At 36.1% G+C, this 71056-nt stretch overlaps 4 protein-coding genes and 1 long non-coding RNA gene across 9 annotated transcripts; 3 read left to right on the top strand and 2 right to left on the bottom strand.

Moving 5' to 3' along the window:
• Window positions 1-11564: 11564 nt before the first annotated feature.
• LOC121766299 lies at window positions 11565-13163 on the bottom strand. Its single transcript, XR_006042969.1, has 2 exons — window positions 12223-13163; window positions 11565-11740 (listed from the first exon to the last, which is right to left on the bottom strand). It is a non-coding gene; the product is annotated as an uncharacterized LOC121766299 (long non-coding RNA).
• A 19029-nt stretch (window positions 13164-32192) lies between these two features.
• LOC121768599 (alpha-xylosidase 1-like) lies at window positions 32193-37201 on the top strand. The gene is made up of 3 exons (XM_042165129.1): window positions 32193-32608; window positions 32684-33366; window positions 35034-37201. The coding sequence occupies exons 1-3, from the start codon at window positions 32385-32387 to the stop codon at window positions 36905-36907; spliced, it is 2781 nt and encodes a 926-aa protein (XP_042021063.1). The 5' UTR covers window positions 32193-32384; the 3' UTR covers window positions 36908-37201.
• Window positions 37202-48331: 11130 nt separating this feature from the next.
• On the top strand, window positions 48332-50465 carry LOC121768739 (ethylene-responsive transcription factor ERF118-like). Its single transcript, XM_042165278.1, has 2 exons — window positions 48332-48918; window positions 49095-50465. The coding sequence occupies exon 2, from the start codon at window positions 49324-49326 to the stop codon at window positions 50227-50229; it is 906 nt and encodes a 301-aa protein (XP_042021212.1). The 5' UTR covers window positions 48332-48918; window positions 49095-49323; the 3' UTR covers window positions 50230-50465.
• Window positions 50466-54999: 4534 nt separating this feature from the next.
• Window positions 55000-60187, bottom strand: LOC121769401 (protein FLX-like 3). Of its 5 annotated transcripts, XR_006043545.1 has the most exons (7): window positions 60063-60187; window positions 58179-58715; window positions 57851-57984; window positions 57542-57690; window positions 56593-57011; window positions 56172-56264; window positions 55000-55698 (listed from the first exon to the last, which is right to left on the bottom strand). XR_006043545.1 is itself a non-coding variant. In XM_042166198.1 (5 exons), the coding sequence occupies exons 2-4, from the start codon at window positions 58703-58705 to the stop codon at window positions 57566-57568; spliced, it is 786 nt and encodes a 261-aa protein (XP_042022132.1). In that variant the 5' UTR covers window positions 58706-58715; window positions 60063-60187; the 3' UTR covers window positions 56430-57011; window positions 57542-57565. The 5 variants fall into 5 exon arrangements, 3 of the variants coding, with proteins under 3 accessions (XP_042022132.1, XP_042022133.1, XP_042022131.1); XR_006043546.1 differs by lacking the exon at window positions 55000-55698 and having other exon boundaries at window positions 55793-56264; XM_042166198.1 differs by lacking the exons at window positions 55000-55698; window positions 56172-56264 and having other exon boundaries at window positions 56430-57011.
• A 4986-nt stretch (window positions 60188-65173) lies between these two features.
• LOC121767334 (zinc finger protein CONSTANS-LIKE 16-like) lies at window positions 65174-66910 on the top strand. Its single transcript, XM_042163579.1, has 2 exons — window positions 65174-66216; window positions 66484-66910. The coding sequence occupies exons 1-2, from the start codon at window positions 65266-65268 to the stop codon at window positions 66730-66732; spliced, it is 1200 nt and encodes a 399-aa protein (XP_042019513.1). The 5' UTR covers window positions 65174-65265; the 3' UTR covers window positions 66733-66910.
• Window positions 66911-71056: the final 4146 nt, after the last annotated feature.

The raw sequence follows: 71056 nt of genomic DNA, 5'->3' as shown, positions 1-71056 counted from the left end.
AAGTTGCTGTTTCACTCGGTGGAACGAAGCACAAAACCCCTTGAATTAATTCACACGGACGTATGTGATTTAAAGATGGTGCAAACTAGAAGTGGTAAAAAAGTACTTTATCACTTTCATAGATGATTGCACAAGGTATTGTTACATTTATCTTTTAAGAAGTAAAGATGAAGCAATAGAAGCGTTCAAAAATTATAAGAACGAAGTTGAGAATCAACTTGGTTGTGAAATCAAAACGATTCGAAGCGATAGAGGAGGCGAATATGTAGCCCCGTTTGAGGAGTTATGCAACGCAAGTGGTATAATCCATCAAACGACTGCACCATATTCACCACAATCTAATGGTGTTGCAGAACGCAAAAATCGAACTCTAAAAGAGATGATGAATGCAATGCTTCTGACTTCAGGATTACCACATAACATGTGGGGGGAAGCTGTATTGACAGCCAACTATATCTTGAATAAAATCTCTCTCAAAGGAAAAGATGTTACTCCTTATGAGTTGTGGAAGGGAAGGAAGCCATCCTACAAATACCTCAAAGTGTGGGGGTGTTTGGCTAAGATGATGGTTCCTCCGCCCAAAGAAGTTATAATCGGACCTAAAACGGTTGATTGCATCTTCATTGGATATGCACTTAATAGTAGTGCATATCGATTTGTTGTTCACAAGTCTGAAATATCGACTATTACTGTAGGAACAACAATTGATTCAAGGAATGTTGTATTTCTCGAAAATACATTTCCTTGCAAAGACAAGGAAAAAGTCTTAACCAATTCTGAGACAAGAATTGGAGAATAAGCCACTAGTTCTAAACCAGTGGAGATTGAAGCCACTAGTTCTAAATTAGTGGATGAGGAACCTAAATCGCGCAAGCGTGCATGGCCCGATCCAAGTGATACAGTACTAAGACGTGGTAGTAGGGTCAGAACACCAAAAGCATTTGGTCCTGACTACATTGCTTTTATGTTAGATGAAGAACCGACATCTATAAAAGTAGCCTTCGATGGCCCAGACGGGTTACATTGGAGAGCAGCTGTTCAAAGCGAAATTGATTCAATTTTGCTAAACCACACTTGGGTGTTGGTAGATCTACCCGAAGGTGCGAAACCTCTAGGTTGCAAATGGGTACTTAAAAGGAAATTTAAGGTCGATGGAACAGTGGATAAGTATAAAGCCCGACTAGTAGTAAAGGGTTTTAAACAAAAGAAAGGACATGACTTCTTCGATACCTATTCACCTGTAACAAGGATTACATCTATCCGAGTGCTTCTCGCTATTGCTGCATTGTACAATCTTGAGATTCATCAAATGGATGTAAAGACCGCGTTTCTAAATAGTGAACTAGAAGATGAAATCTATATGGAACAACCCGAAGGGTTTGTAGTACCTGGACAAGAGAAAAAAGGTATGCAAGCTCGTAAAGTCTCTATATGGATTGAAACAAGCGCCATTGCAATGACACTTGAAGTTTGATAATGTGATGTTATCAAATGGGTTCAAGATCAACGAGTGCGACAAATGTGTCTACAGCAAGAGCAATAATAACGGTCATGTTATAGTGTGTCTATACGTTGATGATAAGTTAATCTTGGGTAGCAACACTCAAGTAATTAACGATACAAAGGTCATGTTAAAGAGAAACTTTAACATGAAAGACATGGGTCTAGCCGATGTAATTCTTGGAATGAAGATTCTAAGAACGTCGGATGGAATCATCTTAACACAATCACATTATGTTGAGAATATTTTGAACAAATTCAAAGCCTATGATGGCGCGCCGGTTAAGACTCCAATTGAACTCGACGTTCACTTGAACAAAAACAAAGGCGAGCCCGTTGCACAAGAAGAGTATGCACGGGTCATCGGATGCATTATGTACTTAACTAATTGCACTCGACCTGACATTGCTTGTGCCGTGAACAAGTTGAGTCGTTACACGAACAATCCAAGCAAAGAGCATTGGAGAGCTCTTGTGAGGGTTTTGAGATATTTAAAACATACTGAAAATCATGGGCTACACTTCTCGAGATACCCCCGGTACTTGAAGGGTACTGTGATGCAAATTGGATATCCGACAATAGAGACTCACTTTCAACAAGTGGATACGTCTTTACTATTGGGGGTGGTGTTGTATCGTGGAAATCCACAAAACAGACATGTATAGCCCGATCAACCATGAAATCGGAGTTCATCGCCTTAGACAAGGCGGGTGAGGAAGCCGGTTGGCTTAAGAACTTCCTTGAAGATATTCCATGTTGGTCTAAGCCAGTGCCATCAGTGCTGATCCACTGCGATAGCCAAGCGGCTATTGGAAGGGCAAACAATGGTTTCTATAATGGTAAGTCTCGACATATACGTCGACGACATAACACCATGAGACATTTGATCACAACAAGAGTGATTACAATTAACTACGTGAAGTCAATAGATAATCTAGCAGATCCGCTAACCAAAGGGTTAAACCGTGATCAAATGAATAAGTTGATAGGGGGAATGGGTTTGAAATCCACAAACTAAAGAATTATCATAGTGGTAACCCAACCATGATGACTGGAGATCCCAAGAACTTGGTTCAAAGGGACAACTAAGCTATGAGAGTTCATGAAAAACACTCAACTATATCTATTTCATAGAGAGCAATAGAGTGTTGGAGAACTTGCCTAGTGGTAAAGGCTAAGTCTATGACTTTTAATGGTTCTTAAGGATCTCAAAGAGATGGAGTTCTCAAAGAGACCAAGTATGGCAAGGTACTTGACTAAGAATCACCTATGTAAGTGCGAAGTGTGGTCGCTTCATAAAACGCACTTATGAATCCAAAGTGGTGTCCAAGACCGCAATGGACACAAAACGTGAGAACGGATGAGGTTGAGGTGTTTAAGCGTTAACACCATTGTCTCGGTGCACGTTGTGGGGGATTAGTTCAAAGCATCGCGCTACTAAGTCACATGTGTATCCGATGGTATCGACTATGGAGGGTTCAAAGCCAACAACTACCTATCCTTATGCTTATATACCTCTCAAGGGTTGAGCTTGTGTCTGCATGCATATGCATTCGGCTATTTCCACTCATGTGGGGGATTGTAAAAATCATGGATTAAATATGCCTAATCAATGGATTTTGACCAAATAATAAATGTGACGAGACATTTAATTTTGTGAAATTAAATGATATAGCGTCGATCTACATTTTACGTAGATAAATGTAGTATATTCACTTTCTCAAATCCGATTTCCGGTGAGTGAGAAATAGTGGATTAAAGTTGGGCATAATTAGCTTTTAATTATAGGTTGGAGTTTGAGCTTAGGGAATAATTAACCAGTGTTAATTATCCCACATAAGAGAAGTAACACATATTTTAATGTGCTTAAATTAAGTGACTTTATGTTACTTAATAATTATAGTGGACCAAGATGGGTAAAAGAGCCCACACGCGCGCACACGCAAGCCGCCGCCGCCCGCCCGCCTGCCCGCTTGAGCCCGAGCCCGTGCTCGTGGTCGGGCTCGGGCTCTGACTCGGTCTCGGGCTCGGGCTCGAGCTCGGGCTCAGTCTCGGGCTCGGGCTCGGGCTCAGTCTCGGTCTCGGTCTCGGTCTCGGTCTCGATCTCAATCTTGGACTTGGACTTGGTTTTGGTCTTGGTCTTGGTCTTGGATCTTGGCAATTGGTCTTTGGGCTCGGGTCTGGACCCGTAATAATCTTTTTAGACCACCGCTGAGTCAGCAATCCAAGTGGTTTGACACGTCGTCAAGCGTGGCACAGTCAAAGCTGCCACGTGAGAAAAGCACACGCTCCACATGCGAATGGCACACTCCTGCCACACGCTTTTAACCGCCGACGGTTACGAATCTGCCATGATGAGCCTTCATGGCTTGGTTGACCCTGCATGGTGGCTTGGCCTATAAATAGGCTAGTCATTCCACTGCATTAGACACACATTTTACACCATTCACAAGCATAAGCTCTCTCTCTCTGTGCATTGTTTTTCTGTCGAAAGCTCTGCCCTCTCCTCCATCCAGTTCGCCGAAGCTCTGTTGATTGCGGTGCTGCTTCACCAGAGACGTAGCCGTTTTACCTTTGGGGACGACACGTCAAACCGAGAGCACTACCGGGGCGTATCTCGTTTTGCAGGAAGAGGACTCCTCGACTCGGCTAAACACTGTTCACGGTTCTTTGTTTCGATTCTTTCATTGTAATTCAGTTTCAGTTTTCCATTCTGTATTCCTTCTTTTGGGTTGTATTACGCCTTGTTGTTATCTCTTGTAATCCCAGAAACCAACATATAAAACATTAAAATTTAGTGAATATAATAAAATATACAAATTGTTAGTTAGTTGTGAATAAAAAATAAATATTTTATATATAAAAATAAATCAAATTTATATTAATTCAAAAAAAGTGTGTGTGGTGGAATAATCGAACACAAATTATTAGTTAGTTTAAACAAAAGTATACTTTAATATCAATAGTTAGGCTACATAAATTAAATATATGCTATAAAAATATATATTTAGTAAATAATAAACTATAATAAATAAATATATTGAAAAAATCGAATCTTACTCCCTCCGTCCCATGTTGTTCGCACTTTTCATTTTAGGCCGTAAATTTGGGATTGATTTTTTAGTGTAATTAAATTAGAATTTTAAGTGTACTGAGACACCACTTAATAAAGGAGCTCTTAACTTAAACTAACATATTAATTGAATGCATTAATTCTAACTTAAACTATAAATAGTGTAAGGAGTTTGTGACGAGCTGAAAAGCAACAGTGCAAGTAACATGGGACCGAGAGAGTATAATATAACGATAGTACTAAGCGTTACAGTAATAATATAGTAACTAGGAAAGTATAGATAAAATTTAGAGGATGATAATTATATGTATCATAATAAATAATTACATAAAAAATATAAAATAAATGAAATATTAGTTTGTTTAAATAAAAATATTAATATTCTATGTATAACATTGTTTAATGTTCTTATTTTTCCATGTAGGGCTTGTGGTGGAGTGCTTAAGCTCTTGTTAATTGGAGTGGAGGTCATGAGTTCTCAAGCCCTTCCAAGAACAAGTTTTTAAAATTTTGAACACAAAAAAACAAAAACCGGTTTCCAGCCAGACCGGTCCAACCGGCCGGTTCAAACGGTTCTCGGTGGTTCAACCTCACACTGGTCTAAATAGGTAAATCGGACCAGACTACCTACCGGTTCACGGTCGGACCGGTCGAACCGGCCGATCCGGTCCGGTTTTTAAAACACTAATCTTATGAGATTACGTGAAACGATTTTTTAGCAATACAGAGTATATGTTGGAATAATACATTGCAATTGGGGATATATATTCCAACACGTATCACAATTCACAACATCTATGTGATAGTGTAGTACGCCAAAGTGGGCGGCAAATTAATGGCGTTCCGCTCCCGTCACGTTTATATTACTCGAAGCTTCGGAAATTTGTACTAGTAGATTGGAATATATTCGTTGCGTGAAAATTGAAATGCTGCTATAATAAATAATAGTACTAATAGTTTATTTATGTGGGGAAGCAAGCCGCAGGCTATTGCTGAAGAAATTGAAGTAGTTATGGTCAGAATCGTGTGCTCAACTATACAAATTCAATTGGATAATTTATTCGCCCAACTCTTTTCCACCTAATTTAAAAATATGGTTCATATTTATCGACCTGAATAAATTCAAACCCATAATTATATTGACTACTATTGAATACGCGAATCCATTCCGGAGCCTGATACTATTCTAGATAATGTTTGTATAAATAATTGTAGTTTCTCTTGTAATTGTTTAAAGCCATAAATTTAATGCGTGACATGTTTCACTGTACTGTACATCTTTTACCATATAATAATATATTAATATCGTGTTTAGTAGGATGTATTAAAATAGTCATAACATAAATATTTGGTCAAATAAAATAAATTATGATATAGTACTCCATTTATTATGATTTTACATATACCGAAAGTATATGAAAGTATTACTTATAATAAAGTATAGAATATCAATACATTCTTGAGTTAAAATTTCGTCTAATGTTAATTAATTTAATTTATTAACTGATTTGATATTTATATGCTCCGACTCATTTTGGTTATTAGTCAAATCAAATGAATCCCAGTGTGATTTATGTTTGATTTTTTCAGTTTTTAATTATCCTCTACAATTTAGACCATCCGCATCGGCGTCTTGATACGGGCTCGGTTTCGTCCCGGCGAGACGAGACTGCATCGAGATGGCGATGAGGGTGTTTCGTCGCGTCTCGTAGCTCGGGGGGAGGGGTGGTTGGTGGGCTGTCTCGCTATTCTCGTCGGCCACGTGGCTAGCAGCGGTTGGGGCGTGACGCCCACTCACCGGCTCTGTGAGTGGGCGTCGATTTTAGACCATTTTTAATTATTATTTTTTAATTTGAAAAATAAATATAAAAAAAATTGACCGTTTTTTTGGCCGTTGCCGACTATCGGCTATGGATCTGGCATGCATACTTCGGGGTCCCCAGATCGAACAACGACATAAACGTGCTCCGTCAATCCGACCTCTTCGCCGAAGTTTTGGATGGTAAAGCGTCGACCATCAACTTCATCGCTAACAACCGATGGTATAAAATGGGGTACTATCTTGCCGACGGCATCTACCCGAAGTGGCCAACCTTCGTGAAGACGTGCAACAGACCTTTGAACGCAAAGCAGGCTCTTTTTGCGCTGAAGCAGGAGGCTGCTCGCAAGGATGTGGAGAGGGCGTTCGGGGTTCTACAAGCGCGCTTCAACATAATCAAAGCCCTGGCTCGTACGTGGTTCATGGAGAGTATGGTCGACATCATGTATATGTGCATAATCTTGCACAACATGATTGTCCAAGATGAAGGACCAGAGGCGGGAAATTGGTTCGACCCTGAAGCCCTCGGAAGCTCTATACAAGAACGGTTGTCTATTCGGGCAAGGACACGTGACTCTACCGCCCACGCCCAACTCCAAGATGATCTAATGGAGCACATTTGGGTAAAATTTGGCGGAGGAAATTATTAAATTATGTATTTTTAATTTTTTTATGATTTTATGAATTTTATGTTGTAATTTTATTTTATTTAATGAAATGTGTTTTTATTAATTGAATTTGTTGAAAATAAAATAAAAAATGAAATTGAATGAATAGTAACTTAAGAGACGATTAAGGGACCGATAAGATATGGAGGGTTGCAGGTTCCGTCCCTTAGTTAAGAGATGGAGTGAAAAAGTACAGTGGGGCCCAAGAATAGTAATTTAAGAGACGGTTAAGGTTAAGGGACAGCGTTGCAGATGGCCTAATACGCATGATATGCCAAAATGAGATGATTAAAAAACAGTGAGAATTTTGGTTTAAACTTAAAATTATTATTTTTCGATATTAATGTGCCTAATAAAATTTTTGTGGGCGGCTAATAAGTTAGTGGTGTTTAATTAGTCTAGTCTTCCCACTAATCAAACTTTGTCCTTCTCATAGTGTTTTATAAAGTTTATAAAAAATAGAAATATAATTAGTAAGATTGACCAGCAACAAAGACGTTGAAAATATGATAGTCACGAAAAGCATGCTATATTGCACGAAATGGTTGAAACATGTTTATTGCTCAAGCTAGTGTTATTGGAATCAATCAAGATAGGATAGTTACAGTTAGAAAGCATTAATGCAAACGTCTCTCTCCAAATTGAATTATTCTTGCTTCACAAAATGTTACTCCCTCTGTCCGATAATAGATGACATATTTAGAAAATAATACGAGATTTTAGGAGATATTATTTCGTATGTTAGGTGGAAAGAAAAAATAGTATATTTATATTAATGTGTGAGAGAGCTTTTCCAAAAAAAAATATGTGACATATTTTATGGAACAAACTAAAAAGAAAAGCGTGATATTTATTATGGGACAGAAGGAGTAAAAAGAAGCATCAACAATAAAATTTACTTGTTAGACGGAATTATAAATTCGTATTATTGAATGTTTGTGATGGACCTTATTTAGGCAATCTATTATTTCTAGCCCATGCAGCAAAGTTATTTGGGCTGAGCCCAAATCTCTTCTCTCTATCGCCTGATTGCTGCCACCTGTCCTCTCACCCGGATCATGATTTTGGGTTGTTGGATTGAGGTGTGTGTTTGTTATGTGGGAGGCAACTCTTCGGTTCTCACTCACTCTATATTCTCTCTCTCTCTACTCACTCGATTCAGTGTGTGCTCTCTCTTCTCTCTTCATCTCCGATGACTTCTCCGGCGGTTTCTTTGAGTGATAGACCGGTGGCTTTGCTGGTGAAGGCAACTACTTCGGTTGCCGGTGGGTTTGTGAGATCTAGGGTTTTGTGTATGAAAGTTCTGGTGCGAGGTTATGTTCTGTGGTTCTAGATCTGGTGTGAAGGAGTTGTGTGGTGTTGATTTCTACGGTGTGAGGTTAATCACTAGTGGATTCGATGGTGCTCCCTTGGGTCTGGTTTCCGGAGAATAGATTTGTTCTATAGGCGGGTGGCTGAGTCATCGCCTTGATCTATTTTGTGTTTTTCTTGACTTGTGAACTTTTGGGTAATTGCTTTAGATCCGAGAGGATTTTGTTTGGTGTTACTAACAAGTGTGTTCAGTGTGCATGCTGGTGAGAATCAAGAAGCTAGCTAGGGTTTCTTTCTGGTTGTAATAGCTAGCTAGTAATCCCTTGTAACCAAGCTTGTAATCCTGATTAAAATCAGTCGCATGGTTGAGAGTTTGACTGAGTTCTCTTGTATGAAGAACAAAAAGGTCTTGATAATTAGTGAATGCGAACTGGTCGGATCCCTACACGTATTAGGTTCATTACCGACACAAATTATCATGTAATGTCACGAGTGATTGTGCCAAATTTTATGACTGGTCATGTAGTCTCATATATACAAATTTTATCACCATTCATGCATACTTTTGTTTGTGCTGTGAAGATCTTCTTTATAGAACAATTAAGAAAAATTAAAAGTTTGCCATTTGTCAATTAAATTTTATAGTTACATTTGGAAGTTTTAAAATTATTACATCCACGTTCCATAGAAAATTTGTCTTCTTGGGCTCTAAATTGGAACAGAGAAAATTTTGGGTTCTTAGCTTAGAATAATGGAATTAAAGAAAATCTAGAACATCTGCTACTTTTCTTTTTATCATCTTTTATACGTAAGACTTTGTTTCCAATATGAATCCCCCTTTATCAACTACTTTTTATATTTTTAAATGATTGATCCGTCACCCGCCCTGCGTTAAAAACATGTTTATTGTTTTTTTTTATTTTTATTTTTAATAATAGATTTAAACCATTTGTTAAACCGTCATTGCGAACATATGAGTTTTTTTAGTTATGTTGATTGTTTTGTTGGGTAGAGTCTTATTAGTTTATATTTTAGGATTTATTTAATTGTTTTCTGGTTGAAATAGGAGTCTTATTTTCTTGTTCTTAGTAGAGGATTGTTCATTTTACAAGAACGCTTACCCACCCTTGGAAATGTCTCCGTGGGCCACGATAGACGAGCCTAAAATTTTTCTCAGTTTCAGTACTTTTTGTGAAGATTTTGTATTCTACATAAGAGCATACAGTTGCATCTCAAAAATCTAATACTCCTACTAGTAATAAATTAAAATATTTATATTTATTAAATGAAGCAATATCACATGTCTAGTGGAAAAAATACTCTCTTATAAACCATATTTATCATTGACTAACTAGACTATCCAATTAGTCATCTTTTTTAATACTTATTTAATTACTTTATCCTTTTGTTTTTTCATATTCTCCGTATTACTCCAATTCAACTATAACTTTTTTTATGATAGTTTATTAATGACAACATATTCTCCACTTGTTTTTGTTTTGAGAAAAAATAATAATAAATACTCCTTCCATCCAACAATAAAGTTCTATTTGGTTTGGGCACGAATTTTAAGAAATAGTATAAAGAAAAGTGAGTTAAATAAGTTAGTGAAATGTGAGTCTCATTTAATACTATATTAGTTTTATAATAAAATGTGGATGGAAAAAGTTGGTGGAATATGATGCCTAATTACCATTTATGATAAAAGTGAAATAAAACTCTTATTGTGGGACGTACAAAAATGACAAAATAGGACTCTCACTGTGAACAGAGAAAGTAGTTAAAATGACTCGGAGTGAAGTAAGAGAGAGAATAATGTAGAGAAGACTTTTATCTACATCATTCTTTTTTTTTCTTTCTCTACTTTAACTGTTTATTACTACTACCACCCTTCGTCCCACAATAGAAGTCCTATTTGATTATGACATGAGTTTTAAGAAATGTAAATAAAAGTGGGTTGAATAAGTTAGTGGAGTATGAGCTTCACTTATATATTAGTTTTATAATAAAATGTGAGTCGAATAAGTTTGTGAATGTGGGACTTACTTGCCACTTATGGTAAAAGTTAAATATGACTTATTGTGGGACGGACTGAAATGACAAAATAGTACTCTTATTGTGGGACAAAGCGAGTTATCATTTTTTCAAAATGAGTGCATAAAATGAAATGACTCTACTACTATAGAACGGAAGGAGTATTATTTTTTAATAATACTATAATTGTGCATATTATTATATTTTTATAATTATAAAATTTATAAACAACACAAATAATGACAAACTTTAAAAACAAATAAACAGGAGTACTAAATTAAAATAATTGAAAAGAAGTGCTAAAGAGATAATACTAAAAAAATAATAAGAGATTGTATGGAGAAAATTTGGTTTTTATTTGTGGAGGATGAATATTATGAATGTTGGTCTAATTTTTGTTGTTTGAGGTAATATCAAATATAAATGAAAAATTAATAAAAATAATTGAGCACCAATAATTATGTCCAGCTCCTAGATCCACACTAGGTTACTGAATCGGTAGTCAAATTAAATACACTTAATAGATTGGAAAAAATTAGGCCTCATAAACTCACGTACCATATTCATTTAATAAGAAGATACATTCAATTATACAATGCATAGTGAAATGAGTAGTATAATCATGTTAAGTAAGCTAACAATATAGGAGTAGTACAGTTTTTATAAACAAAAATATAAATACATATTTGACCTAAAATTGTTATTATAGGAGTAGTACTTAGTCCCACCTACGATCATCTCCAAGGGAAGCGGTAAATGGAGATGTAAACTAATATAACTACCATATTTACCTTTTTTCATGAAAAATCAATTTTAAGGGGAGAGGTATTTGAAAAGGTATTATACATTTTTCCATTTTGAAGATTTATGGAGAGGTAAAATCTTATAACTACCATATTTGTATTCTTTTCATGAAAAACCATTCTCTAAAGGGAAAAGTATTTGAGAAGGTATTACACTTTATGTTTTTTAATGCATTTTATACTATTATTTTATTCTTAAAAAATAATTTACCTTTTTCATATATGTAACAACCCGCTAAACCGATATTATTATAAACTATATTATCAGCTTGATTATTTATATAAGTGACTTTTATGCGATTTAAATCTGAGCTACGATATATTGTCGTTGTTTGTTTTGACGTTAGGCAAGAAAATAGAACACGTAAATATATATTACACCTATATGAATATAATAAATTTAATAAATAGAGTCCCAATTTTAATTTTCGATACATCCAACAAAAGTCCAACAAAACTTAATTTATACATCGTACGTTTTTAGAAAACGGGTACTTCAACGCGGAGGACCACGAACTTGGACGAACTATACCTACACCAAATTAAATAAACAATTAAATAAATACTAAAATAATTATTTAAATAATTAAATAAAGCAAAATAAAATAATAAAAAAAGAAAAAAAAAGAAGAGATATGGGCAGATCCTGGAAGATAGGATAAGAATGTTAGCAACTTGCCAGAACCAACTTGCTATCCAAGCCACTTTCATCGCCATCTTTTATACATAGACAATTGTTTTCTTCACCCCACATCACCATCTATTCTCTCTACACACACCAATCCCACAAAACATAGAGGAATCCGAAGAGGGAGATTTCTACAATCCAACAACACTTTACTTCCCTATCAAAAGGTAAACACCAAGTCCTTTCTTTTCTTTCAATATATGTAAGCTTATGCATAATCATAGTATCAACCGAACTAATAGCATATCTCAAGCATTTAACAATTGAACTTTCTCACGGCAAAATCGAAGATACGAATTAACATAAAAATTGGGTAAAAGACTTACCTTTCGGGGTTCAATCGGGGCTGTTCGGGTTGATTTCGGGACGTTTCGGGGTTGGTTCGATGATGAACGATGGCTAGGTTAGACGGACGGCAGCGACGCGCACGAAGGGGGAGGCGACGGGGCCTGGGGCCGCGCGAGGTGACAGCGGCCTCCGCAACGGCAGCTGGCCTGAACGAGAGGGAGATCTGGAGATGACGGCGACGACAGGGGCGTACCCGGCGGCGGAGAACCGGACAACGATGCATCTCCGGTCAGCGGCTACTCGTTTCGGACCACAGCTGAAAGGCGACGCCTCCGTTCCTCCCTCGAATCGACAGCCCCTCCGCGTGAGGAACCTGACGGAGAGCTCGATGCAGAGAGATCTCGACGGAGGGATCTGGCGTGGGTTCCGGCAGCTCGGTGCACTCCAGCTTGGGGGACGCTGACGCCGGAGAAGAGAGAGGCGTGAGGAAGAGAGGCGCCGCTGCTTCTCTATGCCTTTGTTTAGGGATTTCAAATGGGAAGGTGGATTTGGGGAAGAATTGAAATAAAGAAGGTGAATGAGAGAGAGATACGATGGATGAAGGGGAGTATAATTGAGGGGGATGACTTTTAATTGGGCCACTTTAATTAATTAAAGGGAATTGGGCCTAGAATTTAATTAAGGGAATAAATGGGCTGCCTCATTTAATTGTTGAATTGGACCGATAATTAAATAAATCATTGAGTTGATAATTAAATTAATTGTGTAGAATTATTTAATTAATTCTCGGGATAAATCGATGTACAAATAAGTTACCCCAAGTTTCGAAATAAATGTATTTGCGAGGGGAAATACTTGCGATAATTTAATTTTGCACTTTTATAATTTTTGGGATTTTAATTCGATATCGTGGAGGGAAACACGAGGAGCCAACGGAGGAATTATAGGCGTAAGCGGCCGACCGGCATCGCCGCGCGACGCCTCGGGCGACCGCTAAGGAAATGGAAAGAAAGAGGGAGACAACGTTCTCAAGTCACAAAAAAATAATTAAGTTTAATAAAGAAGTGCTATTAATTAAATTTTTCTAATTTAATTAATATGCAAGTTTCTAAAATTTTCTAACGGTGAACAAATGATAAAAGAAATAAAGTAGGGGCATGCATTCCTATAAGTATGTGAATTTCTCGAGTCTTATTAGTACGTTGTTTATTTTCAAAAGGCTATCTCCGTGAGTTAAGGGTGGAGTCAGGAAAATTAAAGTTAAGGAGTTTTAAGAGAACGAGGTGAGCTTTCTTATACTAAAATACAAATCGTATTTTGTGAAAACACAAACACATGTTCGTGGATGTTTTAAAGATGTTGTCTTGCCATAAATGTTTTGTGTATGATGCCTATCTGTTTGGCTAAGGCCAAGTGAATTATGAAAGATGATATATGTGAATCGATTCGATTTTGAGTCCTAGTAGGGTGGTGTTCCTACTTGGAACCTCTGACCGTGAACGGCAGAGAAGATGACCGTGGAAGGTGGCCACCTTCCCGGTACATGGAATCCTCTGACATGATGGGCAGAGAAGGTGACCGTGCGAGAACACCATCTCGACGGCACAATGTGATCAGATATGGCTAAGTACCGGAAAAAGGGGTTGCAACCCAATGTGATATTTTTAGTAAGCTCGGGTCTTTTCAACAACACCCCGAGTGTTACTGTGATGATGGCTTGACAATATTTTCAAATGTATATGTGTAATTTTCGGCAATGTGTTCACTGAGTACTTTTTTTTGTACTCAGTCCTGCATATATTTCTAAATGTGCAGGTTGAGCAGCGAAGTGGTGAAGGAAGTGCTATTGAGACAAGACATTTAATTCAGTCAGATTTTGACTCTCGGAGGTTCATGTCTTCATACATGGAACCGCGTTCATTTGCTTCCGTTGTGCATCTTAAAAGACTCAAGTCTATTTTGTTAAAACTCTGATTTTACTTCGAGCTATTCCCATTTGTTTCGGGTTGTGGTTGAGTTGTGTTGATTTTCCCCTTTCTTCCCCGCTTCTTTAATCCTCCCCTAGTCGCGATCAACCGTGTTTTCTATCCTTAGAAAATGCGGTCGTGACAGAGTGGTATCAGAGCATTCTTTCTCACTCTGAACCCGAGAGTCTCCTTTGAAAATCTTTGGTCTAGCTTTGTTCCACTAGACTGTCTAATCGATGAAAATGCTCTTAGCACTCCCACCAATCGCACTCAACGAGGAAAAAATGGAACTTGTTCTTTTTCAGAAGAAAGTCAAGATGTTTGAAAGTTTGAAAATGGAGAAATAACTCATGCAGTTAATTTGAGTGAACAGATGAAAATACCAAGTTTAAAGAAAGAGTTGATGTTTCTTAATTTGGTAGCATGCTTAAAGAAAGAGTTAGTATGTCTTTTCTTGGCTAATGACTGTGAATGTATAAATAAAAGAAGTGACTTTCCTGAACGGAAAAAGGTACTGAAATATGAAAGTATAAAGTATACGAGTCTGATACCAATTGTTGAAATGATGTCTCTTTTTGAGTTTGTGAAATGATGCATCTTTTTACTAGTCATTGAATCATGTTGCTAGAATGGGGAAATCAAAATTTCCAAGAACTTAGAATACTTAGTTATGCGTTCCTTCTAGAACACAATATGAACTCGAACTTAGAAGTACAGTATGAACATTTCTCGCTTTCCCGAGCGACGAAAAGAAAGTATGCGATAAGAAAGAAACTTCGTCACGAGAAAGTATGTATGAACATTTGACAATATTTTCAAATGTATATGTGTAATTTTCGGCAATGTGTTCACTGAGTACTTTTTTTTGTACTCAGTCCTGCATATATTTCTAAATGTGCAGGTTGAGCAGCGAAGTGGTGAAGGAAGTGCTATTGAGACAAGACATTTAATTCAGTCAGATTTTGACTCTCGGAGGTTCATGTCTTCATACATGGAACCGCGTTCATTTGCTTCCGTTGTGCATCTTAAAAGACTCTAGTCTATTTTGTTAAAACTCTGATTTTACTTCGAGCTATTCCCATTTGTTTCGGGCTGTGGTTGAGTTGTGTTGATTTTCCCCTTTCTTCCCCGCTTCTTTAATCCTCCCCTAGTCGCGATCAACCGTGTTTTCTATCCTTAGAAAATGCGGTCGTGACAATATACCTTTTTCCTTTTAGAATATGTAACTTTTTAGAAGGGTATATTTTATTTTTTAAGAAGCTAAATACATAATATATCTTTTCTATATACTTTCTCTCATTGGAGATGCTCGAATCTAGTCTATGACAAGAGGCGTGTGACCAATTTCTGCTTATTAAAGTCGTTAAAGCTACAAGGTATCACATGTGATGAAGTAATTTCTGAGCAGTTACGCACGTTTTTAACATGGGCGCCATTACTAGGTAATTACTGCTTCTTTCGTCCCATTAAATATGTTTTACTTTCCTTTTTAATTTCTCACAATCAAGATGATTCATTACTGAAAATGAAAAAACCTTTATCTCTACTTTATATTCTCTCTCTTACTTTACTCTCTCCACTTAATATACAAAATAAAATTGTATAAAATTGTGTGCCGCCCAAAGAAGGGGTCATCTTTTTGGGACGGAGGGAGTACTACAAATATACATGTATTAGCACAGCACATTTCAGCTTGGTACAGGAGTATTTTTTTACTAGAATTTCATGCCCTGTAACTGTAACCGTAGGGCTCACCTTATAAGAAATAAAAAACTTGCCAAAAATGAAAATTGAATAATTTTATGCGATTGACTAAAATAAGAAAAAGAAAACTATTATTTGAGAATGATTTAATTTTAAAATTCAACTAATTGCTAAAGTGTAAACCAAATCGTACAACAAAATTGCTTTTCCAGATAAATCTAAAATTACTTTTCTTGCGGCTGCAGGGACCCCTTTTCATTATTGAACAAAATCAAATTAATTTTGACTATAATACTTAAAAGTTACTCCGTCTTTATATACTACTCCCTATACAACGCTCTCGGCCCATATTCAGATTAAAAGTTCCACTAATGTATGGGTCTAAAATTTCTTGAAAGCCCAATAAACTAAACAACACTCTCGTTCATTAATGCAGACCGAAAAAGTGATTACTCTGAATTGGGTCACTTTATTAGACTGCACTAAACTTTAACTATTATGGATGATAATAAAGGTACTCCCTCCGTCCCACAATAAAAGCACGAGTTCTAAGAAAGATAAAGAATAGTAAATCGAAAAAATTAGTGGAATATGAGATTCATTTTTTTATATTGGTTTTATAATAAAATGTAAGTGAAGTGAGTTAGTAGAATGTGAGACCTACTTATCATTTATGGTAAAAAATAAAGTGTGACTCTTATTGTGGGACGGACTAAAATGGCAAAGCGTGACTCTTGTGAGACGGAGGGAGTACTTTTTATTGAATCACAAATCATACCAGAAATATGAACTATACTTAACAATAATGATAAGATCTAACTTATAACGAAGTTAGGAAAATGTGAACATTATAAGGAATAAAAATCTCTTGTACCTACCTTAATGTGTGGTTGGTAATACTCTCTCCGTCCAATAAAAATATGAACATTGGAAATGATATAAGAATTAATGTACAATTGGTAAACTAAGAGAAATGGAAATGATAGTTAGTGGTGGTGGTGGATAGTGTGAGTGAGACAATCATTATTATTACTATTTAATGAGTTGTAATGGTAGGTCATAGTGTTATAAGTTGTTAATAAATTGATATAAATTACTAAAAGTTGGGAATAATTTTTCACAAATGGAAACACCATATTTCTACGAGACGGATAAAAATGCAAGGTTAAGTGTTTTTGTGGGGTAAAGGAAGTACTAGGCGGATGTATTAAATGACTTAATGATTACACCTGTCGCAAACTTACGGTTTGAGCAATAAACCAATGTACCAAATTTAAGAATAACATCCTCAGCAAGTTATCATGTTCCATTGGTTAACAATGTACTCATACATCCACATCCATTCACCTGTTCCTAATAAGGACTTGTAGTAAGATATTTTCTTAATCGAGCTTGTCTATAGTACTAGTAACTTTAGTAATCTTGGGTTCATTAATCTTGGGTTCATTATAGAACAAATCGATTACTCCGTACTCACTGTTTCCATATTAGCAACCGCTAAAATTAATTAAATCAAAGAATAAAGGTCAATTTTGATTTTAAATATATGATTAAAATACGAACTTTATTCAAAATATTTACTTTTTGGGAAACGGGTCTATAACAAATGAAAATATAGCCGAAGTAGTCCTTTTTTACGGTTCCGTCAAAAAATTAACGGTCAATGTTAATTGCACAGTGGCATGACTTTTAGTTTTTTTACAGAACCGTAAAAAAAGGATTTCATTTGTTAATTGCACAATGGCATGAATGTTAATTGCTCAGTGGCATGAATGTTAATTGCACAGTGGCATGACAGTGGCACAAGGATTTCATTTGTTATGTACCTATTTTTCAAAAATTGAATGTTTTGGATCAAATTCGTATTTTGACCATATGTTTAGGACCAAAATTAACCTTTACTATAAATCAAATTATTTTTTGTCACAGAATATTGGAGAGAAAAATTATGAGAGATTTCCGATCAAGTAATTTAAGAAGCACTTCCGAGTCCAAAGTCAGGTACTATTAGGTATGTTTATAGAGTAGAATAAACAAACAACAATTGTTTTGGTTTTCCTCAATTATTCACAAAAACATATCCTTGCAAACTCGAGTAGATTGGTGAAATGAAAACTTCATGGTAGTCATTTGTACAATCTGTCTCATGGACGACTCACTTGAGTCAAGAGTTGATGGATAGAGTAAATCTGTGAAAAAAAATGTGGGGCATGTATTAGAGGGTCCAATTACAATTGCAGTGAGGATGATTGTTAGTATAACATTTTGAAAGAAATTGTGAAGGTGAATTTTATGCATTACTGTCTATTGATAAAGAGAGTCATCATGTTCACTTGTTCATGGGATAAACCAACTTCCATTGTCTGTGATGGTATAAATTAGTTGGAAGTGAACATTTAAAACAAATACCCCAAATATGAACCGTCAACTCACTTCGTACTATTTCCAAGCAAGAATAAAAATTAGTACCTATCTAATCCTTTTTTCAACGTTTAAAACGGGGTAATTACATATTTCATACAAAATATTTTACCTTTATTTCAATTTAGTACAAAAAGTATTAAGTTTACATATTTCATACAAAAATTTATATTAGTGTTTTAAATTAATACATTCCGTTAAATATTTTAAACACCGGTAGTTAGTTTATAATTTGTCCAACTTATCACCATAATAAAAGAATAATTAGAGAATTAATACAATTAATCACTCCAAAAAAATAACAGTCAATATCAATTATTCCAGCAATTGATCGTGGTTTAAAAATATTATGTCTCTCAATATACTCTATTTTTTATTGTATTCTTTATAGAGCACAGTATAAAATAAGTCCAGATTTCATCTCACAAAATGACTAACTTGAGCTTCAAATAGTCAATAAGTCAATATTTAATTTTTACAAGAAAGATTCAATATTTTTTTAGTTTTATTCTCCATTGTTACATGTGAAAACTTCGACAATAAAATGCAATTCGTTAATTTGATGGTGAAGAATGGTGATTTTTTTTCTATGTGTTTTTCATTTTTGTGAGTAATAAAAATAACTGTGTTTGAAATAATTAATGGAAAATTTTAATTTAAATTTTTTGTACAAATTTGAAACATTAATGAAACTTTTAGTATGTATGATGTAATTGGAAGTAACGGGGTTAGTAAGGACTTAACAGAATTTATTATTTTGGAATACTAACTAAACTTTTTATATGAAATATGTAAACTTAATAATTTTTTGTACCAAATTGAAATAAAGGTAAAATATTTTATATGAAACATGTAATTACCCCTTTAATACGCAACAGAGTTTAAGGCAAATATCGCAACAGAGTTTAAGGCAAATATCGACTCCCTATTATAAATTCATTACTAGCTACCATTTATATATAAATGATCTAATGTTTGTTTTTAACATTGCATATAATGATAATGCATCAATCTGTTTGCAAATAAATTCAAAAGATAAGGAAAAATGAGAAATCTCCTAAAATACTAAACAATAATTCAGTAATTGTACATGCCCAGCGATAGTAGAAGATTAGAAGACGTAAAATCTACAACAGCACTGCTTCAAAAAAAAAAGTTAAAAAAAGGCAGTTAATAATCTTCAATTAGGTTAATCTGCACGATCCGAAACATCACAAGCCGGATCCGAATTAAGATCCAAATCAACACTTGGGTTTCCCTCCGATCTCTCGCCCTCCATCTTCACCACTTCAAAATCCTCCCGTTTAAACGTCGGACACCACCGCGGCGCCACCGCCGCGGTCATCTCAGACTCCGCGCATCGCCGATCTTTCCGCTCCTGAAAATACTTCACGGCCACCTGTATCCGCTTCAGTATCGCGAAGAACTCCTCCACCTCCTCATCCGCCGGCACTGCAGCGCCACCGCCTTCACCATCTGGCGCCTTTGCCTTTCTGACGTTAGATCCGCCGTCATCTTCCCGTCTTCTCTTCTCCATATGAATATATTCTGCGAATTTTTGTAGCAGCGGTGGATCAGGTGATAATTGTAATTCGGTGGAATGTGAAAAGCTCAATTTATAGCGACGTCCGTTTCAGCGGACGTACCGTGTGACGTCGTTTGGTGAGGTGTGATGGCGTGGAAGAGATTCGTTTGAGTGGCCAACAAATGGGTGCTGTGTATGTGATTAACTTAGCTTTCAACGTCATTTCACCTACCGACTTTGAATTTTAAAAGACTCCTCGAATTTTTGCTGACTTTTATGTTTATATATGGACCTGTGTCAGTTGTGCGTGACTATTTTAATTGATGAAGACTTTTAAATTTTTAAATGCAGAATTCACATTTTCCGAATTACAATTGATTGTGCTTTCAAATAGTAGTATGATATTTTAGTGGAATGCCATTGTATTATCATTGAAAGGATAATTTAGTATATTAACTATCTTGAGAATAAATTGACTGGAATGTCTCACTCACTGTTTTCAGCAAAAAACATTTGAAGGTTTAATTTGTTGGGTGGGTTTATATATATGGTGTGGGATTTTTATTTTAATTTATCTTGGACGTCGGTTTCTAGTAACGTAATTCTCTCAATATTTCAATATTTAACATTATCTAATTATTCATTTAATCAAATGTTAAAACAATGAACCATTCTCTGTTTATTACTCCTCTATTACTCGACACATATCTGGATTCTTATCCTACTCTCTATGTTGAATGAAATGATGAAATTATGAAATAATAGGACTTTTGATATTTGAGCATTTGACTAATTTATACTACTAGTACATAAAAGATTTCAACCGCATGTGACGTGCATTTGTTAGAGAATGAAGTGTTTCATGTATTTTTGTTGTAGTATAAATTTTAAATTTTAATAAGTTTGATATAGAATAGAGATGCAAGAAATTTTTGTATAGTTTCAGTCAATGCAAAATTTGCGTTTTATTTTACATAATAACAACAAGAAATATATAGTTCAATTACTTATGTTGTTCTGGTTTCTCAACACATATAAAATATTTTGACTTTAATGTCATCGGTTTGATCGTAGTTGGAACATTTACATTCGACAGAAAATTAAAAGTTTAATATATGAAGGTATAAATTGGCCAAATTCATATTCATACCCAACCTTGTCTATGACCACCTTGACATCTTGCATCATATGTAGCTTATCATTTCCAATAATAAAAGTAATTAGCCGAATTTATAACAAACTCGTGCCTGACCGGCCATGGCCTGTGTGCGCATAATTTATGAATTGGATGAATGCATAGCATCTTATCATATTTGCATGGTATGAATTCAAGTCATATAAGTTTGATATGTATGATTTTACTTCATATGTACACTGCATACCAAAGTATTTGGGATATAAACACCTCGTTGTTAAAATTAGAGAGCGGTGTCAACAATAGTAGTTGCGGTATCAACGGTTTGCCTCTGGCTCTGGCACTGTAATAAAGAGATTGATAAAAGAAATAATAGTTAAATATATTTTATTTAAATAAATAATGTTTTTAAATGGTTACAAATTAGATTTACCTGAAATTATATTGATAATTAATTATTAATTTTGACTATTATAAAATAATACTACTCCGTTTAACACCACTAACCCTTAGAGCGTCCACTATAGTAGGACGCGGCTATAGCCGCGTCTTGGGGGCGGTGGGCGGCGGTGGGCGGGCGGCTATAGTGGGGAAGGTGGGCGGACAACTTTTGGGGCTATTGGGGGGGCGGACGCGGGATAGCCGCGTTCGCGGTGAGGACGCGGCTATTGAAGGGATGTGAAAATGTAGAATTTTGTATTTGGAATTTTGGAGCTATTGGAGGTGTCCACTATAATGGCGGAAATAGAATTTTGGGGCTATAGACAATAAAATTGGGGCTATGAATAAAAATTGGGGCGGGGCTATTGGGCGTGTCCGCTTACGGTGGATACTCTTAGACAAATTGGAATCAATGGTGAAATTAGGCGTGTATGACGGCATCGGAGTTCCATAGATGACGTCACATGAATTAAATTAGGAAGAAAAGTCCTGAAAAGAGCGAAAGATATTTTTTAGCCTGCTCATTATTGAAGAAGACTATTTGCAAGGCAGCATGGGTTAAAAAGTAATTTTAATAGGTATAACTTGAAAAAAGAAAATAAAAACTTATAAGGAAAAGTCTTTTACGCATGCGATTTTATATTCGGTCATTCCTAAGTAATTTGTAAATTGAGCATCCACGTTACTTTTATTAATTTTTTACTCCCTACTCTTTCCCGAGAGCACAACACTCACATCCATGCTCTTCCGCAAGAACATGCTCAAGGGTTCTACAATTTTATTATTCAATTTAAATAAAAACATTTCCACAATATTAAAATACATTAAAAATACCCAGAATACTATTACAAATTACAAAAAAATTAAAAATTTCATAATTAAAGTCTTAAAAATTAAAAATTACATAATTAGATTCATAAAATTAAAAAAATCCACTACTCGTGGCCGAATTTTGCCCAAATGGATGATGAATGTAGGTATTTATAGATGATTTTGGGATTAAAATTTATTTTAAAAATTTCAAAAAAAATTCTAAAAAACGATAATTAAACGGCTATATTTTTGGGAATCCGAAAATTTTACTCCTGACATTTAGTTCGCGTACGTTTAGTTGGTTAGATAAAATAATAGACAGAAACAATGCTAAGTGCTAAGTTTACATTAGTATAGGTAGAAGAGATAAAATTGAAAACTAATTTTATTAGTATATGAGAGATGGAGATCAGATCAAAACAACCATTACATGTGATTATTAACTACCATTACATGAAATCAGATCAAATCATTACAGATGGTGTTTTTATTTCATGAAAATATTGAAAAATAACCATTTTTAGTTCAAAGTGGAGTAGTATATTACTCTTCATTGACGAACTCTATATATGAAGTGAAGATGCTTAATATTCCCACATACAAAGTGGTCCACTTCCATTAATGTCAAACAAATTTCACATGATTCTGCTGCACTACCTCCCAAACGCTTTGTTTAACTTTAATTGGCTTGTTTCAAAGTCTATGGCTCATTCTTATAATATTTCACCGATTATTGAGCTGTCAAAATAAATATGCTGGGAAACTTAATTTAAAAGAATAAAATAGTTTGTTGCGTAAAGTTAAAGAGAAAAAGAATAAAGAAAACATGGAGTTGACGGAATAAGGACACACGTAATTCTTTATATCGTTTTTCAGCTCGACTTTATTTACTGGGCAATTAAAGTAATACAATTAGGTTCAATTTAATACTACTATGTATCATTATAAAATATTTATTTTGTCACGTGAAATTTAAGCGAACGAGTCTCACGAGTATTTTCTTATATTTATAACATGCATTGACGACTAATAAAATGTCAATACTCAATACTTTATAACCAAAGTTACTGTTGACAGTCCAATTTAATTTATGGCGGCCTACTACCAAAACTGACGCATGCATGACTAGTTTCTTGATTAAAACTGATAGCACTAATTTAATTTTCATTTCTATTTCTTAGGTATTACTACTAATTTAAAATATACTACTACTACTTCTTGTATTATGAAAAATAGTTTGAAGTAGATGTATAGTTTTATTGTCGTATCTGTGACCCAATAAATTGGACAAAATACTTTATCATTTTGCAACAAGTACATTTATGGATGTCACTATTACTAATTTACTATGTGGTCCAAATACAAAACTCATAGATACTCCAAAATATAATTAAATTGAGAGCATTAGCAATGGGGTGCCCTAAGGCGCGCCCTATGGCGCGCCACCTCAGCAGTTTTATCCTCCTACCTCCCTTCCAGCAGTGGCGCGCCCTAAGGCACCCTATGACGCGCCACATCATCATTTTATTGTTTTGTTTAATTAATTTAACTGTTTTCAAATAACAAGTAACGAGTAAATAAAAAACGGTCTAAATAACAAACGGCGAAGTTTTAATAAAAAAAGTTACATAATTGAACTAATAATAAAAAAACTAAGTAGGACCAATTCCCAACTTCCGACGCAGCTCATCGAGTAACGCCCGGAGATATTCGGCTTCGTCGGGGTCGGTACACTTCTTGAGGGCCCTGTGCGTCTGCAACATCGTCCTTGCCATCGACGATGTTGCTAACGACTCAAACGCGGTGGCCGTCTGGGTCGGGAGCTCTACCGGGACCGGAGCTTGGGTTGCAGCGGTCGACGATGAGGTCGCGGTCGCCTTCCTCTTGGCCTTCGCAGCCTTGACGCCGGGAGGACGCCGGAAGGACACCGGTGTGCCGGAACTCCCTTCATCCACGTACGTCCGGTTGAGGTCAACCGGGTGGTTGCCGCTGCCGCTGCTCGTGTAATCACCAGCTTCAGTGGTCTTCATCCTCTTCGGCGCACCAGTGTGCAGAATTCCACCTTGGAACTTCTGCTTGTCCCTCAAGAGCGCCCAGATGGCCTCGTGCTTGAAGTCGCCGTACATCGACCGGTACGACAACAGCGCTTTAGCGCGCACGTCGCTCGCGCTCTCGCCGCTCCCCTGTGACCGCGTGAACTTCTCGAACTCCGCCGCGTACAAGTTCACTTGCTTCTTGACTTGATCTCAGTGCTTGCGGAGTTGCTCACGCTTGCGCTTGTACGCGGTCGGCGGCTTCACCGAATTGTAGAGGTCCGCGATGCGTTCCCAGTACGCTATCTGTTGCTGGTTGTTCGCGAATATCGGATCTTCCGATATATCTACCCAACACCTGGCCAAGGTGAGAGTTTCGTCGTCGTTGTAGTTCGTACGGCCGGGGGCGTACTCATCGCAATCATCGGGAGGCGGCAACTTCTGCGCCCGCTGCCGGTTCCGCTTCTTTCTGGCTGGGGCGGAAGCGGTCGCGGCGGGGTCGGGATCGGCCACTGCGGTTGGGCGGTGCGGAGACGACTCCATGTCAGACAACCCATATGATTCCGTACTGAAATCGGGATCGTAATGGGCGTTGGTGTCGAACGAACGATAATCGCCGGGTTCTGTACCCGGCTAATGCGCCCCTGCGCTAAACGTAGGACTATTGGGACTTGAATCCATTTCGTAGTAATTATGTAATTGTAAGTTTCGAAAATGAAATCGAGTGAAATGAAATGTTACAAATGAACGGTATTTATAAAAAAACGAAACCGCGTGACATCGTCCGCGATTGATCGTCCGCGACCTCCACAATGGGGCGGACGATGGCCATCGTCCGCGACAGCCGCAATGGGGCGGATGATGGCGCGGACGATGGCCATCATCCGCGCTATCCTCCGCGACCGAAGTATAGGGCGCGACTATCGTCCGCGCCCTATGGCGCGCACCCGCAATGGGTGGGGATGATGGATGGCGCGGACGATGCGCGCCATCGGGCATGCCATCGTCCGCCCATTGCGGATGCCCTAAAGAAAAAAAACATAATACAATCCTTTGCTGGATCAATTGGAGTGGCCGAGCTTAAAAGAAACAAAAAAACCAATGCTGTGTAAGATTCTACTCCTGGGAGTCAAATTTTTTTACAAGGATGAAGGGCGAAAATAGTACTATAAGGGAGTCTTTGTTTTAAATTTAAGTAGTAGTAGTATATTTTTTTGAAGAGTGATGCTAAATGGTCATAATGTGGCCGGCCATAAAAAGTTAATTTAGTCCATTTACATGTATAAAAAAATTAGAATTACCGATATAAACTTATATGTGTGTGAATGGACTTGTGAGTTGATACTTATCTTTGAATTCCATTACGTAAAACACATTAATATCACGAATTACTGTATACGTTGAGCAACAATCAAGAAATGACAGTAGTAATAAGTTGAGCAAAAACTACGAAAGAACAACACTAACATGTTGAGCAACATATAATGAAGATGATATAAAAGTAAAATCAAATAGTATTAAACCAAAAATTTGAAAAAAAATCAATTTTTTTTGTTATTTACTTAATTTATGGCTGGCCATAATGTGGCCGCATAGCATTATTCTTTTTTGAATAATAGAAGTGTGTATATATATCCTAAGATGATTAGACTGTTAGGAAATTACGGATAGGAAAACAAATCTAGATTCATAATCAATATTGTGCATTGAGCATATTACACAATAGTTAGGGGACTTACTTGTAGTGTAGATTATTTTCCACAATTGATATAATCCTGCAAATAAATCCACTGCTTTCGGCATCCATGAGCATTGTCAATATGATGCATGAACAATTCATCGGCACACAATTCAATCAAAGAAAGCTAGAAAATCTCCGATGGAACATACATATTATGTTTTGTCCGACAAAGAATGTATATTGTTTTACTTTCTCAATCTTATGAACCTCTCACTTATTTCTCATACAACTGGACCATAAACCTAAGGCCCATAGACTTGCACTTTTTTTTAACTAATTTAATTAATTAAAGCTCAGTATCCTAATCTAGTTCATACATCTTTCACAAACATGTTATATTTTTAATAAATATGGCAGAGATCTTTATTATAGATTTATAAATAAATTGGAACCAAACAGATTGGTCCAACCACGAAGTTTCAGCCTAGACACAAAAAAGAACTTGCTACTTTAAGATTATGGCCTAGACCTATTTTTCACTGGTATGTTCTCTACAAATCTTCATATAAGCCCAGATTTTTTTTCTCATTTTAGCCCAAATATATATTAAGAGTAAATCTTCTATTTCTCAAACATTAGATGTAATATCCACTTAGATTCCATTATCATTTTTATTTTATCGTCATATTCATTATTAATTACTTCAAGTCTAAAAATTCCTCGCACAACTCTCTCTCCATATGCATGTATGATGTATAGGCAGCAGTATCTTATAGTAATTGCATTCATTTCGAATCTTATCTATATTATTTAAGCATTTTCATCAAATGTGATTATATTTGTTATAAATATTAAATATTAATTTATTTTAAAACTAATATTGAAGCAGAAATGTTTACTATGATAACGTTTAGGACCAAATTAAGATGGAACTTCTATATATGGGTGTGACGTATTTAGACAACAAATTCTATTTTAGGACTAATGGATCAAAATTGAACAATGAAAGCCTGGTCCATGTTCTATAAAAGCCTGGTCCATGTTCTATTTAGGTGTAATGATTTTAAGATTTTGATCACGCATGCATGTGAAGTTATGAAGTGGGCTTATTGGTAGTACAGTAATACTGACCACTTGTGACAATGAAAATATTAGGGGTGATAATATATGAATTTGTTACTCTGCAAATGAATTGTAGCATTAGATACCGACTCTTTGAAATTATGTTAAGATAATTTTTCACCATCATTAATTTTTTATGATGAGATGTATAGTTGTCATGTAAAAACCTTTATGTTGCTATTTCTCCTCTACTTTCTGATTTATCTATCTTTTTACTTAACCAAAAATCATGAAGCTTTTTCTTGATTGAATAAAGAAATGTGGAGAAGAATATATAGGTAGAGGCTAGAGCTGTTGATGATGACAGCCTTTCTAACCCATCAACAGAGCAACTCTCTGGTCCAAGTAATCTTCTTGTAACCACAGCCATCTTCCTATCCTCTTTAAGATTCAATATTGCTTACATCAAGATATATTTGATTAATAAGATCGTCGTAATATCAACCACTCCAGCCATTTGGGTTTCATAAGGAATATACTCAAATAGAACACCATAAGACGGAGGATGAGCTCTCAATGAAAGCACCAGTTGTTACGGACGTCCTCCGTAACGTGACCGGATGACGATCTTCGCGCGAGTTGCTGTGACCAAACCTTCAACGTGCTTGAAGGAAAGCTCACGATTGCCGGTTCTCGGACGTTCTCCGATGAGTAGCAAATAAGGAACGAAAATTATACTTGATACTCAAGACAAGTTTAGGAAAAATATGTAATTTATTGATTCATTGATTGATAACAATCTCTCTTATTTATAATACTCTAATACTACTACCCTAACTTAATGAACAAGAAACAAATATCTAAACAAATATGGGAAAGATATGGTGAATAAAAGAAAACTAAATAATTGGAAGATCATAAAAGATATGATCATATCATACATTTTCCCATTTTGAAGAGGTATCTTTACCTTCCCATCAATGGAGAAGTAAAATCTTATAACTATCATATTTGCCTTCTTTTCATGAAAAAACCTTCTCCAAGGGAAAAGGTATTAGAGAATGTATTACACTCTATATTTTTTAATGCATTTTATACTATTATTTTATTTTTAAAAAATAATTTATCTTTCTATATACATTTTCCCTTTGTAATATATTATTTTTTAGAATGGTATATTTTACTTTATAAGAAGGTAAATACATAATATACATTTTCTATATACTTTTTCCCATCGGAGATACTCTCAGAGCTGTTAAGGGAATCAAATTAATTTGCCAGATTCCCTTTAAAAGTGTTGTACAAAAAATATCAAACTTTGCTTAAATTCAGACACTTGGTGGGGAATATATGGCATAGGATTCGCCACGAGATTAAAAAAAAATGTATGCCCCATCATAGGTAATGGAAACATATCAGTTTTCAAAAGGGGAAGAGAGATCATGATAACCAAATTATTGCCCTCTTTTGTTCCTCAAAGAGAATCATATCATGATTCATATTCAATGCTCACACTGCTAATCATATTATATTATTAATTAATACTCCATAATCAAATACATAGCATAAAAATTGTCTACCTTCAGAAAAACAAATCGTATTATTACAAATGCTTAAATGTTATTAAGCATTTGTGGAATTAATTGCGTAACTACTATATGAGGTATTGAAAATGATATCAAATAGGAAAAATATAAAGATGATGATAATATTAACACCATCCCCATCCGTGTTCTTTGGCAAGAGCACGTATATGAGCCCGGACCCACTTTTATAATTTTTTTTACTCCCTGCTCTTCCCTACGAGCACAACACTCACATACATGCTCTTCCTCAAGGACATGCTCAAGGGTCCCACCATTCGATTATTCAATTTAAATAAAAACATTTCCACAATATTAAAATGCATTAAAAATTCCCGGAATACTATTGCAAATTACAAAAAAAAATTAAAAATTACATAATTAAAATCCTAAAAATTAAAAATTATATAATTAAAATCCTAAAAATAAACATGCATAATTAAAATCCTAAAAAATAAAAAATACATAATTAAAGGCTAAAAAATACCACCGTGGAAGACTATTCCTCTGGCCTTATCCCCAATGTTCTTCGGAGACCCCGTATCATTGCCAAATGTGAATCAAGTTGCTCGAGGTCATATTTGACCTATCAGAAAAATTGAGTTTGGCCAAAAGGGTCCACAACGAGTTGGTGGGGGGTTGAGGTGGCACAAAGGGAGCGGGAGCGGGAGCGGGGGCGGATGGAATTGCGGAGCGACGACGATTGGTCGTCGCCTTCTTCCTTCCTTGCGGCCGGCGTTGGGAACTGCTCGGGCCGGCGTCGGGGCTATCCAAGTTAGCTCCGGCAAGCTGGCTAGCCACCTCATCCTCGCCGGCGTCGGATAGGGATACCGACCTCGACCATTTGCTGGAGGAGCTGGAGGAGGATGAGACGCCTCCTCTATACTTCGGATGCACACGCACCTCCTGCTAAGCGCTGAGGTACTTGAACGGTTTGTAATTTAGGGATTGGTAGGTCGCCAAAGCGGCACTGATGGTGTTGAGCTAGCTCCTGCCGCTCCCCTCTGACCGCTCTTCCTAGAGGTAACACCCCTGGAACTTTTGGATTTCTTCGTTGGCTCTGAATATGGCATTGCACACCATACTCTCATTGCGCTCGATGGTTCCAACCGGGCGGTTTTCATTGTACCGGCGGGAAACGCGCCACCAAAACCTATCCCCGCTTTGGTTCGTGCCTTTCTCCGGATCTTCAGAGATAATCAAATAGGCTTTGAATAATTGATCCATCTCCGCCGGAGTATACATGGTGCGTACACCACGAGGAGTAGGAGTAGGAAGAGGAGGAGTTTGAGAGCCGTCGCTCCCTCCCGATCTGGTTTCGGGTGCCCACCCCGTATCGCCCATCGGGGGCATCTTGGTCGTCCACCAAGTAAGGCCGGTAGCCACCCCGAACTTGAGAACCTTGGGTTTGAGGAGGGGCCGAAAATTGCATTTCCGGACTAGGGAATGGTTGTGAGCTGAACCATTCGTGGTTCCAACCGAAGGAGTCGGAGGGGTGATCGCCGAAGCCTGACATTTTTTTTAAGAGTGAAAGATTGAGAATTGATAAGAGAAGATGAGAGAATTTAGATGAGAATTGTGTAGTGTGGTGTGAAATTTTTGGTGTGGAAGTGAGGGTATTTATAGATGAAAATGTGAATTTTGGGGAAAAAATTTTAAAAATAAATTAAAAGTGAGGAGAAAACGGATATAATTTATTGGGAAGTGAGAAATTTTTTTTAATTTAAAGCAGCGCCGTGCCAGCGGCAAGAGCAAGCGGCGAGCAGCACACCGCCGCGCCTGCGGCACGGACGCCATCCGTCCGAATGAGTAGCACTGCCGTAGAGCATCTGCACCAGTCTGTTGCGAAAAAATTTCACAGACTGACAACTTACGTACAGTACTATTAGTATGTAGTTTTCACTTGTCATCCTAAAAAAATTCAGCATTTGTGAATATTTAAAATTTACAGTTAATAGTTATATATCTCCATGCAATATGTGCTGTAGTTTCGTCTACTTCACAACATTAAATAGGGAAACGGCCTCAATATACCCGTGTGATACATTGAATAACTGAATAATATATACTATAGTTTTCAACCCTATTTTGGTCGACAAGTAAAAAATAAGTTGTACTACAACTCATAAATTATAATGAATACACAATACTATAATGAATAACAGGGTTCAAATTTAAACTAGTACCTATAGTCCTATACAATAAGGCAGACAACAGGGCATACATTCATCCAAAACCAATAATTCTTAAATGCGTCATTTTTAATTGAGCTTGCGACTGCCACCCACTTTTATAGTTTAATGCTTTAATATACTGTAGATGTTTATAAAATACATACTCATTTACTTATGTTGATTTTATCGCATAAAATTTGTGAACCAATTAGAGGTCGGACCGGTCCGTGAATTTTCCCCTTTCCTGTCGCGCTATTGAATTTGGCCCTTACTTTTGGTTTTCAACTTTAATATTCTGGTATACATCAAAACCAATACTTACATTTTCATTTTGAATTGCCGATCAAAATTAATCATCTTCTAATTTCAATTAATTTTTTAAATATCTATTTCTTATTTAATTAAATTTATATTAAAATTTTGTATCATCTACTATTAAAAATATTAATAATGGATGGAGTGGTATTGTGGTAATAATATGTTGTCAATCTGGATGTAATTTTGCACGTTTGAAAAGATTGCGATTTACTATATTTATATAGTACTAATACTTCATTTATTTACCAAGGTTTGATTTGTACCACAAAATCGAATGTACATATTAAATGGAACACTTTTCGGTATAAATATCTTATACACATCCACAACTAACATCAAACCAACCATGAGTATTTAAAAAATAGTGCTATCGATGCAATGTAGCTAATAGTCTTGTCTCCTACTATCAACAAAACCTTGACTGCTTCAATGTTCTTACTTTTTTTCTGTTGAGATTGAGAAACTTCAAAGTTTTTAGGCACATAATTAACAAATACTTTACTACTATTCCTTAGATAATGAAGTGAGGTAACGGTAGTACTTTAACTAGACCAAAATTATGATAAAAATGGTTTCATTTTCCTCTTTTGATATGTCCCTATATATTTATGATAAAAAAAATTAATATAGTGGGTCATGTTTTCCACATTTATTATTTCAACCAATTTTTCTTTCTATGATTTTATCTCTATCTTATTTTACTTAGTTTTGTACTCCATAAACCCGTGTAATCTATTATGAAGATGATTTTTTGAGAATTAACTAATATAGATATTATGAGATAACATTCGTTGCTATAGATATTAATGTATCAATTAAACACGTATGGTCATTGTTAATATGGCATTGGGTAGTTCAAAACGGTGTACTTGCAATTTTTCAGACCATCTTTAATACTAACTGTACAATTATTTTTATATACATCCCTATATAACTTTATCTTACTCTATTACTACTAGTTTTGAGTGTCACATATATATACATAATGGGGTATATTAGCACAAAAAAATGAAGTGGAGTTTTAGCAATAATCCGTTGGTGAATGAGAGTAGTACTAATGAAATTTATTTACCATCCCCAATAAAAAAATAAAAAAATGATGTGCCTAGCATCTATTTTGGCGTATGCATACACGGACACACAGAGTGAGCAGTCAGTCACTGCGTTGATTGGCTAAGAAAGACAAGATTTCATGCCTTCCTTGATCAAAAAATTAATAGTATTACATACTGTAATCAATCATCATTCATCCAGAAAGAATCGCAAGTCACATGTAAACGGAGAAACCATCCCTTCTTCTATATAAACCCTAACACAGTTTCCACCACAATCACACCACAAAAATGTCACTCTCTTTCCCTTCTTTCTCTCCACTTCCAACTATTTTACTGTTGCTCTGCGTTTTGGCTTCAGCCGGAGCTGAAACTGTTCCCAAAAAAATCGGCAATGGCTACCGCTTAGTCTCCATCCAGGAGTCCTCCGATGGCGGCCTCGTCGGCTTACTTCAACTCAAGCAGAAGAACAACATCTACCGCGCCGATATCCCCCATCTCCACCTCTCCGTCAAGTAAGGCTTTACAATTTCCCCCAAAATTAATGGCGGATTTTCCTGCATTGCGACCTAATTAACAAATTTCCGCAGGCACGAAACCGGCAGCCGTCTGAGGGTCCACATCACCGCCGCTGAGAAGCAGAGATGGGAGGTTCCGTACAATCTCCTACCGCGGGAGAAGCCTCCGCACCTGAAGCAGGCGCTCGCCTCTTCAAGGAAGAACGCGCTTACGGCGACGGAATACGTAGGGACGGAGCTTATCTTCGCCTACACGAAGGATCCTTTCAGTTTCACGGTGAAACGGAAATCCAACGGCGAGATTCTCTTCAACAGCCGCGCGGAGGCATCGGATCCGTATAGCGATTTGGTGTTCAAAGACCAGTATCTGGAGATCTCGACAAAATTGCCAAAAAATGCGTCGCTGTATGGTTTGGGGGAGAACACGCAGCCCCACGGCATCAAGCTGTACCCCAACGATCCCTACACTCTCTACACCACCGATATTTCGGCGATTAACCTGAATGCGGATTTGTACGGCTCGCATCCGGTGTATATGGACCTGAGGAATGCCGGTGGAGAAGCGCGCGCTCACGCGGTTCTGCTGTTGAACAGTAACGGTATGGATGTTTTCTACAGGGGCGATTCCCTGACGTATAAGGTTATCGGGGGTGTTTTAGACCTTTACTTTTTCTCCGGCCCCACGCCTCTCGCCGTCGTCGATCAGTACACGGCGTTTGTTGGCCGACCGGCGGCGATGCCTTACTGGGCTTTCGGTAAGTTTTTTTTATTAGTAGTAGTATTATTTTATTTTCCCTGTTTGTGTCTCTGTTTTCAATCCTGTTTGTCTTGTTGGGTTATTCCGAAATTAGCAGTTTGTGATTGGTGTGCATTTATGGCGTATTTAATTGTGTAATGAATAATGTGAAATGCTGAATGTTGATAAGGTTTAGTGAGCTAGGATTGCTGATTTAATGATTAGATTGAATTATTTAGAGCTTTGAGTATGGGATTTCTTTTGTTTTGTTTCATATTAAGAAATGGAAATGCTTCACCTACTCTAGATTATCTAGCGCTGGAAATTAAGCTTTCTCTACTAGGACCTTTTAGGCATGAACATCGTATTTAGACGAACATTAAATTCCTTAACTGAACATGACTAGTTGCAGTTAGGACCACATTTTGACTGTGACCTATGTTAATGAGGATGAGATTGATTGGAAGATTTACCTTTTTATTATAAAAAAAGTAAGATCTTTGTGTAAGTATTTGGTAATTATATTACTGTCTCAAAAGTTCTATTTAGAACGTGATGGTTTCAAGATTGAATAGTCACAAACAAGTACTATGTGCTTATGATTAGGTGAAATATTTTATGATAGTGCAGAAGCACTTTATTGAATAATCTTGACTATACATAATCATTAAAAGGAGACAGGAGTATTTAACAATTCTAACTATCTATGTACGTGGAACTATTTCTTTCTTTCAACATGTCACGACACCTTCCTGCACACGTTGCATATTACATCCGCTATCTTTATTTAGGCTCATTTACATTTATTGTCTTCATGCTTGTATGCGTGTTTTTTCCTCTGTTGCTAGATGCTGCATATTTCTCCAATCTGTTTTAAGTAATTTTCGTTTTTTCCCATAGTTTCACACTTCACGGCATCGTTTCCTTAGCTAAATAGAAATTTCTTGAAATTGCTAGTTGTAATTTTTTTCAAGACAAGTGTTAGCATTCCAAAGTTGAGAGTTTGGAACTAAAACAGTTACCCATGTGAGAGAATCATTTACTGTACTATTCCAATATATACTTTCTCAGCAAAGATCTTTTGTCCATGACCATGACCATGACCCTCCAAAAAATTATAGGCCCACATAAACGCATGCATTTCATATTGTTTTTCTACCTTCATCATTCAACACCAATAAAGATGCTCAACACCTCCCATTTTCTAAAATCATAAATTCAACTATCCTATTAAGTATTATTTCTCTATCATCGAAACGAATATATTTCTTACATTAATAATATCACCACTACACAGAGGAATCTCACCAAACAGAAGATGGGCAAATGTTGGGCAAAATACTTATCTTCACATCCTATTTTCCAAGGGGACCACTAAATGGGCTTTCTCTAAAGCTGCTGAATCCTGCCCCACTCAATGGGTCGACCTGACTTGACCCTAAACGAAAACTCAAGCCCGATAGGAATGGACTGGGCCGGGTAGAACAATTTGACTCGTTTAGCTTTGCTCTCCAACTATGCTATAATTGTGGGTTAAATACAACCTTATTGTTAGTAATCTTCCTCATTATTAATTCTTGATAGATGAAATACAAATTACTCGATTATTGTCCGATCCTGTGCATAATATTATATGAACGTCCATGTAACTAAAAGGGATGAATTTCCTAACTTTTTTTTGTGCAGGGTTCCATCAATGCAGATGGGGATACCACAACTTATCAGTTGTAGAAGATGTGGTCGACAACTACAAGAAGGCGAAGATCCCACTCGACGTGATATGGAACGACGACGATCACATGGACGGACACAAGGACTTCACTCTCAACCCTCACAACTACCCTCGCCCCAAGCTGCTAGCATTCTTAGAGAAGATTCACGCCCAAGGTATGAAGTACATTGTCCTAATAGACCCTGGGATCGGCGTCAACAGCACCTACGGCGTCTACCAACGTGGACTTGCCAATGACGTCTTCATCAAGTACCACGGCCAGCCCTTCCTCGCCCAGGTCTGGCCCGGAGCTGTCAACTTCCCTGACTTCCTCAACCCAAAAACAGTCGAATGGTGGGGCGATGAAATCCATCGTTTCCACGAGCTTGTTCCTGTTGATGGCCTCTGGATCGACATGAATGAGGCCTCCAACTTCTGCAACGGCCTATGCACGATCCCACAGGACAGGATCTGTCCGAATGGGACTGGACCGGGGTGGGTGTGCTGCCTTGATTGCAAGAACATCACCAACACGAGGTGGGACGACCCACCCTACAAGATCAATGCATCGGGCATACAAGCACCTATAGGCTACAAGACCATAGCAACGAGTGCTTATCACTACAACGGCGTGTTGGAGTATGATGCTCACAGTTTGTATGGCTTCTCACAAGCCATCGCCACCCACAAGGCGCTGCAGGCGCTGCAGGGGAAGCGCCCGTTCATCCTATCTCGCTCCACCTTTGTTGGATCAGGGCATTACGCTGCACATTGGACGGGGGACAACAAGGCTACGTGGGAGGATTTGAAGTACTCAATCTCCACAATGCTCAACTTCGGCATATTTGGAGTTCCAATGGTAGGATCAGACATCTGTGGATTCTACCCTCCTCCAACAGAGGAGCTCTGCAATCGTTGGATCGAGCTCGGGGCTTTCTACCCCTTCTCAAGAGATCATGCAAACTTCTACTCGCCAAGACAAGAGCTTTACCAGTGGGAGTCAGTTGCAGAGTCTGCAAGAAATGCTCTAGGCATGAGATACAAGCTTCTGCCTTATCTGTACACGCTCAGCTACGAGGCTCACACTACGGGCGCTCCCATCGCCCGTCCCTTGTTCTTCAGCTTCCCGAACGAGGTCAAACTATATGATTTAAGCACCCAATTCCTGCTCGGGAGCAATGTGATGGTGTCCCCGGTTCTTGAGCCAAACAAGACAACCGTGGAGGCCGTGTTCCCTCCCGGAAGCTGGTACAACATGTTTGATCTTGCAAAGGTGATCGTGTCGAAAGAGTCGAGTCATGTCTTGCTGCACGCGCCACTGCACACGATCAACGTGCATGTGTATGAAAACGCCATAATCCCAATGCAACAAGGAGGGTTGATATCTAAGGAAGCAAGAAACACGCCTTTCACGCTTGTTGTAGCCTTCCCGCTCGGAGCCAAGGAAGGGAAGTGCGAGGGGAGTCTCTTCCTCGACGATGATGAGCTGCCGGAGATGAAGGTGGCGGCAGGGTCATCAACCTACGTCGAGCTATATGCCAAGATTAGTGCTGGTGCGGTGAAGGTGTGGTCGAATGTTCAAGAAGGTGAGTTTGCTTTGGAGAAGGGTTGGATTGTGGGGAAGGTAGCTGTGCTTGGGTTGGAGGGTAGTGTTGCTAGCACGGTCGAGGTTGAGGTTGATGGGAATGCGGTGGAAGATGCTTCTTCTGCGGTGGAGGTCAGCACGTCGGAGCATCAGATGGAGGCGGAGGAGGGGAAGAGGAAGCATGTGATGGTGGAGATAGGAGGACTGGAGTTGCCTGTGGGGAAGAAATTTGCTATGACGTGGAAGATGGGAATCAAAGGCTGAAGATATTTTCATTCTTCATAGGAGTATTTGCTGGATTATCATGCAATTAATTAATTAATCTCCAATTTGTTATCTTGATATTGAGTGGTGAATCGAGTTTGTGAATGGGGAGGAGATGATGATGATGGAACATTTTACATCCCACTCCATTTAATCGCTTGAACACTTCATTTTATTTTCTGGAATTATATGGGAGTTGCCTACAATGTACTTAGTACTATTGTGAATGTATGTTATGGATGAATAAGTATTTGGTGAATAAAAATATAATCACAATGAATTAAGTACTCGAAATATGGAAATATCTCCATTACTCTTAGTACATGATGTCTAGTCATCAACGTTGCAATCCTAGTGCTCGCTTTATGCGATTGGCTGCCTGTGCATTTATCAATTTCTTTTCTATATATTCAATTCAACATGAAATGTCACCTTTCCACTTTTATTTATTCATTTTTTTCAAATTGCAGAAGATGTGTTATCCGTGATTCGGTGATTGAAATAAGTGGCATTTAGTAGAATGACTCTTTTTACCAAGGGCGGATCTAGTGTATATATACATGGGCAGTTGCCCAACCTGAGTATCCATTTATGCAAAGATATATAGATAATATCACTATAATACGTGTATTTTATTACTTTTACCCCCTTAGTATTTTAATAGAAAAACCTTTATTGCCCTATTTGGAAAAAAATGAAAAGTCAGACATGTAATTAGGAGTAATATTTAATAAAATCTGGAAAAGAAAACAAAAAGTCATTGAGTGTTAAAGACTAAAACTCTGGAACTTATAGAGAAAAAGTAAAAGAAAAGTTATACAGGCTTTTGAGAAAATATGCAATTCTTTGCCCCTTCTTGTATAATTTCCTGGCTCCGCCCCTGCTTTTTACATTTTTCAATTATAATAAACAGCGCTTTTAAAATCACCCAACCATCTATTTAGGATATTTTTAAATGTTCAATACACCCTTTAATAATGATAGATGTCATAAAGGCGTCGAATTAATTAACATATTTATTTATTATTTTGGAAAAAGTAGTACTATTCAATCAAGTCTTATAAAAATACTATACAAACTTTGATGGTGATAATATGAAATTGGTAAAAATAGGAGAGATGTTTAAAAAAAAAAGTGATTGAATTATTGTTAGTAAAAAATTAGACATACTTTATGCTACCTCCATCCTTTAAAAATATAAACTTTTTATTAAAATTTTATTTTTCTTTAAGTAGGTGGAATCTAATGTTCCAAAAATTTATATTTTTAGGGAACGAATGAAATAATAAAAAAAAGATTCACTAAAAATAAAAACAGGTTATATTTATGGGGCGGGTTAAAAATAGAAAAAAAAATTTATTTTTATGGAATGAAAAAATATAATTTAATAATACTAATAAGTTTCGCATTGAATCCACAAACGCTAGATCTTTCTACTCAATAGATAATGTTGTTCCTTAATTTAAAAAATAGTTAAAAGTGTAAAAATAATTTAAAATAGTAAAAATTCCTTTAATATGATTATAATTACGAGAAAATATTCAGTGATCTAGACACACCACGTCATCATGCAATGTGGTGTGTCTAGACCACTGAATATTTTCTCGTAATCTATAATTACACCATATATTTATGGACTAATGATGCAAATAAATCTCAATTATTTAGGGATCTAAAATTTTGTTGAGTCATTGATTGAAAGATGGTGTGATTTTGCTATTTTATTATAAAGTGATAAAAAAATTATAGTACTACCATCTAATAACTCAAACAAAATAAAAATACAGGTGCAAACTCATCACGCGTCACTAGGCGACAAGTGTCAAGTAGCTAAGACACGTGGCATGGATACTTTGGGTACCACCTAAGAATTTGGAGGGAAAAAGAGGGGGTGTGGCGGGAATACCAAGCAAGCCAAATCCGGGCCCACAATTCACTCTCTTTTTCCTGCCACTCCCCATTCCCTTCTCCTACACTATCATGCCACCGCCCTTCAACTCGCAGCGTGTGTCTGTCATAACTAATTTTCACTACTTGCCTTTCTACTCCTTAATTACAATTCTGTGAGGTCATTATTTCGTTCCTTCTTCCCCTTCCCCTTCCCCTTCCCCCTCCCCCAAACAAAATTTCTTATTCCAATGAGAATCTTAATTAGGCCTGTTAAAATGGATATACCGGCTATCTAAACTCGAAAAAGTCAGATAATTGAATACCCAAAATTCGATTTTTCGGGTATCGGATCGGGATCGGATAGTGAGAATTTTAGATTATCGGGTATCGAGTTACCCGATACCTGATCGAGTATACCCGAATTATCCGATTTGTTTTCTAAAATTAATAAATTATGTTTTTATTATAATTAAGTGTAATTTAATTTCTTTAACTATATTTTGATTAATACTTAATAGTTAGCTTATAAGATACCATAATTTAATTTTTTTTTTAATTACATTTTAATTTTATTCACTTGTGATATTTGAATTTTGAATCTTTGATGATGTTATTGTTACATCTTGATTCTTATGAATTATTAAATGGGATATTGGCATCTAATATCGTGAAACTTTTAAAAAGATGGGTTTTTTCCACGAACTTTAAAATTGACATATAATATCACGAACTTCACCTCGAGTTTGTTTTTTCCCACGAATGAAAAAATTCATGTTATTTTAATAGATTGAAGAACAATTTTGGAGCGTGTGCTTCAAGAAAAAATATTTTCAAAGATTGAAAAACTTGAAGCCCTCAAATTGTTGTCGAGAAATTATGAAAACAAATCTGTATCATAATATTATTTGTGGGAATTTTTTCATTCGTGAGAAAAAACAAACCGGGGGTAAAGTTCGTGGTATTATTTGCCAATTTTAAAGTTCGTGGGAAAAATCCAACTTTTTGAAAGTTTCGTCATTTTAGATGTCAATATCCCTTATTAGATTGTGATGTTTATAAGGGATGGATATTTGAACTTATAAATTTTGATGGTTATTGACTTATTGTGGATGAATGAAAGATGTTAATATGTATAATTTATGAATTTTGTATTTTTAAAAGTTTGTAGCTATTTTCTTTTAAATTCGAACTACTTTATAAGAATTTTGTATTCCTAAAAGTTTGTAGTTATTTTCTCTTAAATTCGAACTACTACAAGAATTTTATATTTCTAAAGGTTTGTAGTTATTTTCTCTTGAAAACTACTTCAACTTTGTATTAAATTTGAATTAAATTCTACTCCATTAAATAAATTCGAAAAGTTTGTAGTAAATTTACAAAAATAAAATAAAATAAAAAATCAAAATCACAATCGGGACTAGATACCTGTGTCGGGTAACCGGGTACCCAAAATCAAATTAGGGTCAGGTATCGGGTATTGGATTTTGAAAATTTCGGGATCGAGTATCTGAAAATTTCGAATCGGGTATCCACGGTACCCAATTTGACCGGCCTAATCTTAATATGGAAATGTATCAGAAGACAAAGGTTGTAAATGTTTAGGTAACATAATACGTTCGACATTCTTTAATTTAATTTAATTTAATTTAATTTAATTTAATTTAATTTAATTTAATTTAATTTAATTTAATTTAATTTACGATGTACATAAAAATGTCGTCGTTCTAGTTAGCAGCTAAAAATATATTCCCATGCAGCGAATTCGACTTAGAATATGTCAATAAATTATTAATATAATACCTTCCTTAAGAGTTGTACATGATACACACTATTATCAAATTTCTTAATATTATCATATAATTAGGATGTTGTTAGATTTTCATAAAATTAACTTTAATTTAGTTTGATATAAATAATTATGGAGTAAAAACTAACACTACAAAAAAAGTCGCCAATTAGTGACGGAAAAATCCGTCATTAATCAGTGAAATTTTTTCACAAAACAGATTAGTGACAAATTAAGTTTGGGCAGATCCGTCATTAATAAACTTGTCGGTAAAAAGTTTTAGTGACGATTTTTCCGTCACTAAATTTTCTATGACGGAAACTGTAGGCGACTACTCGCATTAGTGACTGACACTTTTCTGTCACTAATTCTGTCACCAATTGTTGAGCTATTGGATGCCGTCACTAATTCTGTCAGTATTTTGCGTTTTTAAGTGTAATTTTAAAAGAGGGAGATATGAAAATTTCAAAAATTATAAAAAAGTGATTATCTTAATTATCACCTATATTTTTAAAAAATTTTACCCTCGAATTGATATATACATATAACTAGCAAATGGAAATAGATCTAGAATATCTATTTCTAATCCAAAAATTGATTGATTCTATATTCTTTTCTTTTAGAGGGTTCTTAAGAGATCACGCCCTACATAAACATAGGAAGTACACTATTTTTATTAGGTTTTAAAAAAAAGTACTGGTAAGTACTATTTTCATTTAATTCCTCCTTAATCACTAATTATCACATAAATCTATTAAACTAATCCCATTTCACGTATTTTTTCGATAAATCAAAAATATCAAATCACCCAGAAGTGGCGAGGCAGAGTACAATATCACCAAAAGTAAATACACTGAAAAAATAGAAGCTAAAAATTCAACAAAGCTAACAGCACAACAAGTGCAAAACTGACAGAACTAGAAAGAAAAAAAGCAATAATCAAAAGCATGGCAAGCCATGAACTAACAACGAGAAGGTAAATATAGGAGCTATGTAAAATCCAAGGGGTACAATATCGCATATAAAATATCATACGACAGAAGATTATAAATTAGGTTCGCACTTATACTAGATTTGAAAATTAATCATTTGGAATTCGCTCGAAATCCATTTGATTTAGTATAATTGGTTATATTGTCGAAATACATGGAAAAATGTTAGTATAACAAATTTATACAATTGAGTTGCTATAGTTTGTCATATTTATCAGATTCTAACATTTGTTCTGCTATATTCTAATTGAAATTGCGAATCTACACTTCATAATTTCGTGTACCATGTAACGATTCTAACTATTTTTGGTCGCGGTTTCGTTGTGTACTTTCAGCAATAGCCAATAAGATAAGAAATTAGATGATCAAATTCCTATTTGGAAAGGAGTGACATTGAAACTCTAGTATCTGAACAGGCAATAAAATAACGTATTTCATTAATTATTATGAAGTAGAATTCATAAATCGATCCCCTGTTAATAGTATTATTCTCTTATAAAAGACAGAAAATCCTACGTTAATCATCTCAGTACAGGAATGGTTATAGTAATCATTAGTGGTGATTAAGAGATGAGCCGATTGCCTTAAATCATTTAGTTACCAAAAATAATGCGCCTAACTATTTTGCATTCGAGAATCAATTAAACGGAAAATGGCAATTCTGAATTCTGGCACGTTCATGATCAAGTGCAATTATATATCCTCAGGAAGTTATAATTTCTAATAAGATAAGCCTTGGTTTTTAATTTTTCATTTTTAAGGATTATTTTGTTAAATAAAAAATACTGTATTGCAAGGATTACGATCTGCATGTCAAAGTTAGGTACATTTCATATTTCATGTTTTTGTTCTAGTGTTTGAAATTTTACTTGATCCATGTAGTTTTTTCTAAAAATGAACAATGATTCTTTGTCTCGTTGATTTGACATTGTAATTACTCAACGAAGTTTAAATGATAAAAAAAAATGAATATTAGGTCTATGGAATTTCCTACAACGGAATAATTTAGATCATTGAGGTATATGGATTTTTTGTAATTATATTTGTATTTCATCATTGAATTTTTTTTTCATTCATGATACGTAATAAACAAAATGTTACTTAAACATAAAAATTATGCAATTTTGAAACTATAACCAGTGAGCACAGTTAAAAAAGTTTTAAGAAAATAAATTAAATGACTCCTTTCTAGAAAGTATCGATTCAATTCCTCAAGCCAAAAACGGTAAAATGAAAAGAAGTGGTACCAAGTTTTTTTTTTGGCATAGAGTATAAACAAACAAGTGGATAAAAGTTGAAGAATTTTTGTATTCTTATCCTCCATGCAAGTGTCAGTTATATATTTTCTTAAGATTTATTTGGCCAAAATTCAGAAATAAGATGAAGACTCGTTTTCAAGTCAGTGGCACAACCGCAAATTTCACCACACACAGTCCCAAATTCCAACCAATAGGTGGTGAATACATACGCAACATCACACATCGCCGTACGTAACTATATGTGGTGAATTTAAAGTATTTTATTAATTAAATTAACTTATTTAATCATGTCAAAATAAAGAGTTAATGGGCATATAATTCATGAGCTTTGACTCATCTCGGTTTTGTACCCTATTTTTTATTTTTTTTATTTAGTCTTTACATTGATTGCAAGGTTCTCATGATTCATTTTCAACTAAAAAGCAAAACATAGTATTTGGGGAAATAATTGCATGACTTACAGAACGATTTGTTGGTTGTGTAAGAGAAAACGTATGGTTATTAGGATTTAATTGTTAGTGTGCTAGTCGTATTTTGTGTAAAATATTGGAGCAGTTTCAGAATCATATTTTGAGCAGAATATTGGGTAACTAAAGTCTTGGGACTTGGAGTTATTCAATATTTTAGGGCAATGTTTGAGCAATTTCGACATCATTTCTGTTAAAAAGGGCGATTTTCTAGACAATGGAGGATCGAATTTTTTTTCTTCCTTGGTTGATTAAATTTCTGATTGTTGAGGGCAAAATGGGGTGTTTTAGGATTCAGGGTTAAATTTGAGATAAACAATGCAAATTTGAGATATTAACCACATCAGGAAAAACATCTGTGCTTACTATCTGCAAAAATTAACTTTCATAATATATCATCATCCATAAGTAAGATATCACGGCCCATTTGATTTCTTAGACCATCCGTAACGCTGTCTCTTATCCGTTTCATCTCTTAACTATTCATGGGTCTCACTGTACTTTTCACTCCATCTCTTAAAAAAGAGACAGAACCTGCAACCCTTCATCTCTTAATCATCTCATCCCTTAGGGCACCCAAAGTGGGGCGGATGATAGGCCGTCCGATGCCTTGGGCGCGCCATCGTCCGCAACTGTGGGTGCGCGGACGATGAACGATGCGTCGTCCTTGCCCGACAGATAGTCCGCGGAGGAAGAACGGATGATAGGGCATCGTCCGCGCCATCGTCCGCCTACTGTGGGCGACGCGGACGATGGCGTGGACGATGCAACGCGTTTTTGTTTTGTTTTTTAAATACGAAAAATTCATTTATATAAATACCCCCTACGCCCTCATGAAGTGTACGGACCCGGCCAGAGCCGAATATCTCCAGGGATTGATCGATAAGCTGGGCCAGAAGTTGGGGCTTTTGTAGAGTAGGCAATTTTTTTTTATTTCTAACTCGTGTAATTTTTTTTAATCAATGTAGTATTTGCCGTTTTTTAGTTAATCGTTGTGATTTTTAATTAGATTGCATTTATATATTTGAAAACATTTAAACTAATTAACAAAACAATAGTAAAACCTATAGGGCGCCCTACTGCAGGTGAAATGGTAGGGGGATAAAAATGCTGACGTGGCGGGGCATAGGGCGGGCTTTAGGACGCGCCTTAGGGCGCCCCACTGCTGATGCCCCTAACTATTCATTCAATTTCATTTTTTATTTTTATTTCCAACAAATTCAATTAATAAAAACAGACTTCATTATATAAAAAAAATTACAACTTAAAATCCTAAAAAAATACTTAATTAAATTCGTGGCATAATAAATAAAAAAAGACATAATTTAAAATACAATTTTATAGAAATTATAAAAACTACTCCGTCGGCGAATTATCCCCTGTAGGCGGTGGAGGCGGAATACCAAGTTGTCCCGCTAGATACACAATGTCGGCATGATGGGGTTGAAATTGGGCAAGCGTCATGCAGGAAGTGTCCGCTATCGTGGCGGTGAAGTACATGGACATTAAGGAGGAGGGCGGCCCTTGGGAGTCCGCCTGGCTTGATTCGCCTCGGCCACTCCTCCCTCTAGCCGCCTTGGTCCCTTGCGGCCGACGGCGCCCACGGGAGGACCCCCATGCGAGGCAACCTCTTGTGCGGCGCTGCCTGAACCGCCCCCACTAGACGAGTATTGGCCACCCGTCGTGTGCTTCGTGCGCTTCGAGGTCGAGCCCGTGCTGGACAGGACACCGTCGGCCCATCTTGCCTCGTCTTTGACGACCTCCCAAACATCGACATGTTTGAATTCTTTGCCGGTATCGTCGAAATAGACTCGCAAAGCCGATCTCAGAATGTCGGCTCCCGTGGCTCCGCTTTAGTAATGAGCCGCTTCAGTCTTGTAGATGCCGCAAAATTTTTTGACCTCTCTGTCGACTCGGTCAAAGTGAGCGCGGAGCATCTTCAATGTGCGGCGGCGGGACCCCTTCGGCTTAATCTCGTTGTAGGCCTCGGTGACCTTTTCCCAGAAGCACTTTCGGGTTTGTTGATTCCCGACGATGGGATCGTACCAGACGCTGATCCAGGCGTTGTACACAGCCATCGTGTCCTTGCGGCTGTACGGATGCCCGCCTACATCCTCATCCTCCTCGGTCGCCTCCGCCTCTTCCTCCACCGCCTCGTCCTCCTTCCGGAGTGGGTTCATCCGGATAATCTTCCCTAATTTGGGATAATCCCTGCGAATACCTCAAGGCGGAGGGACGAGCGTATGCATCCACATCAAAATGTGGTGGTTGGTACCCCGCCGGCGTCGACGAGCCTGAACCCGAACCACCCAATACATTGTACATACCCCCCAGTCACCAAACGGGTTGATGTCAAACCCGCCGGAGCCGCCCTCGTTTCCGTCGCCGGATATTTTGTGATGAAAATTGGAGAGGTTAGATGAAAACTGGAGTGGAAATGGTGATGATTTGGGAAGAATAGATGTGTGTTTGTGTGTGTAATGATGATGAAATAGGAGTATTTATAGAGTAAAAAAATTAAAAACGGTCGAAAACGGTAAGCCCACTCGCGGGCCGGTGAGTGGGTGTCAGCGTGGCGCCATCGCGCCAAATTATTTTTTCCAATATTTTAATTTTTTTTCTATTTTTTAAGCCCCAATCACTTCTATAAATATCAAATCATTCCCACAAATTATTCACCATAAAAAACTCTCTATTCTCACTCAAACACTCTACATTTTCTTCATCTCAAAATATTATTCTTCTCCCAAATTTAATCCATTCATGGATCTATTTGAGCAGATGTGTGTTCGGGCAAGGACACGTGATTCAATCGCCGACGCCCAACTCCGTGAGGATCTAATGGAGCACATTTGAGCAAAATTTGATGACCGTTAGACGATCACAGCATCACTTTCCATGATTATGTGGATTTCAATAAATTGTAATATTAGGGTTTCAATTATATATTTTTCTTATTTTCAGTTTCAGATGTTGTAATTTTCATGGTTTTTAATGATTTTATGAATTATTAGTATTAATTTAATATTTCAATGAAATATTAATTGAATTTGTTGGAAATAAAAATAAAAAATGAAATTGAACGGATAGTTAATGGATGAGATGGTTAAGAGACAGAGGTTGCAGGTGCTATATCTTAGTTAAGAGATGAGGTAAAAAGTGCAGTGGTGCCTATGAATAATTAAAGGAGGAGACGGTATGTCGTTAACGGAGAGAGCACAACAGGTGTACAGAAAATGTAGAGGCATCACCTTTGTTTGTTTTATTTTTAAATTGATTTTTTCTTTCTTGAGATTTGCGTTCTTGGTCAGTCAAATTGATGTTGTGAAATTAAAGAATGACATATCACTATTGAGATATAACTGACAAGATAATTATAAAAATCGTGAACCCTTTTATGAGGGTCCTTTAATTTCCTTTTTATTTGAGTATTCAAATTTCAAATTGAGACCTGAAATAATCCTTTAATTTTCATGTATTTAATATTGTATATTAAAACAATTGCATTTATTTAAAAGTCAAAACTTTACAAATCTAAGAATTTAATAAAATATAGGACTATTTGAATTCTATATTTTTATCATTAATTAAGAGAAAGGTAACACTTCTATAACTATTTGATATTTTTACTTTTAAAAATGATTGGTTTAGAAAATATTTTACTGACGCTAGTCTGCGGTTGAATATTCTAATTCAAGAAAGCAGGATTAATATTACTTTCAAGAGTGAACTACAAAAACAGTCATTGGACTATGCGTTTATCTCGCTCTTAGTCCATGTACTTTGAAAATATCCTCAGACGACGCTGGACTAAGCGTTTATCTCGAAAATGGTCATTTTCACTGCTTTGGGTCGAAAGTACCCTCTTAAGCGTTTAGGCAATTTGATATTTTTACACTTTTAACATTTTAAATCTGATATTATTTCAGTGAAATACTAAATCTGATATTATTTGAAAATTATCAATTCTCTTCCCTTTGTTTCTTTATTTCAATATTAGATTTAATTTTATAAAATTACATTTTAAATTTTGATTTTTAAATATCAATAATTTTTTTTAATTATTAAAATTACTATTAAATAACAAATTAATAGTTTTAATCAATATTTTATAGTGTCTAATATTTAATCAATAAGGTATGGCGACGCCTTAATTTTAATCAATATTTAATTGTTTTAACCATAAATAGATCATATAACACGATTTATTCTGAAATAAATTTGTATATAATGTAAGACTAATATAATTTTCGTTTATTAATTTGAAAACAATCAAAGTTAACTAGAAAGTTTCAACAAAAATTCTCCTATATCAAATTTTTAGTCAACTTCATAATATTTAATCACAAGCAATTATGACAACTGAATGAAGGCTAAATAGAATAGCTCTTATTTTTCCATCATGATTAATCTGTACTTCTTCAATTCAGATGAATATTATATTAAATAAAAAAAATCAGTAGTTTTAATCAATATTTATAGTGTCCATGAATTAATAGTTTTAATTAAAAAATTTTATTGATATTTAAAAATTGAAATTTAAAATTTAATTTTATAAAATTAAATCTAATATTGAAATAAAGAAACAAAGTGAAGGATGACAAAAGGGAAGAAGAATGATAATTTTGAAATAATATTAGATTTAGTATATCACTGAAATAATATCAGATTTAAAATGTTAAAAGTGTAAAAAGACCAAATTGCCCAAATGCTCAAAAGGGTATTTTCGACCCAAAACAGTGAAAAAAGATCATTTTCGAGATAAACGCTTAGTTCAGAGTTGTCTGGATATTTTGAAAGTACTTTCAATTTTCAATTGTATTCACATGTATATATTGCTAAAAATCTTCTCTTAAAAATATGTACAGTAATTAATTTCAATAAAACAAACGCATTTAAATATAATCACCCAGTCATCGTCGTCGAATCGATACGTAATTTCTAAACACCGTTTCACTTTTGACGTTATTTATTAGTTATTTATTACATTTCGAAACCAACCAAAAAAATTAAAGAAGAAAAAGAAAAGAGTGATAGAGTCCATATTTAGACGCACAACCAACCACCAAATGAGGTTTTAGAGATTAGTCTCCATTTCCATTTCCATTTCGATTTTCAATTTCTGGAGATAGCTGTAGAAGACTAGAAGGGGTCTCACTCACTGTACTTTCCTGCATATTTCTTCTTCGATACTACCATAATCCAATCCTTTGTCATCTTCCATCACTTCGGTCAAATTCACAGCCATTAATTTCTCATCCTCTTTTCTTTCACTCTTCAAAACGTCCTCTTCCTTTTTCTTGGAAGAATATATATATTTATCCTTTTCTCTCTGTAAAGTGCATCTGATCCGATTTTCTCGCCCTTTTTGAGCTTTCCCGTTCGAGGAAGAAGAAGAAGAGGAAGAGGGTTTATCGTCAAGGTCTGGACCAGGCGATTTTATGTCGGCAAGTTTTGATTTGGTTGCTGTGTTTGGGTCTCCATCCTCGAACCTCTGTTTCTCCTCTTCTTCTTCGCTCTTCTCTGCTCACTGCATGCGCGAATCCCTCTGCTGTTCACCTCAGCAGAGCGTTCTCTCTCTTGTCCCAACTGTTTCGATGCGTTTGAGGCCCAAAAGGTATTTTCTTCTCTCCCTCTTTAAACCCTAGGGGTTTTCCCCCTTTCTCTCTCTTGTTCAATTGCTGGGGTTTATGAGCCAGATCTGTTCATTTGATGCATGTTTGTTCAATTAATTTTGTATGTTAAATCAAATCGATAAGTAAATTAAGGTTTGTATGTGTATTTCATTTGCAGGACTAGTTCTGGAGTTGAGTGTTTTGGGGGTTATCACATAAACCGGTTCAATCTCTTCTTGTTCTTGCGAGGGCCTCTCACTTAACAATTTCTTTAATTAACCCCCTTTAAAAAAAAGTTTTGTTAGACTGCGGCTACCGATTTTCTGTTTTAGAGTTTATAATTTTGAGGGTGTTCTTGTTGAGGGGGGAAAGGTTTTGGTAGGTGTTTATCAGAGAAGGGTGAAAAAATGGCCGAGCCGCGAAAATCAATTTCTTCAAACCGGGAAAACCTAACTAGAAAGCCGAGAGTCAAGCCTCCTCCTTCCAAACCTATGCGCCGGGTTCGAATCGTCTGCAACGACCCTTACGCCACCGATTCCTCTGACGACGAGGCAGTGGTGAAGCGGGTCAAGCGCATTGTCCGGGAAGTCTGCTTCCCGATAGGCGGCTCTGCTTCGAAAACCCCTGATTTGGAGAGCTCTTCGATTCAGGAGAGTAGCAGCAGCGAGAGGAAGTTGAGCTCTACTTTGGGGAAATACAGAGGCGTGCGCCAGCGCAAATGGGGTAAATGGGCGGCTGAGATCCGCGATCCGGTGAAGCAGAAGAGGGTGTGGCTCGGCACCTACAACACCGCGGAGGAGGCGTCCGACGCGTACGAGCGGAAGCGGTTGGAATTCGATGCGCTGACCGGTAATGCCAATGGCAAGACTGTTTTCACTATGGTTGTTGCTACTGATCAGCAGCTAACTGACGCTGTCTCCGCCTCCGAGGATTCCAGTGGGAGCGTCGTTTCACTGACGTCACACACGGCGCAAAACTCCTCTAGCTCGGAGTTGGCAACGGAGGCGGGTAAGTTTGAGGATGCCCTCGATGAGGTGATGGACGACGAGCTGGCTGCGTTGGCAAGGATCGGGGAGGAGATCGAGCTCGAATTCGAGCTTGACTCGCTTATGATGGCGGACGACCCGTTGGACGATATTGTGTTTGGTCTGAATGATCTCCCGATATGCGGATTTGACTCTGGTGATCGGGCTGGGGCGTTGCCGGATTTCAGCTTCGACTTTAACTGTGTGGAGGCGGTGTCGTGGATGGACGAGGCAGCAGTTCCGGTGATGGGCGGAGCAGCGGCGGCCCTCAATATAGCATGCCCATAAGTTTTGCAGCTAGTATTATTGTTATTGTTGTTAGTAGGTTATTAATATTATAGCAGAACGTTTAAGTTTATTCTGAAAATGAGTTTTTTTTGAGGATTTTGTGAGGTTGAAGTTGAGCCCTTTGGGTTTTCTTGTGCTGTTGTAGCCGTCCAAAGGCATTGAGATGGAGTTGTGTGTGTTGAATTTCTACTACTATGTCTCGCTTTTTTATCTAAATCTAATGGAACTTGATATGAGTTGCAGTGTTGATTTTTGATTTGATTTTGATGGGACTGAATTTAGTTGTTGTTGCAGGCAATTATGAAAAAGCTGTGGAAGTTGATTGAGTTGTGGTGGCTTCACTGTTTAAGTTTAGGCTGCTACATACTTTGTTGACTTTTTGTTATTCCAACTGCATTTAAGTTTTCCATTTTAATTTGACATTATTCACTCTGTTTCACTCTGTTTCGATTAAGAGAACATATACTACTATTAAGAATCATTTTTACTATTACCAATCCCTATTTACTATTTTGAAAATGTTACATTGGCCTAAGTTGTGATCAAGATATAACTAAACCCTAATGTATAATTTTATTTTTTAGATTTAGTTCATAGCCCTGAACTAAAACGGTATATAAATAAAAAAGATTTTCAAATGATTTTTGTGCTTTTAATTCCATCCTTCTATTTTTAAGTTAATAGTAGTTAGAGATATGTTTTCTGATTATGCTTTAGGATTTAGTTAATTTTTTATGATTGTTCTTTGATATAGTCTTTATATGCTGAGACGGTGAGACCGGCTTCAATTTGATATAACTTACAAAAGTTATTATTATTGTTCATTAAAGTTAAAATTGGTCAGTGTTATGCGCATTGTGCAACGAAGAAAACGAGTATCACGCTAATTTTCTTCACACATGACAGCAATTTCAAGATTTTTTTCGTTCAATTTAATTATTTTAGTATGCCGACATTATGGAAATATCTGGGAAATGTTCCCTACTGTTTCAGCACCAACTGTTATTAGATTTTTGACAAACTAATTTTGGATTATGTATAACCTTTTTTATTGTCTTATAAACCAAAGTCAAATCTCCTAGATAAACAAGTTTTACTGTACAATGATCAAATAGAAATCATAACTAAATTTATAATGCGAGTGAAATGATTTTGTGGTATGCCATCTATATGAAATTTGTAAGTATGTTTGAAAAGAATTCTAATGGAATTGTATGACTCATGCACTTGTCTATTTTTCGGAAATAAGTACTAGTGGTACTTTGTGGGTCGATTTTATGGCTGTATATATTTATGATTGATATCTCGTAGTATAAGTTGTGATATTTGATGAAATTGTGGTTTCACCTAAAGTAAGATGAAAAATAAATGTTGAGCTCCGTGCGTTGTTATTGGTAGTTAAGAATAATGATAATGTTGGGTTTGGAACATGTGTTGGTCGACACATGTTTTTCTAGATACACCAAAGTGGTGGTTGAAATTTGAAAGAAATATCAACCAAGAGAAAAGTAAAACTTAATTCCGTCATCGTCGATTACTTTATTCTCATAGGTTACAACCTCACTATACATATTTAATTTGTTCAATTATTAACGACTAATTCCTCCTTTCAAATTCTCCATTTTCTTCTTCATATTTTGTAGGCAAACTGGTGTTTTGTTGACAAAACTAGTGCATATTTAAATGTATGATGATGCATCTACCCTAACTAGCAATCATCAATAATACTTATTTAGAGTTATTGATTCACAATTAAGATTTGAGTTAGAATTTAAAACGCGATTCACCCAAAATAGGGAAGTATTCCCTAAAATGTTAAAAAGACAACAAATTAATAAAGAAAGCTATAAACTAAAGTATGAGCTGAAATTGCTTTTGCTCTCTGGCAGTCAGTTATTTAAGATAAAAGCAAGTGCATTTTCGACATAAGGAAAAAAGTTAAAAATAAATATTAGTGCATTATCTTAAAAAATTGGAAAAAAGAAACTATTGCATTCACAAAAAGTTCTTTATAAAAACCCTTTAAAATATTTCTATTTATGAATAAACACTTATCCTCTCCCACGTTTAATTGAATAAAGAATTGACACGTTTTTCTTATTCTGAAAACTGCACAGATCATTACCAAAACAAATAACCGAACAATAGAAAAGAATAAGTTGTGAATCATGTGATAGTTTAGAGGATTGTGATAAATTGTTAGAAGATTTAACATGGTAAATTGGTTATTAAGTATACGAAAATAAATAGAATTGAACTCGTTCGGAAGGGCTATCTTGGGAAAGAATCTCTCTTAACGTTTGAGTTGATTAAGAACCAAAAAAAAAAATGAACCGGACAACGGTTGAATCGGTTTGATTTTTTAAAATTATTTTTTATTTTAAAAAAACGAACTAAAGTACCGGTATCATCTTTGATTCTAATAAGAAATGTGAGTAAAAAGAGAATTATTGAATGAAATATTTGAGTTAATACTCCTTTCGTCTCATGTTACTCGCACTTTTCATTTTAGGCAATAAATTTGAGATTGATTTTTTAGTGTAATTAAATTAGAATTTTAAGTGTAATGAGACATCACTTAATAAATGAGCTCTTAACTTAATCTGATATATTAATTAAACTAGTGTTACCATCCGTGCTATGCACGGGCCAAATGATTTTTAAAAAATAAGAAAATATATTTAAAATGAATTAAATCAAAATAAAAAATATATAGAAAAAATGTAAAAATTATTGCAAATCAAGAATAGAAACTATTTAAATTTTGTATTTATAAGATTATAAAGATTTAAAAAAATATGCTTTCTCCTTCTACATCTATCAATTCATTGTAACAAAAGGACATGAGGAAAAGAAATAGAAATTAGGATATACAAACAAAAGATTGAGAAATACTAAATACCAAAATAAATAAATAAAATTATTTGAAAAAAATAAATAGTTCATTATAAATAAAACATTGAATTCAAACATCTTCTCAACAAAATCGTTACAAACATCTCTCTAACACCAGTAATTCATACATTTTGAAAGACTTCTTTGTAAACAACGTTAAGAGTAGAATCACTTCTACTATCATTCGCATCCCCACAAACTAAAATCTTCAAACCTTTACGACTTGTGACTCTAGATATAGCAACATAAAGTTGTTCATTACTAAAGAACGATTTTTTCAAAAATAATCCAACATTAGACAGAATGGTCATTGCATATGATACAACCAATGGAAATAGCGTCGTTGGAATCTGAATGGTAGCCTTGGATCAGACGGTATCAATGACATTCGCGGAATCAAAACCTTATGACCAATATTATGCCCCCCAAGACACGGGCCTCCAAAACATAATCACCTAATCGGGTAATTATCAATCTAGTGCCATTACACTAACCCTTAGAATGATGTATGTTTCTTAACAACATCACAGGAGTTCCAACTTTCAACATCAGTTCATGATTAGGTTTACATGAACTATTCAAATTATTCAAAAATTCAGCTGAATGGATCTCAGAAGAACCATTCGATGTGGAATCTGAATTTGAAATGCTATCAGAGCTCAAATATACTCGACCCTGAGATTGATCCATCAAAATCATGAACTGGTTAACCACACCGTCAACATCAAGCGTGGGAGCAAGTATAGCATGATCATTCAAACAATTGCTCAACTCTTCAGGATTGATATAAGAAGGATATATATATTCTCAACAAAGATTTTAAGAGGATCTCCAGCATTAGATAGTACAATGTCAGAGGGAAGATCAATTACGACTTCACCATCATTCGGACCACCAACAACTCCATCACCTATAGAAGCAACCCAAGAAGAAAATTCCTTCAACTTAGAAGCTTCAATAGAAGATTCGAAACTCAACAGTCTCATGTTTCTAGTCAACCTCAATACTATACAATTATTCCAAAGATATGAAGAGTTAACGGTGACATTCACAACATTCTGTCGACTCCCTTTAAGAACATGTAAAATTTGTCTAGAGTCACTCCATTTATCACCCGTGCTACGCACGGGACATACGAATTTCAAATAATAAAAATTAAAATATAAAAAAGAGATAAAGAGTATATAATATGTTTATATATATGTTAATTAAAATAAGTATTCTTAAAATTATAAATAATTAAAAACACTATAAACAATACAAAAAAGAGAAATGTATTTCTCTCTACCTACTCTAAATGAAACATTTCATATTCGGCAAACAATTTTATACAGTTTTAATATAATTTTTCAAACTTTTTATATATTTTTCCCATATTGCAACAATTATGATCATGAGAGAAATCAAAATCAAAATCAAATCAATTATAGCTATGTGTACCACCTTTAGTAGCTATACTCGTGCGATGTACGGCCCAAATATTTTTCAAAAACGAATAATAAGAAGATAGAATTGAGAACTAAATATAACAACATCACGGCATCACCCTCTTTAAAAAGGAAAGATAAATTGAAAAAATATATTTCTCATTTATCTTTTAAAATAAGATAATTATACATTTAAAAAAATACTAATAAACACTGAAAGAAGTATTATTTCTAGAAATTTTAAATAATAAATACATTTTAAAAAATATCATGGTAATTCATTTTCAATTGTTTCTAGCCAAAATTTCTCTTGCCATTTGTTTATCAAAAAGTATTATTTCTAGAAATTTACTACTCCTATGATTTCTTAGAATATGTTACAGAGGATGTGTTTCTTCAAAATCAGTTCTATAATCGCGAAGAAAAGGAGGACAAGAAAATTAAAAGCACAAGAAATTTTTTTGCATGAATTCATCTTAAAATAAGTCACCATAAACCTGTCAATTAAGTATCAAAACATCACTAAACCCTGAAAAATGTGCTACTTATAGGACGATGGAGTGTATTTCGATGGTTTAATCCCCTTATTCTTCCTGGTTGACAATCTCTTGTACACTTTGCTCATGATCTTCCCAACCCCGCCGCGTGATGAACCCTCCACAACTGGTCGAGGTTGGACATGGATGTTCTGAACAACCTCTTCTTCCTCATTTTCCTCTTCTCTTTCATCATTTTCTTCTTCTCCTTCATCATCATCTTCTTCTTCAATTTGTACAGGAGGCACAAACTGATAATTTTGGAAGAATGAATCGACTGATGCTAATTGTCGCATCTCCGATCGGTAGATGGAAAGTGTGCGTCTCCGGCCTCCAACGCACAATCAAAGCCGTGATCAGCTCACTGTCGACCTTCATCGACTTCCCACAATCCATCACGTCTTTGAAACCAAAGGCGTCAAGCCAATACCTCACATTCTCATGAATGTCCACATCCTACGTCTTACTTTCCGTCTGGCGAACTTTGAAAACTTGTGTTGTGCCATCTTTCAGTAATTTATTTGAAATATGTTTTTTCTGAAGATATAGCACTGACGGATCTTCAGGTCCGTATAATAAATGTCCGCTAGAACTTACCATTTCCATCTTATCTAATAACATATTCACAAAACAACAATTACAAACTCACATTTAAAATACAAATAACATATAAATTCAAATCATCATCCAAACAACAAAACATTATAAACCAAATGATTCACTCCTAATCCATTGAATACTATATATTAGAAACTCCAATTCATCACAATTCATGATTTATAAAGCCTAATTTACATATAACTACTAAATTAGAAGGTTAAATTACAAGATACATTTCAACTCATACTCTCTTCTCCAATAATAACCAAAATCACAATACCAAGCATCTCAAACATATCAACAACTATACAATAGAATGAATTTCACCAATAAAATCCATTGCAATTAACAAAACAACAAAACATCGGTCAAATTTGAACAATTTTTTATAAACCCTAATTTACAAAATTGAGAGAAACCTACACAAAATATGCAAATAAACAACAAATAAGGGAGGACTGTTGAAAGATTGAAGGAAACTTACCGGAATATGACGAGAAATCGCCAAGAAATCGCTGAGTTTCGCCTGCTCTGTCGTCGCTTCTTCTTTCTCTCTCGCGTTTGCCCTCTTTCGCGTCTGGCCCGAGTGTTTTATGCAAATTAGAGACGCATGAGCCTCACGCGTCTCTCCCTAAGACGCATGACGGTCATGCGTCATTTGAAAAAAAAAATAGCGACGCATGACGCTCCCTAAGACGCATGACGTTCATGCGTCTCCCCCTAAGACGCATGACGCTTATGCGTCTTTAAAAAAACGAAAAATTGAAAGACGCGCATCTCCGTCATGCGTTTCATTAAAAGGAGACGCATGACCCTCATGCGTCTCTCCCAAAGCCGGAATAAATAAAAAAGTTCAGTACACTTATGGAATGTTAATTATACTCTAGAACAAAAAAAAAAATTACCCCAATCCTGCGGCGGCGATGATTTCAAGAATCTGATCGCGAAGAGGAATTTGGTCGGCGCTCACAAGAGGAAATCGGGGAGGTACTCAACTGAAATTTGGGATCCACATCAGAAGAGACGAATTTGGCTGGGCAATTTCAGCTCCGCGGAAGAGGCCTCGCTGGTTTATCTCGCGGCCAAGCGCCAGAGATAAACGAATCAAGTGCATTTCTTTGCGGATGACGTTTCCGGCGAGAAGGACATGCCAGACTGGAAAATAGGGTTTCTTTGCGGCGTGGAAATTGTTGATTGGAATGGATTTCTAGTTGGGGAATTCAGTAAGGTGGATGATCTCAGCATTTCCACAGCGGACGACGGCGTCGTTTTGGAAGATTAAGTTTGATTTCGACGGCAGCTGTTGTAACGCAACTGAGGCACTCTGTAAATAATAATTTTTTTTAGTGTTTTCGTTTTCTATTCTGTATGAATTGAATAGTGATTACCTTTGTCAAAAAAGAAAATAAATAAAAAATAAGCCTAACGTAATTGAATAAAGTGCAAACCAAAAACCGAAGTCCAAGTTTCGATTTAACTGATCCACGAGCCATAAATAGCTACTCCTTCAGTGCTGTTAAAATAAGGACTTTGGTGTTGGCACATGTTTTAATGCGAATTGATGAATTGATGAAGTAAGAAAGATGTAACAAAGGACGCAATGGAGTAGCATAGACTTTCTTGTTTAAGTTCAAGCAGAGAAGTAGCAATATGCAAGGTCCTCTACCAAATTTACACACAAAGACATGTTTTTCTTTACCCTTTATACTTGGCACCAAAGATCAGATTTGCATCTAGTATTTTACTCATTGGTGTTATTGTCATAACTCATAACAGAAAGCCGGCAACAATACCATGCCGGACAAAGTAAAACTCCTATTTCATGACTTCGTTAGGGGGAATTGACTATGTTACCATAATTCAGACCCTGAACAAGGATTAACGTCGTGGAAGACCACCGCGTTTGTCGTATGATCCCCAGGGGCCAGGGCCATATACATCCCCATATGGGCCTGGGTATCTTGTTTCAGGGCTCCCATTCAGCAGTCCATATCCTCCAGCATCTGGGTAAACAATAAATGTCAAGCTAACAAACAATGTTTTTAAGGTTAGACCAAGTGTTTCAACTTTCAAGCGTAATTCTATGCTTCTTCCTGTGTGTGTGAGTGATAGTGAGTAGAGAGGTTCATGAGTCAGGCTATATGTGAAACAACTGATTCTTACCCCTCCTGTCAGCACTTGCTTGTTCAGCACGCAGCTTTTCAATTTCTCGAGCCATTGCAATAAGGTTTTTCTCCATGGCTCTATTTTGTTCTGCCAACTCTTCATTTCCTTTCTTCTCATATTCATATACCCTCCTGAATAATGATGTGGCAGCAGAAGATTCATTCAGAAACCAAACGTATTTAGAAATTTACAGCTAAATCGCTTTCGAATTTTCTGGTTATTTTTATGTACAAGTTCAAATACTCTGTCATCACTCTAGCATGATAAACGATTAAATGATAGGGTGATTATAGCAGAATCAATCCAGTATACGCCCATTTCATACCTCGCATCAACCAGCTCTTTGCGCATCTTATCAATGTCAGACTTCATGGGAGCTACTTGCTTATTCTCAGATTGTAGCCTATTAATATCCTTTGTCATATTTTGAGCATGGGAAGATAATTCCTTATTCTGTGCACTCAATTTCTGTGTGTCCGCCCTTAATTGCACAATCTCTACTCTCAGAGGTTCAGCAGAGCGAAGTTCAGCCTCTAGTTTCATTGCCCTCTCGATCAGTTCCCTTCTTCTGGCCTCTTTATCAGCATGCATTTTCGGGATAACCTGATTCAATCGGTGAATTTCATCTTTCACAGAAGTCAAATCCCTCTGAAGCATCACATTGTCATCAATGACATGTCTATTCTCAGTAAGGAGCCTCTGAATGTCTCTGTGTTGGAACTCAAGTTCCTCTTCCAGTACCGCAGGATGTGGAGGAAGTGGCATTGGCATCCCGTGTGGAAGTGAATGTGGATCTTCATGGGCACCTCGGAAACTATCAGGGTGGTGGGGCATCCGGTTTCTCCCAGCCATAAGGAGGAGACTGCATAAGCCGTTAAGAAGAGTAATAGGTAAACATTATAACTGGAATTAATGCCAGAAATGACATAAAAATAGAATATATGGTTCTGAACTGATTTTCCCACTTACAGATTTGCAAGCACTACTACTATCATCTATGAGACTGCAATAAGTAATATTAAATGTTCAAATGCTTTTCTAATAATTTTACAGTTGGTCATTCAAAAATACTGTATCCTGCCTGTACATATCCTCCACAAAATTGACTAAGCCCGAAACTATGACAGGATATGCAATAGTAGTAATAATCATTGAAAGAATGAAGATCCAACATCCGCTGAGGTATAAGAAAGATAGTATGTTACGCATGAATTGAAGGCCAGGAAAGGGAAAAAGGAGAAGCAGAAGTATGCTGCATAATTCTAATCTACATTACAGAGTAATGACAAGAGAGATTATTCAGAGATTACATGTAAAGTATCAAAAGATCTGATTAAAAAGAAGGAACACAAGTGGCGTGGATGAATGCAAATATAGTTTTTAAGACATTTAGGTGTTCATATTTAAGGTGTTTTAATAGATATGCAGCAGGAAGCAACATAACAGACATAAGGCATACGAATTGGAAATACATACAACAATCTCGAAGCTGCATAAAAGGCCAAGTTACAGTAAGATTTTAGTTATGAGAAGCCATTTCTTATATCAAAGTTGCATAGTTCTAAGGGAGTTTTACAACACAAAGAAGCAAAGTCACAGCAGAAAGGGATGGGGGCTTAAGCTGGACTTGAAAATTATACTGCCTGCTATCATATTTGTTGATACATTGTAAAAATAACTATACAATAACCTAGTGAGGGACAGGCTCTACTTTGTATTATTCTCTACCTTCCAAATCCTTCCCAGTATGTGATAAAACATCGAGGTATGTTATTATATGGAACTTTATACCGCAAAATACGAATTCAGGCACGAAAAAACGTTACTGCAGTTTCAATTGTGTATCAGAAAAATTAAAAAAAACAACGTAGGGTTAAAAAGAGAGCTGCCACTTTGACACTTAATTTCGTTTCAATTCCACTCACTCGATTTTAACCATTGTTAAAGAGAAACATAAAAAAATCAAAGCTTAAATCTTAAAAGACTTCAGCAGCTATGCAAATTTCTCAACAATATAAAAACTTTCGGGCAAAGTCATTATCAACATGAAGAAATACCAGCAACAAGAAAAGCAATACGCGAATTTGACAGACGAAACCGTAAGCTCGACGAAGAAAACTAAACCTAGAAAAAGAAAATTGAGACAATTAATAGAATAAAGTTAAGCTATTTCCAGATTTTTTTAGAAATAAGTTCAGGAAATTCGTACCTATGAATCGAAGGAGGTTTAAACCAAATTGAAATTGAAATTGAAATTGAAATTGTGAATTTGATCGTTTGAGGGTTTTTACTTGCTGCAGCTGAACGCGGAAGACTCCTATTTACGACGTCGTTTGCCCTTTACGTCATACTCTATAAAATTCAACGCAATTGAATTCATTAGGACTAATTATTTCATTCCCACAAAAAAAAATTATATATACAAAATATTTAAATTACCATATACTCCATAAATTATTTCTTTCAAGCTTGTTGTGAAGATTGAGTGTAACGTAAAACCATAGGCGAAGCTAAGAGTATAATAATGAGAGATACCATGCCCCCGCCCCTAACGTAACTTGCCATGTGTAAAAGTAATGTCGTTGAGTTGCATGTCAACTTTTGTACTACCCGTTGATCGTTTGTGCTCAAGTCGTTATCGTTCTACCTCCGATTTGTCTCTATTGTTCGACTCACAATTGATGTCATATTGTAGACTCATAATCGTCTCTGACTTATTAATATATCATTCATCTACTTCCTATCTATCTAGTTTTGAAATTTCATCTACGAAGAGGTGCAACAGATGGAGCAGTGCGTGTCTAAGCTTTAATTGCGACTCCTTAAAAAGGCATCAACTGGTGTCTATGTCACTCGAGCAACGGATGGAGAGGTGTGTGTCTAAGCTTTAATCTAATTTACATTTATATTTTATAATTGAATGGAATATGTTTTTTAATTATTTATTAATGTTTACATACCTAAAACAAAAAATTACATAATTCAAAGATTACACAATAACAATTAAATTAAAATTATATAATTGTTAATTCATATAATTTTTTTTTGCCAATCTGCACATTCTTGTCGTGGAGTTGAGATCGGTTTTTTTTGTGAATGATGGAACGGTGGAACGGATGTAGAGAAATAAAAACAAAGGATATTTGTGTAAAAAAATTTGTTAACGAGAGTATTTGTGTAAGAACATAGATTTGTTAGGTTTAAAAACTGAAGGAGATAAATAATGAGATCATGGAGACCATATAGTTTATCTATAATATGAGAGTTTATTATATCGGGTCCGTCCTTAATTATAAGCTTTAGAAATAAATAATCTATTCTATCAAGTGATCAATAATGTAGGTTAAATAATCTAATCTACAATTATCATAGCTATCAAACTATGTCTTTATATCGTCAAACGCCTGATACTTAACAACAATAAATTTATATGAATTGTTTAATTTATCCCCTTTTGGAATAAATTAAATCGATGGTTGAAATGTCTAAAAATTTAACACCGTCAAATTTCTGGTGACCGAATGAAAATATTTTACTACTCCAGCAATTTCGACTGTTTAATTGCCACAAGTTTATTCCTAGTATTGAAATTGTTAACTGGGCTCCTACATTAGGCTTCGCGCGGATTGGGCCGGGCTTTCTATAGTTATACTTTCAGAGTCTACCAACAATTTATAAAGCATTTCAACCTGGTATAATTACTTGTATTTTTATAGTGTTTTCACCGATCCCTTAGTAATTATTTTGAATTTAATAGTATAATTAAAATGTTTGACTTTGAAGAATAAAGCTCCAGAATCAGTTTCTAAACAAAAGCAGCCAAGAATAAGTTAGAGTTTAAATTAACGATGTTCAGCTGATCAGCTCCCTCCTTATTAGGCTTGTGTGTTGTGACTTGTATACTAAGCTAGCTTGTAAGATTCTACTAGACTAGTACTCTATATATTATTGAGTTTGACATTTATCATATACTAATTCACAAGCTCTTAGTAAACCTAATTAGACATTTTGTTAGATAACAATACAGCCGGTTGGCATTTACTTGGTTTCTATTCATGAAAACAACATTTTGGGCTACTTGTCTTACCTTCGCTCTACCATGTGATTGTCTGTCTCTATTTAGTATTCTTTTCTAATCACAGTTTGGTATTTTCTTTTTCAAGTTGAGATGTAAATACATACACTGACACAGGAGTATATGAGAAATACATTTAACTACTTCTCTGATTACAAATTTTAATTCATTTACTTTTTTATATAATACTAACATTTTTGTCAATCTAATGTTTTTTCTTTATCTTAAATCATATATTACTATCATTATATATATAAAAAAAGTACTTTTAGATGTTTTAAAAATTCACAATAAAAACTCTACATGGAATATGGTACAGTACTATAAAATGTCTGATTTATTGTTTATAATATACTCCAATATGGAGTCGTTTTCAGTTCCACGACTGTACCATATTTTGATAAACCAATTTTTTCTTCTGAAAATTGCGGTAAGATTTTAAAACGGATAACTCCTAATCTTATTTATCCACTATGACGAAACATATAGTATGTTCTTATCTTTTTGTTTTTTTGTCTTCATCAATGTATCCACCTGCATTAATTGGGAATTTATCATCCCAAACTTTTAGATTCACACCATTAATTAGCTCAATCAATTTGATGCACACGATTTCTAAAAATTACAACCACATCTCTAGTGGATATAGAACCAATTACGAATTGCGTGTTACCAATTCAACCGTGACCAATTTTATAGATAATAAGATAATTATTTATCACCCCTATTGGTGAATCGTTCTTAATCAATTTATTGGTAGAATCCTCTCTCATCCATTTTTTTTTTTCATATCGTCCAATTTTACCGTTTGCAAGGACTTTTAAATCTAAATTAAAGTTTGCCTATAATTGAAACTTTTTTCACACTATGAAATAAGCTAGTATATATCAAATTGAAATTATAAACTGATCAAAGTTCTGATTATAAACTAAAATAATCATTTTGGTTATTAATTATTATAATGCCGATATTTTTTTTGAGTTATTTTATGTAATAGTAGTACAAAGTCTATAGTTGCTTTTGAACAGCAAGAAATGGGCAGCTTCATTGGAATATGAAGAAAACCCCCCGACTTCATTGGCGAGTGAAAATGAGCTGTTTCTTAAAGGAATTTTTGTTTTACTATATTTGAATACTTCATATTTTTAATACACGTACTACTACTTAGAGCATTCGGCTTCGCCATTATGGTGTTATTACATCACTATTATATAATCAATTTTCTCAATTTCAAATTTTCTTCAAGCTTCGTCCACGATCATATTTCGCCATGATTAAATATGTAGTACTAGTATTCACTCACCCAACCGCCATAATACTCAAATTTTTAATGTAGATTAATAGATCAATATGTACTATTATTGGATTAACAAATAGGAGTAGCAATTATAAGAACAACGTCATTTTGCAAGCACTTTGCGAGCAGCAAGGATGCTCCCCATAAGGCTTGTCGCAAATATTGCGAGCACTTTAGCAAGCACATGATGAAAAATTAGCGAGCACATTCACTGGTGCTCGCAAAATCTGGTGAAATGAGTTTATAGTCTTGGTTTTGAATCTCATGCAATGCATGGTAGTGTATTGTTGCATTTTGTAAACCATAAAATTGGTAGTACTATTTTCAGATCAACTTTAATTGCACAAAAATTAAAAACGATGTTGTAAGTACTAATAATGTGTGAAAATCAGGCATCTTGTGTGGGCCTGGACTGGAAGTTCGTTAAATTCTAGCATATACTATATAAACTCTATCCACATGGACATCGAGTTTACTCTATCTATTTTACCTTGATCAATAAAAAATATTTTAATAGTTTTGGTGGAAGAGGGGACCAAGCTCATTCTCATAGTGTTAATTACCTTCAAATACGTACAACAGAAAAGGAGGCAAATAGTAGCAAAACTGTCTATTTCAAGCGAGAGAGAGTGAAGAGCATAAAGATTGGAACAACGCCTTAATCCATGCCTAGAGGGGTGGTAGGCCCTACAGAAAATCCAATAATCAGAAATGCAGCCAATCAGCTCACGCGGTTAGGATTAAGTTTTTATGCCCAGCCAACGAGAGAAGATTATGGGTCCCCTTCAAAATTCATTGCCACCTTTCTTTGTTGACGCTTGAAATCTTAATCTTGCTTATGTGGGATATAATCATTACCCAATTTTAATACTCCATATATTGTAGTATATGATTATTGTAAGTAAATAATTATCAGATGGAATATACGTACTACTTTGAAGGGGCCATATTTAGAAGTTAATATTCAAAATTTTCGGCTTGAGCTCACAATCAACAGTCACTAGCACCTACAAAAATCGTATCTAAACCCTATTCGTTTGAATAGTCATCACATAGAAAATATAGCAAAAGAAATTTGCTATGTTATAGCTTTTCTAACTAATGAGTCTTAATTATATCCAATCCAACAATGGGATTGTAAATAAATAGAATTAATCTTAACTTACTACTTAATGCATGGTTCTACCTTGAAGTTTTAGAAAATTTTACAATAGACACGTACCCATCAAAATAAACCTAGTTAATATCTTGTAGTGTTACATCGAGTTCGAATATTCCCCCAACACAAAATGAGTCAGGCATGAATAAGATTCAATTTTTAATGGAGCAGTATATTTATAGTTGCTCAGATAGGTTCTTATTAAAGAATGACATATGACATCATGAATTTCTCAGCCCTATCTATTAGTGAAATTTCTCGTGCCAACCAATCATGCAATATATATGCTGTGAAATTGAGGCATTCCTTGACAGATCAAAGGCACTTATCTTCTCAATTAGTCGTGGACAATAACACCTCCTACATATCCATTCACACTAACCTTCTGCTTTTGTAAATAACTCACCTCAAGACATTGAAAACAAAAATTAATTAAATTCAACATTTATTAATTAAGGTCGAACTCCTACATTCATCAACACCATTGGTATGTATTGCACACATACTAATAAATGGTGATGATTTGATCATAGATTCATAGACAAACATCACCAACAACTTGTATGTCTACTCTAGAACAAAGTCCAAACACTAAAAAGCAATGAAATTTTCTGAATGATTTCCGATTTAACAAAAAAAAAACTTCTCCAAAAAGGGCGAAAAGTGCATGCAACAAAAGCCCTACATCATCAAAATAATACTTTACAAAAGTGGATCCATCTGTGTGTGAGTGTGAGTGTATGTGTGGGTCCGTGATTAAATAATTGCACTCAGACATCAAACTATCACACTCCCATCTCTCCTTTTTTCCTTCCACCATTTCAATCTATTCCAATCCCAATCCCAATCCTACACACACATAGACACACACAACTAAACATATGCAAGAACCAAAACAATCCATGGTGTCCGAGACCAAACTAGCCCATGCTGTCGGGGGCAAATCCGTCAGAGCCTGCGACAACTGCGTCAGAAAACGCGCCCGCTGGTACTGCGCCGCAGACGACGCTTTCCTCTGCGACGCCTGCGACTCCACCGTCCACTCCGCGAACCCTCTCGCGCGCAGGCACGACAGGGTCCGCCTCAAAATCCCGTCATCGCCGCCGTCAAAGGAAAATGAAATCTCACTTTCATTATCCCCAGGCGGCGATGACACGAAGCCCTCGTGGCACGAGGGTTTCACTAAAAAGGCCCGAACCCCGCGGGGCCAGAAGAAGAAGAAGAGGAACGGCGAATTCATTAGCAATATCATTCCGCAGCATCTGGTGCCGGAGCAGGAGAATTGCAGCGAGGAGGAGAGCGAGGAGCATCTGCTTTATCGGGTGCCAGTGTTCGACATTGAGAATTATGGAGAAAATAATGCGTTGCGTTGTGCGAAAGTGGAGATGAATGATTTAGAAGGGATTATTCCGTCGGAATCGGAGTTTGCGGCGGATGTGGAGAGCTTGCTGGGGAAGGGATTAGACGATGAAGCGTATGATATGGAGGGATTGGGGATTATTTTTGACTGCGACGATCACGATGAAGCGTCGTGTTTGAGGATTAAAGCTGAGGATGAGGAGATTGGGGAGAAGGATCGTGATTTTCAGATTGATTTGGGAAGGGAGACATTCGAGTTGAATTTGGTCTACGCGTCTCCGATTAACACATGTGGAGAAGTTGAAGAAGATAATAAAGCAGGAATTCGAGAAAAGGATGATTCCGGTAAGGCCTTGTTGAAGCTTGACTTCGACCGCGTCATGTCGGCTTGGGACCACAAAAGGTCGCCGTGGACGAGCGGGGAGCGGCCGGAGCTCAGCTCCGGCGAATGGTGGCCTGATTGCTGCACCTTGGTACTCCTAATCCACTTAATTTGAATTATTATTATTATTATTATTTAGAGTTACAAAACACTAATCAAACTCTTAATTTTTAAATTAGAGGTGAATATCTTATTAACTAAGGTGCACTTTGTGATTTCAATTACTGTTATTTTAATATTTTTATTGATTAAACCTTTTTAATGATGTAGATTTCATATTTCGGTAATTTGTGATTGTTGAACATGTTATGTTTTTGAATGTACAAACTAATATGGGAGGGAATTAATTAATTTGCAGGGTACAAGTTGGACAATGCATGCATACGGAGAGATGGCGATGAAGATTGGCGGGGCGGGGGCGGGGGGCGACGGAGGGAGAGAAGCGAGGGTGTCAAGGTATAGGGACAAGCGGCGGACGAGGTTGTTTTCGAAGAAGATAAGGTACGAGGTTCGGAAACTGAATGCGGAGAAGCGGCCACGAATGAAAGGGAGATTCGTGAAGAGAGAAAGTTTTGCGGCTTCTGCTTTCCCTTTGCTTAATAAATAGGAAGTATATATACTTACACTGTTAACTACGACTTGTTTCTGCTGGAAACAATCTGCAGGTTTCTCATGTGAATAATCGATAAAACTAGACATATGTATAAATGTGTGTGTAAGTGTAATAACTAATAATCATGTGTAAATCTTGGATATTTGTTGCTATGTGTTTGATTTATGTTGAATTCTTGTATGCAATTTCTGTCATAGGTCCGGTCCGTATATTGTGTTTTGTTATGCCAATGGGATTCGAAATAGGTACGTTCAGCTGGACTTTACTAGGATTTGGTAATTTCTTAATTTGTATTTGCAGTTTCCAAGGGAAAAACGTGTATAATGTGTTATGAAAATATGAGTGTTACAGTCTGTTACTATTGTTGCACGGAACAATTCTTTTTTGGGTAATGCATGTTAATGGAATTCCATTTTAATGAAGAAGTTTAGTTGTATTCCGACTCAGGGAGTGACGCACAACAGTTATGCGTCGTTATTAATGAACGACGCACAACCCTTATGCGTCTTTGGTTAATGACGCACAAGGGTTATGCGTCGTTTAAAGACGCATAAGAATTATGCGTCTTACCCTATTGACGCATAACCCTTATGCGTCACATTGGTAAGCATTCCCGCCTGTCACCCGGGTGACCCGGGCTCGATCCCCGGCAAAGGCGCATAATTCTTTTATAAGAGTAATATCTATTTGCCAAAAATAAATGTTTAGAATAACTCATTTTTATCAAATATTAATCACTTAAAAAATTGCGCCGTTGTCGGGGATCGAACCCGGGTCACCCAGGTGACAGGCGGAAATACTTACCAGTGTGACGCATAAGGGTTATGCGTCACTAGGGTAAGACGCATAATTCTTATGCGTCTTTGAACGACGCATAACCCTTGTGCGTCATTAACCAAAGACGCATAAGGGTTGTGCGTCATTAACCAAAGACGCATAAGGGTTGTGCGTCGTTCATTAATAACGACGCATAATTGTTGTGCGTCACTCCCTGAGTCGGAATACATCTAAACCTCTTTATTAGAATGGAATTCCATTACTAGACTAGAACAAAAGTAGAAAGAGCTCATTGTTGCACCCTTTACTAACGTAAAGCTCTTTTTATTTTGATATCAAAAGTGACTATATACATTTCGACATGTCGTTCTTGTTATCTTGTTTACAAGGATGAAAAATCACTTAATGGATTAGTCACTCAAAGTATACTTATAGCTATATATTTTGAGTTATTAATCTTGTGATACTTAATGGATCCGAGATCATTGTAATTTATAAATTAAAAACTCATGGAAACAAGTTCTATCAATTGCATTTATATTTGGTGACTGGTGTTGATTAATTCATATTATATGTACAAATTATGATTTCGCTACACATACTCTATTACAATTCATAAGGAAATACTCTATTGATGAATAAATTTTGTTCATGAATTAAAAAATATGATCCCAATTTTTTCAGGTCTCACCTTAAGGAAATGCACCTTCATTTAAGAGTAAATTATAATACCTCCATTCATAAAACACGTTTATATTTTGTATCCCAGGAAATATACCTTCTTTAATTATACTCTCAATTTTAAAATACTGGAGTATTGTTTTAAATCTGACAAAACAAATCAGTCAAGGATCAGTTCATGCCTATTATAGATTTATCTCATTAATCTGAATTAGTTCGTAGTCTTCAAGAGTAATTCAAATAATTAATCACTTTAGAAAAGTCCATCACTAAGGTACTAATAATTGTGATAGTCAAAATTTTCAAATTAATAGTTTTAAGTCCAACCTAGTTCCCATCTTTATAATATAGATATAACCGCACTGAAGTGTAGCATAAGAGGATCCACAATAGCGTACGAACACACGCCCTAGCGACTGGCTAGCGGCTCGGGTGTCGCGTTCATCTGCTATTGCAGTCGGCGAAAGCGGGACGGACGAACGGGGTGGACTAGCGGTCGTCCGCAGTGTGATGGCGTTAGCCGATCGCTCGTCCGCTATTGTGATGATGCGATCGGCGAGCGCTATTTTTTATTTTATTTTTTATTCAACTCTATATATACGGCTAGTTGCACTTCATTTCATTTGCACCGCTTGTATTAACGAGTTTCTCTTTCTCCACTCTCATTTCTATTGAAGTTAAATGGATCACGACAGTGACTCTACCGCCACGAGCGAGTCACAAACGCCGAGCCCAGTGCCGCTCTCACCGACCTCGCGCGTACGCAAGCGCAGAGGAACTTGTTCGAGGCAAAGGACCCCAAACACAAGGACTTTCATGGAGAGCCTCATCCATGATATGAGGCGCGGTTTGGCGCTGACACCCCCCGCCGGGGGTGCCGCTGGGGAACTACTGGGGTTGTCGATGCCGCCGGGGATGGCCAAGGGGACTCTGAAGAGTGAGATGAGGGCAGCGTGTGGTGAAGCTTGGAGATGGTTTTTTTTGCACTATGTATTTTTTTAATTGAAATATGTATGCTTTTTTTAAAAAATAAAATGGTTACGATTTCTCCTTATTCGTGTCAAATTTTTAATTCTGTATTTGTGAATTTGTGCATTTGTTTTATTGGCTAGGGCGTCGACTAGTCCTAGTGCTAGCCTATTACTTAGCTGTGGAATGTCTTAGTGATATGGCAGGCTGTGGGATGTCATAGTAATATGGCAGAAGTTGTTTTTGGTTAGTTATAGTGCTAGACTATTAGCTAGTCATAACTACCGTGGACGCTCTAACGAGTATGATAGTAATCAATAGCAATAGTCGCAAATTTTAATTGACAATGTTTCCCATTTATGAAGTGAAATATTTTGTAGAGTACAATTTAAAAAAAGAGAAAGTATCAAGGCACTCTTTAAGCATATTGGCTAGAGTGGCCCTAAAATTCAATTTGAGAAGTGGCATTTTCTAATAATTGATCTATGCGTGGTTGACATGCACAAGTGGTCCCTTTTTATTACTCTGTTTTTTAGATATTTAATGCTCATTCCCATTGACATTTTTTACAGTTGAAAAAGACTTGATTTTGATCATTTTGTGACATATTATTGGTTTTCCCTTTTCCAAATATGGCTGAGGTGAATTGGTAGTATAAATGAATTTTATCTAGTGAAGTGTACTACTATGACCAAATTTGCTTAATTTTTATGATGCACTCCTAGTATATTCCACTAATCTCTACAGGTGGAAGCTAAGCACAATCATTTTCACTAAAATCATTATAGTACAGTATTTAGTTCAGACAGAAATATAAAAGAGCCCAAAACTACATTTGATGCCAATGCACCATCTACTTCTTTCTGAATATCTCACAAATAATTGAGTTTTCCTTTTTTTTTGGAGGATTAAACAATGGTTCTCCCATCTACCCCGTGATGACTCGAACCCCTCGACCTATTTATTGGAATGTAAGCGTTTTACCAACTGAGATGCGCTTCATTGTCTTGTCTTTCCTTAAAGTGGCTGTATTATTCAATCCTCATACTCTTGTTCTCACGCATGTAAAAAAATTCACTAATAAGAAAATTAATGAGAAAAAACATGAGCATGACAACGTGATTTATCCCATGATTATGATTACCATCTTATAATACAGCTTTAAAAAATTAATCTCACCGATTTTGTGCATAAAGATGGGATATCTAGCATTTTTACGGCCCAAAAATTTTGCTTCAATCACTAGCTTAGGTTTGGCCCATTTAATCAAAATCATGGCCCATATACGTAAAACATTTCATATTTATTTCGTTTTTTAATCAAAATCATGGCCCATATACCCAGCAAATGCAGAACCATCAGAAGAAGACAACACAATTGACAGTGATACTGGAAGATATGTCCTTCCCCCCGGAGCACAAGAGGAATCCCACCAAAAAGATACTCCCCCGAGAAGATTGGGAGGAAGAGCCGATATGGAGTGACAAATTTTGTGCAAGGGAATCTAGCAAAAATGGCAAGAGCATTTGAAGCTGCTCTATATGAAGAAGAAGAGATTCCACAATCAGCTGACGAGGCAATGAAGCACAGACATTGGAGAGAAGTCATGCTTACTGAGATGAAGGCACTCAAAAGAAACAACACTTGGGTCAAAGATAAGATACCTGAAGAGGTCAGAACGGTCGGGTGCAGATGGATGTTAACAATAAAAAGGAGGCCAGATGGTACGATAGAGAGGTATAAAGCTAGACTCGTGGCAAAGGGATACACCCAGACTTACGGGGTCGATTACGCTGAAACCTTCTCACCTGTGGCGAAAATCAACACTGTAAGAGTCCTTTTTTCGATTGCTGCTAATAAGGATTGGCCACTTCATCAATTTGATGTGACG

This window comes from Salvia splendens, chromosome 15, assembly GCF_004379255.2.
Source record: "Salvia splendens isolate huo1 chromosome 15, SspV2, whole genome shotgun sequence".
NCBI classification, from domain to species: Eukaryota; Viridiplantae; Streptophyta; class Magnoliopsida; order Lamiales; family Lamiaceae; genus Salvia; species Salvia splendens.
The sequence above is the reverse complement of the archived record's forward strand: the minus strand, read 5'-3'. Positions and strand labels throughout refer to the sequence as shown.

What these genes read in the sequence shown, in the direction of transcription:
- LOC121768599 (XM_042165129.1), top strand. Translation starts at nt 32,385, where the DNA reads ATGTCACTCTCTTTCCCTTCTTTCTCTCCACTTCCAACTATTTTACTG. An exon ending in CATCTCCACCTCTCCGTCAA is followed by an intron (nt 32,609 to 32,683) that starts GTAAGGCTTTAC and finishes AAATTTCCGCAG; the next exon opens with GCACGAAACCGGCAGCCGTC. An exon ending in GATGCCTTACTGGGCTTTCG is followed by an intron (nt 33,367 to 35,033) that starts GTAAGTTTTTTT and finishes TTTTTTGTGCAG; the next exon opens with GGTTCCATCAATGCAGATGG.
- LOC121768739 (XM_042165278.1), top strand. Translation starts at nt 49,324, where the DNA reads ATGGCCGAGCCGCGAAAATCAATTTCTTCAAACCGGGAAAACCTAACT.
- LOC121769401 (XM_042166198.1), bottom strand. Translation starts at nt 58,705, where the DNA reads ATGGCTGGGAGAAACCGGATGCCCCACCACCCTGATAGTTTCCGAGGT. An exon ending in AAAGAGCTGGTTGATGCGAG is followed by an intron (nt 57,985 to 58,178) that starts GTATGAAATGGG and finishes ATCATTATTCAG; the next exon opens with GAGGGTATATGAATATGAGA. An exon ending in AGCAAGTGCTGACAGGAGGG is followed by an intron (nt 57,691 to 57,850) that starts GTAAGAATCAGT and finishes TTGTTTACCCAG; the next exon opens with ATGCTGGAGGATATGGACTG.
- LOC121767334 (XM_042163579.1), top strand. Translation starts at nt 65,266, where the DNA reads ATGCAAGAACCAAAACAATCCATGGTGTCCGAGACCAAACTAGCCCAT. An exon ending in GGCCTGATTGCTGCACCTTG is followed by an intron (nt 66,217 to 66,483) that starts GTACTCCTAATC and finishes ATTAATTTGCAG; the next exon opens with GGTACAAGTTGGACAATGCA.